Source organism: Heterodontus francisci, chromosome 2, assembly GCF_036365525.1.
Source record: "Heterodontus francisci isolate sHetFra1 chromosome 2, sHetFra1.hap1, whole genome shotgun sequence".
NCBI classification, from domain to species: domain Eukaryota; kingdom Metazoa; phylum Chordata; class Chondrichthyes; order Heterodontiformes; family Heterodontidae; genus Heterodontus; species Heterodontus francisci.
This window is the reverse complement of record NC_090372.1, coordinates 186,370,399-186,442,487: the sequence shown is the minus strand read 5'-3', so window position 1 is coordinate 186,442,487 and position 72,089 is coordinate 186,370,399.

Sequence of the window (72,089 nt, the reverse complement as noted above, 5' to 3'; positions counted from 1 at the left end):
TCATTGGTCCCATTGTGCCTCTAACAGCTCTTTGAAAGACAATTCTGATTAGTTCCACTCCTATGCTCTTTCCCCGTGGTCAAGCAAATTTTTCCCTTTCAAGTATTTATCCAATGTCCCTTCAACATTCTGATGATTGTTATTGTAGATGCATATTAACATAGTTAGTTTTACCTCAACAAAATTGTTCAGTACAGGAACAAAGAAAGAACTGCTTTCTATAGAGTACTGTATCCTGTCTCTCAGAAACATCCCAAAGCACTTCAGAAGGAAGGAACTACAATTACTGTTGTTATGTGGTTAAATGGCTGGCATCCTTCCATCTACGAAAGATGATGGACATGCAGCAAACAATTCATTTAGGTGGGGTGTCTTTTCTTGATGCCCTTTTGTTGATGGCTGTGAAGGCCAATCCTTGAGAGACATGTCTCTGTCACAAGTGCTGCAGGTGAAATTGCCATGTGACACTGTGAATTGTTGTTTTTGACATTGGGGCCTGTTGCTAAGCTGCTGTAACAGCTGGACATCGTGGTAGTGCACACCGGTCCACAGGATGTGTCGCCATTTCCCTCTTTCACCAGTTACTGACTCCCAGGTGTGATAGACGACATTTAGGACCTTCATGTCACACTTGCAAGCATCCTTGAAGCAGAGCTTTGTGCCCTCCGCTGGTCATCTGGCCCTGGCTACCTCACCATACAGAAGGTCCTTGGGTATGTGACTATCTTCCACCCTGCAGACGTGTCCGATCCACCGAAGTCCCCTCTTTGTGATTAGTGCCAACACACTGTGGTTATACAAACCAATTAATTTGCGCACAGCAAGTTCCCACAAACATCATTGAAATGATTGACTTGTGGAACCGTAAGGTAATAGCCATGCAGCTCAGTTTCACACAAGGGGGACAGTCAAGAGTGGGCAAAATGTTATTTTAGACACACTGTCATTTAGTGCCAAGATCATTCAGTGCCGTGTGGTAACAGTGATGTGTTTTATGACCCTGACCCTTTGGGGCTATCGCCTGATGTGTATAATTCACTGCTGTGACAAGTAAGCACTAATACAGCATTGTCATTTCTTCTGATCGTTCTGTGCCTGAAACACGGTCTAGTGTTGTACTAAACCACACAGGTCAAAGAAATAAGCTAGTTTGATCCTTAGTCTGTGATGAGTTGCCTGATATCAGTCAGGGGGATAGTAGGGATGCTGAATTTTCCTCAGCATTCCTAGTCTAGTGACAGGGGGACAACTTCAGTCAGGGGTCCCGGTCCTGACTGCCAGACAATCACCCCACTGGAAAGTGTGTATGTGCAGTACGGATAACACTGGGCTCAGTTCTAACACTCTCCTCAGTTAAATATTCTGTCAACATTCACTCTCCAGGCACATACATGAAGCAGGGCCAGTTGGCTGAGGTTTTTGAAGGTTGTGGACATCCATAAAACTGCACCCAAACATGAATCAGTGCCTTCTGTAGCGGATGGGACAAAATTGGGCATGGAAAGTGGCATGGCAAGCTGTTCCAATTATACCTTTTGTGTGGCATTGCATGCTGATAATGGCATCCGTTAGGTGACACAGAGGCACTGTGTTGTATTTGGCCAAGAAGACACGAACAAGAATGGGGTCCTTAAATGGGGCAACAGTCACTAAATCTCATCTTATTAGCAGAGCTGACCTAAAATAAACTGTTTAGTTAGAGGTGAAAATGGCCATTCTTAGCATTGAGGTAGTGTGTGACTGTTCCTTCCTTACACCCTGGCATTATACCAGATAGGGGATATTTATTCTGGCACTGTTTAAATAGAAAACATATTCACCAATTCTTTACCAGCTTCAAGGCACATGGTAGAAATAAACTGGACAGGAGATAGAGTATGAAAGTAAGAACATCACACCTCCAGATTTAAATATTAATTATTTATTTTACTTTTTAGAAATGATACCAAAGTAAGAAACTTAAAGTTTAAGTTTGCAATTAAAAATTTCAGGAGCTGAGAAAAGCAGGAAGGAACCATTAGTTAAGTGCAGTTTTTTTCAAGCCTGGCAGCCAGCCTGTTTTTCACTTCAGGCATTTTGCCCATTCTTCTATTTTTACTGAAGAATTTATATGGCCAGCTTTGGCCTTGTCTCCACATGAGAGTAAATCAATGGACAAAGCAGGGAAAAGCCAAAAGAAATCTCACAAGCGATTAAATTACCAGGGCTATGATGGAAAACACACTGGCCAAATGGAAACATATTAATTTTGGCATATGGGACACTATTTGAACTTTTTACTGGACCTTGAACACAACTTGTTTAGAAGTTTTTAGCTGAACAGCTAAAACATGTTTGCATATTTGCATTCTGAGACACAGTTGCACAGAGAGACAATGGGAGTGCTCACTGATGCAATTATCAAGATGGGTTTTGTCAATAATGGTGATCAAAAGAAATTGAGAGCCACTGACTTTGTAAGGGACCAACCTCCACCGCACCCCCCCACTCCCCACTGAGTGTGATGGGAGAACTTTCGAAATGAACAATCCTAGCAGACGATGCTGCTTCAAACAAAGAGTTGGTCACATGACTAACTGGCTGGCCAACCTGGGGACTTTATGAGTTGTGCCACACAGAAAGGGCAGACTTCAATTTGAAGACAAAAGAGAAGGAAGCTGTGTCCCTCTCCCTCCCTCCCTCTCAAGCAATGTCCCAGGGACTCACAGAAGCAACTTAAGCCTCAAGACAGAGGACCCTTTCAGCCTTCTGGACCAGAGAAGCAAGTTTGAAAGTGTGCATTGGGCCCCAGCGAGAACTACAAGACTGCAATTCCAACCAAAGACTTTACAGCAAAACTAAAGACAGTAACTAAATTCCATCTACTACTCCAAACCCTCCTCCTTTCATTCTTTCTCCTCCCCTGTATCATTTGTGTGTGTGTTTATCTCATATGCATGCTAGCGTGGTTGCGTCGCATATTTTTAGTAATTTTAACTGAGTTAGAGTGATAAGGTTAATAAACTTACACGTTTCTTGTTTAAACATAAGAAAGCCTGTCTGATTGGTTCATTTACAACTGCAATTAGAGAGCAGTTAGTAAGGTCTCACTGAAGTGAAGCTAAAACACTGTGTTTTAAAAAATTAAATCCTGTTACGGCCAAACCAGGAAAGGGACCAGAGGGGAGCCTGAGACCCCTTCCTCACCCAGTCATAACAAGGCGCTGAGACACCAATCACAAAAATTCAAAATCAAGGTGAAATATATGAGACAATATGATCATAGTACATATAATACCACTACTGTCTTTGAGTTCTGAAAGATGTGGGTTCAAGGGGATAGTAGGGGATTTCAACTTCCCCCATATTAAAGGAGATGGTATTCTTGCAAAAGGCTTAAAGGGAGCAGAATTCTTAAAGTGCATTCAGGAGAGCTTTTTGAGCCAGCACGTAGAGAGTCCTACAAGAGGAAGGGCAGTACTGGACTTAATCCTACGGAATGAAGCCGGGCAAGTGGTAGAAGTGACAGTGGGGGAGCATTTCGGGGATGGTGACCATAACTCTGTAAGATTTCAGGTATTTATGGAAAAGGACATAGAGGGACCGGAAATAAAAGTACTGATTTGGGGATGGCAGATTTCAATATGATAAAACAGGATCTGGCCAAAGTGGACTGGGAGCAGCTTCTTGTAGGAAAGTCTACATCAGACCAATGGGAGTCAAAGAGAAAGGAAATAGTGAGAGGTCGTGGATAGCACGTTTAGTGAATTGGTCACACCGCAGATTAGGATTGCTGAGGGAGAAAGGGAATGGGTGACCAAAAGGCAGAGAAAGAGCAGGAAGGCAGCGCAGGAGTCCCCTGCGGTCATCTCCCTCCAAAACAAGTATACCGTTTTGGATACTGTTGAGGGAGATGGCTCACCAGGGGAAGGCAGCAGTAGCCAGGTCCATGGCACCGTGGCTGGCTCTGCTGCTCAGAAGGGCGGGAAAAAGAGTGGAAGGGCTATAGTCGTAGGGGATTCGATTGTAAGGGGAGTAGACAGGCGGTTCTGTGGTCGAAAACGAGGCTCCCGAATGGTATGTTGCCTCCCAGGTGCACGGGTCAGGGATGTCTCAGATCGGCTGCAGAACATTCTAAAGGGGGAGGGTGAACAGCCAGTTGTCATTGTGCACATAGGCACTAATGATATAGGTAAAAAACGGGATGAGGTCCTACAAGCAGAGTTTAGGGAGTTAGGAGCCAAGTTAAAAAGTAGGACCTCAGAGGTAGTAATCTCAGGATTACTACCAGTGCCACGTGATAGTCAGAGTAAAAATGAAAGAATAGTCAGGATGAATGCGTGGCTTGAGAGATGGTGCAGGAAGGAGGGGTTCAGATTTTTGGGACATTGGGACCGGTTCTGGGGGAGGTGGGACTATTACAAATTGGACGGTCTACACCTGGGCCGGACTGGAACCAATGTCCTTGGAGGTGCTTTTGCTAACGCTGTTGGGGAGGGTTTAAACTAATGTGGCAAGGGGATGGGAACCAATTGAGGTCAGTTGACAGTGAGGAGGTAGTAACAAAAGCCTGTAAGAAACTAGATAATGAAGTCAGTGTGACTAAGGGGAAGAGCAGGCAGGGAGCAGATGATGAATATAAAGGGACTGGTGGTCTGAGGTGCATTTGCTTTAATGCAAGAAGTGTAGTTGGTAAGGCAGATGAACTTAGGGCTTGGATTAGTACCTGGGAGTATGATGTTATTGCTATTACTGAGACTTGGTTGAGGGAAGGGCATGATTGGCAACTAAATATCCCAGGATATCGATGCTTCAGGCGGGATAGAGAGGGAGGTAAAAGGGGTGGAGGAGTTGCATTACTGGTCAAAGAGGATATCACAGCTGTGCTGAAGGAGGGCACTATGGAGGACTCGAGCAGTGAGGCAATATGGACAGAACTCAGAAATAGGAAGGGTGCGGTAACAATGTTGGGGCTGTACTACAGGCCTCCCAACAGCGAGCGTGAGATAGAGGTACAAATATGTAAACAGATTATGGAAAGATGTAGGAGCAACAGGGTGGTGGTGATAGGAGATTTTAATTTTCCCGACATTGACTGGGATTCGCTTAATGTTAGAGGTCCAGATGGAGCAGAATTTGTAAGGAGCATCCAGGAGGGTTTTCTAGAGCAGTATGTAAATAGTCCAACTCGGGAAGGGGCCATACTGGACCTGGTGTTGGGGAATGAGCCCGGCCAGGTTGTTGAAGTTTCAGTAGGGGACTACTTTGGGAATAGTGATCACAATTCCGTAAGCTTTAAAATACTCATGGACAAAGACGAGAGTGGTCCTAAAGGAAGAGTGCTAAATTGGGGGAAGGCCAACTATACCAAAATTCGGCAGGAGCTGGGAAATGTAGATTGGGAGCAGCTGTTTGAAGGTAAATCCACATGTGATATGTGGGAGGCTTTTAAAGAGAGGTTGATTAGCGTGCAGGAGAGACATGTTCCTGTGAAAATGAGGGATAGAAATGGCAAGATTAGGGAACCATGGATGACAGGTGAAATTGTGAGACTAGCTAAGAGGAAAAAGGAAGCATACATAAGGTCTAGGCGGCTGATGAAAGACGAAGCTTTGAAAGAATATCGGGAATGTAGGACCAATCTGAAACGAGGAATTAAGAGGGCTAAAAGGGGTCATGAAATATCTTTAGCAAACAGGGTTAAGGAAAATCCCAAAGCCTTTTATTCATATATAAGGAGAAAGAGGGTAACTAGAGAAAGGATTGGCCCACTCAAGGACAAAGGAGGAATGTTATGCTTGGACTCAGAGAAAATGGGTGAGATTCTAAACGAGTACTTTGCATCGGTATTCACCGAGGAGAGGGACATGACGGATGTTGAGGTTAGGAACAGATGTTTGATTACTCTAGGTCAAGTCGGCATAAGGAGGGAGGAAGTGTTGGGTATTCTAAAGGGCATTAAGGTGGACAAGTCCCCAGGTCCGGATGGGATCTATCCCAGGTTACTGAGGGAAGCGAGAGAGGAAATAGCTGGGGCCTTAACAGATATCTTTGCAGCATCCTTAAACACGGGTGAGGTCCCGGAGGACTGGAGAATTGCTAATGTTGTCCCCTTGTTTAAGAAGGGTAGCAGGGATAATCCAGGTAATTATAGACCGGTGAGCCTGACGTCAGTGGTAGGGAAGCTGCTGGAGAAGATACTGAGGGATAGGATCTATTCCCATTTGGAAGAAAATGGGCTCATCAGTGATAGGCAACATGGTTTTGTGCAGGGAAGGTCATGTCTAACCAACTTAATAGAATTCTTTGAGGAAGTGACAAAGTTGATTGATGAGGGAAGGGCTGTCGATGTCATATACATGGACTTCAGTAAGGCGTTTGATAAGGTTCCCCATGGCAGGCTGATGGAGAAAGTGAAGGCGCTTGGGGTCCAAGGTGTACTAGCTAGATGGATAAAGAACTGGCTGGGCAACAGGAGACAGAGAGTAGCAGTAGAAGGGAGTTTCTCAAAATGGAGACGTGTGACCAGTGGAGTTCCACAGGGATCCGTGCTGGGACCACTGTTGTTTGTGATATACATTAATGATTTGGAGGAAAGTATAGGTGGACTGATTAGCAAATTTGCAGACGACACTAAGATTGGTGGAGTAGCAGATAGTGAAGGGGACTGTCAGAGAATACAGCAGAATATAGATAGATTGGAGAGTTGGGCAGAGAAATGGCAGATGGAGTTCTATCAGGGCAAATGCGAGGTGATGCATTTTGGAAGATCCAATTCAAGAGTGAACTATACAGTAAATGGAAAAGTCCTGGGGAAAATTGATGTCCAGAGAGATTTGGGTGTTCAGGTCCACTGTTCCCTGAAGGTGGCAACGCAGGTAAATAGAGTGGTCAAGAAGGCATACGGCATGCTTTCCTTCATCGGACGGGGCATTGAGTACAAGAGTTGGCAGGTCATGTTACAGTTGTATAGGACTTTGGTTCGGCCACATTTGGAATACTGCGTACAGTTCTGGTCGCCACATTATCAAAAGGATGTGGATGCTTTGGAAAGGGTGCAGAGGAGGTTCACCAGGATGTTGCCTGGTATGGAGGGCGCTAGCTATGAAGAGAGGTTGAGTAGATTAGGATTATTTTCATTAGAAAGACGGAGGTTGAGGGGGGACCTGATTGAGGTGTACAAAATCATGAGAGGTATAGACAGGGTGGATAGCAAGAAGCTTTTTCCCAGAGTGGGGGTTTCAATTACTAGAGGACACGAGTTCAAAGTGAAAGGGGAAAAGTTTAGGGGGGATATGCGTGGAAAGTTCTTTACGCAGAGGGTGGTGGGCACCTGGAACGCATTGCCAGCGGAGGTGGTAGATGCGGGCACGATGGAGTCTTTTAAGATGTATCTAGACAGATACATGAATGGGCAGGAAGAAAAGAGATACAGAAGCTTAGAAAATAGGCGACATGTTTAGAGAGAGGATCTGGATCGGCGCAGGCTTGGAGGGCTGAAGGTCCTGTTCCTGTGCTGTAATTATCTTTGTTCTTTGTTTGTTCTTAACATGTTCCCGTAAAGGTGAAGGGTAGGGCCAAAAAGTCTAGGGAACCCTGGATGTCAAGGGATATAGAGGATTGGAGACAGAAAAAAAAGGAGGCATATGGCATATTCAGGCGCTGAAAACAGCAGAAGTCCTAGAGGAGTATAGAAAGTGCAGGGGGGTACTTAAAAAAGTAATTAGGAGAGCGAAGAGGGGGCATGAAAAAAAACACTGGCAGACAAGATAAAGGAAAATCCCAATATGTTTTATAAGTATATTAAGGGCAAGAGGATAACCAGGAAAGAGTGGGGCCCATTAGGGACCAAAGTGGCAATCTGTGTGTGGAGCTGGAGGACATGGGTGAGGTTTTGAATGATTTCTTTTCATCTGTGCTCACTATGGAGCAGGACGATGTAGGTGTAGCGATCAGGGAGGGGATTGTAATATATTTGAACAAATTAGCATTGAAAAGGAGGAAGTTTTAGCTGTTTTAGCAGGCTTAAAGGTGGATAAATCCCTAGGCCTAGATGAAATGTATCCGAGGCTGCTATGTGAGGCAAGGGAGGAGATAGCAGGGGCTCTGACACAAATTTTCAAATCCCCTCTGGCCACAGGAGAGGTACCAGAGGTCTGGAGGACAGTGAATGTGGTACCATTATTCAAGAAGGGTAGCAGGGATAAACCAGGTAATTATAGGTCAGTGAGTCTAACGTCAGTGGTAGGAAAACTATTGGAAAAAATTCTGAGAGATAGGATTAATCTCCACCTGGAGAGGCAGGGATTGATCAGGGATAGTCAGCATGGCTTTGTCAGGGGGAGATCGTGTCTAACAAATTTGATTGAATTTTTCAAGGAAGTCACGAGATGTGTAGATGAGGGTAGGGCAGTTGATGTGGTCTACATGGACTTCAGTAAGGCTTTTGATAAGGTCCCGCATGAGAGATTGGTTAAGAAAGTAAGAGCCCATAGGATTCAGGGCAATTTGGCAAACTGGCTTAGTGGAAGGAGGCAGAGGGTGATGGTCGGGAGAGTTTTTGCAAATGGAGGCTTGTGACCAGTGGTGTACCACAGGGATCAGTGCTGGGACCCTTACTGTTTGTAGTGTACATTACTGATTTAGGTGTGAATATAGGAGGTATAATTCGTAAGTTCGCAGATGACACGATAATTGGTGGTGTCGTGGATAGTGAGGATGATATAGATGGCTGGTAAGATGGGCAGAGCAGTGGCAAATGGAATTTAATCCTGAGATGTGTGAGGTGATGCATTTTGGGAGGACTAAAAAGGCAAGGGAATATACAATGGATGGACACTCGGGAGTACAGAGGGTCAGAGGGACCTTGGTGTACTTGTCCATTGATTACTGAAGGCAGCAGCACAAGTAGATAAGGTGGTTAGGAATGCATACGGGATATTTGCCTTTATTAGCCGAGGCATAGAATATAAGAGCAGGGAGGTTATGTTCGAACTGTATAAAATGCTGTTTAGGCCACAGCCGGAGTACTGTGTACAGTTCTGGGCACCACACTATAGGAAGGATGTCATTGCAATGGAGAGGGTGCAGAGGAGATTCACCAGGGTGTTGCCTGGGCTGGGGCATTTCAGCTATGAAGAGAGACTGAAAAGGCAAGGGTTGTTTATCTTGGAGTGGAGAAGGCTGAGGGGGAACCTGATTGAGGTGTACAAAATTATGAGGGGCATGGAGAGGATAGATAGGAAGAAACTTTTTCCCTTAGCGGAGAGGTCAATAACCAAGGGGCATAGATTTAAACTAAGGAGCAGGAGGTTTAAAGGGGATTTGAGGAAACATTTTTCACCCAGAAGGTGGTTGGAATCTGGAACACACTGCCTGAAGGGGTGGTAGAGGGAGGAACCCTCACAACATTTAAGAAGTATTTAGATGAGCACTTGAAACGCCATAGCATACAAGGCTACAGGCCAAGTACTGGAAAATGGGATTAGATTGGATGGGTGCTTGATGGTCGGCACAGATGCATTGGGCCGAAGGGCCTATTTCTGTGTTATATAACTCTATGACTCTCAGGCCCACTCCAGGACTTGAGTGCACAATCTAGGCCTGTCTCTTAAGTGCAATAGTGAGGGAGTGCTGCACTTTTGAAGAAAGCCTTCAGACAAGACATTAAACCAGCAACAACAATTTTCATTTGCATGTTGCCCTTAACATAAAAAATCATCCCAAGATGTTTCACAAAGCGTTGAGGAGAAACAAAATCTGAGGCAAAAAGGAAAAGATGAGTAAGGGTGACTAAATGCTTGGTCAAAGACTTGGGTTTTGAGGAGAGCCTTAAAGAGGGAGAGGAAGGAACTAAAAGCAGAGGAGGTTTGGGTAGGGAATGCCAGAGTGTGGGATCTAGGTGGCTGAAGGCACCAGTCATTAATGGTGAGGCAAGTGGAGGGAGAAGATGCAAAAGTGGAATAAAGAGTTCAGGACTATGGGGACAATTTGGGGGTGAGTAGGGTTTGTAGGGCTGGAGGAGGTTATAGAGATAAGGAGGGGTAATGCCATGGAGGAATTTAAAGTAAAAGATGATCATTTAAAATTTGAGATGTTGGAGTCAATGTAGGTGAGTGAGGAGGGGTGGGTGGGTGACGGAGCAGAGATTTGGATGGGCTGACGTTTATGGAAGGTGGAGGATGGGAAGTCAGCCAGGACAGCTTTGGAATAGATGAGTCTCGAGGTGAAAAAGACACGGATGAGGAATTCAGCAGCAGTTTGGGTTGGAGATGGATAACATTGCGGTAGCAGTCTTTGTGATGGAGAGCATATGGTGTCAGAAGCTAACCTTAGAGTCAAACATATATTATAAATGCTTTTCCTGTCAAAGTTTATCTCAAAAGAAGCTTTAAACTTCATGCTGCACCTTATTTTGAAATCATTTACATGGAAAACCTAATAGAATTTGTAGTTGAGATTTTAACATGGCAGTTGACTTGGTGTTAGAATAGATTTCAGTTCTGTATTCCATAGGATTACATTGGATATTGGATATCCGACACAAGGACAGGCCATTCAACCCAACCAGTCCATGCCAGCGTTTATGCCCCACCCGAGCTTCCTCCCATCATTACTCATCTAAATATATCATCATAATCCTCTATTCCCTTCTCCGTCACATGCTTGTGTCATGTAAACCCCATCTGCCAACAATGAGGCATATTAATTTTGTCATATGGGACATTAATTTTAAACTGCTGCTGGACTAAAAAGATGACTTGTTTAAAGAAATCACAACAGTGGCCGGAAACATTTGCATGCTAAGTGACGATTTTGCCTGGAGAGACAATGGAACTGCTCCCTGATCCAATGAACCCAAATGTTACTGGACATTGAATGGGTAACAAGCCAGCATTCCATTCCCACCCCCCACTCACGCCCCCCAACCAACTGAGGGTGTCTACTAAATGAAAGGAATCCACAAAAGCACAAGAGAATTTCTTTAAAAAAACAACTAGTCATGTGACTAACCTGCTGGCCCAGGGTTTTTGAATTGTGTTCACAGAACAGTTTGTCAAACTACAATTTGAAGACAAAAGGGAAGGAAGGTCTCTCTCCCTGGTTCTCTGTCTCTCACAAATTTCCAGATCCACTGAAGTCACTTAAATCTCAAGTGAAAAGTCTCCTACATTGAAACAATTTTGAAAGCGTGCACTGGGCCCCAACGAAACGGCAAGACTTAACTGCAATCAAAGACTCTATATTGAACTCAAAAGGCAGTAAATGAACTCCAGCCATTATTTCAAACTTTTCCCCTTTATTCTTTCTTCTCTTCTGTCACTATCTGCATGTGTGTTTATCGCGTATGAATGCTAGCATGGTGGCGTCACGTTTTTTTTTTTTAGAATTTTTTAGAATATTACAGCGCAGTACAGGCCCTTCGGCCCTCGATGTTGCGCCGATCATCTGACCTACACTATTCCATTTACATCCATATGTCTATCCAATGACCACTTAAATGCCCTTAAAGTTGGCGAGTCTACTACTGTTGCAGGCAGGGCGTTCCACGCCCCTACTACTCTCTGCGTAAAGAAACTACCTCTGACATCTGTCCTATATCTTTCACCCCTCAACTTAAAGCTATGTCCCCTCGTGTTTGCCATCCTCATCCGAGGAAAAAGACTCTCACTATCCACCCTATCTAACCCTCTGATTATCTTGTATGTCTCTATTAAGTCACCGCTCCTCCTCCTTCTCTCTAACGAAAACAACCCCAAGTCCCTCAGCCTTTCCTCGTAAGACCTTCCTTCCATACCAGGCAACATCCTAGTAAATCTCCTCTGCACCCTTTCCAAAGCTTCGACATCCTTCCGATAATGCGGTGACCAGAACTGCACGCAATACTCCAGGTGCGGCCTCACCAGAGTTTTGTACAGCTGCATCATGACCCCGTGGCTCTGAAACTCGATCCCCCTACTAATAAAGGCTAACACACCATATGCCTTCTTAACAGCCCTATTAACCTGGGTAGCAACTTTCAGGGATTTATGTACCTGGATACCAAGATCTCTCTGCTCATCTACACTACCAAGAATCTTCCCATTAGCCCAGTACTCTGCATTGCTGTTACTCCTTCCAAAGTGAATCACCTCACACTTCTCCGCATTAAACTCCATTTGCCATCTCTCAGCCCAGCTCTGCAGCCTATCTATGTCCCTCTGTACCCTACAACACCCTTCGACACTATCCACAACTCCACCGACCTTCGTGTCATCCGCAAATTTACTAACCCACCCTTCTACACCCTCATCCAGGTCGTTTATAAAAATGACAAACAGCAGTGGCCCCAAAACAGAACCTTGCGGTACACCACTAGTAACTAAACTCCAGGATGAACATTTGCCATCAATCACCACCCTCTGTCTTCTTTCAGCTAGCCAATTTCTGATCCAAAGCTCTAAATCACCTTCAACCCCATACTTGCGTATTTTCTGCAATAGCCTACCGTGGGGAACCTTATCAAACGCCTTACTGAAATCCATATACACCACATCCACGGCTTTACCCTCATCCACCTGTTTGGTCACCTTCTCGAAAAACTCAATAAGGTTTGTGAGGCACGACCTACCTTTCACAAAACCGTGCTGACTATCGCAAATGAACTTATTCTTTTCAAGATGATTATAAATCCTGTCTCTTATAACCTTTTCCAACATTTTACCCACAACCGAAGTAAGGCTCACAGGTCTATAATTACCAGGGCTGTCTCTACTCCCCTTCTTGAACAAGGGGACAACATTTGCTATCCTCCAGTCCTCCGGCACTACTCCTGTCGACAATGACGACTTAAAGATCAACAACAACGGCTCTGCAATCTCCTCCCTGGCTTCCCAGAGAATCCTAGGATAAATCCCATCTGGCCCAGGGGACTTATCTATTTTCACTCTTTCCAAAATTGCTAACACCTCCTCCTTGTGAATCTCAATCCCATCTAGCCTAGTAGGCTGTATCTCAGTAATCTCCTCGGCAACATTTTCTTTCTCTACTGTAAATACTGACGAAAAATATTCATTTAACGCTTCCCCTATCTCCTCTGATTCCGCACACAACTTCCCACTACTATCCTTGATTGGCCCTGTTCTAACTCTTATCATTCGTTTATTCCTGATATACCTATAGAAAGCCTTAGGGTTTTCTTTGATCCTATCCGCCAATGACTTCTCGTGTCCTCTCCTTGCTCTTCTTCGCCCTCCCTTTAGATCCTTCCTGGCTAGCTTGTAACTCTCAAGCGCCCTAACTGAGCCTTCACGTCTCATCCTAACATAAGCCGCCCTCTTCCTCTTGACAAGCGCTTTAACTTCTTGAGTAAACCACGGCTCCCTTGCTCGACAACTTCCTCCCTGCCTGACAGGTACATACTTATCAAGGACACGCATTAGCTGCTCCTTGAATAAGCTCCACATTTCGTTTGTGCCCATCCCCTGCAGTTTCCTTCCCCATCCTACACATCCTAAATCTTGCCTAATCGCGTCATAATTTCCTTTCCCCCAGCTATAATTCTTGCCCTGCGGTATATACCTGTCCCTGCCCATCGCTAAGGTAAACCTAACCGAATTGTGATCACTATCGCCAAAGTGCTCACCTACATCTAAATCGAACACCTGGCCGGGTTCATTACCCAGTACCAAATCCAATGTGGCATCGCCCCTGGTTGGCCTGTCCACATACTGTGTCAGAAAACCCTCCTGCACACACTGGACAAAAACAGACCCATCTAAAGTACTCGAACTATAGTATTTCCAGTCAATATTTGGAAAGTTAAAGTCCCCCATAACCACTACCCTGTTACTCTCGCTCTTGTCGAGAATCATCTTCGCTATCCTTTCCTCTACATCTCTGGAACTATTCGGAGGTCTATAGAAAACTCCCAACAGGGTGACCTCTCCTCTCCTGTTTCTAACCTCGGCCCATACTACCTCAGTAGACGAGTCCTCAAACGTCCTTTCTGCCGCTGTAATACTTTCCTTGATTAACAATGCCACACCCCCCCCTCTTTTACCCTCTTCTCTGTTCTTTCTGAAACATCTAAATCCCGGAACCTGCAACATCCATTCCTGCCCCTGCTCTACCCATGTCTCCGAAATGGCCACAACATCAGGATCCCAGGTACCAACCCATGCTGCAAGCTCACCCACCTTATTCCGGATGCTCCTGGCGTTGAAGTAGACACACTTTAAACCAAGTTCTTGCTTGCCAGTGCCCTCTTGCGTCCCTGTAACCTTATCCCCTACCTCACTACTCTCAACAGCCTGTACACTGGCACTGCAATTTAGGTTCCCATTCCCCTGCTGATTTAGTTTAAACCCCCCCGAAGAGCACTAACAAATCTCCCCCCCAGGATATTGGTACCCCTCTGGTTCAGGTGAAGACCATCCTGTTTGTAGAGGTCCCACCTACCCCAGAAAGAGCCCCAATTATCCAGGAAACCAAAACCCTCCCTCCTACACCATCCCTGCAGCCACGTGTTCAACTCCTCTCTCTCCCTATTCCTCTCTTCGCTAGCACGTGGCACAGGCAACAACCCAGAGATAACAACTCTGGTTGTTCTCGCTCTAAGCTTCCACCCTAGCTCCCTGAATTTCTGCCTTAAATCCCCATCTCTCTTCCTACCTATGTCGTTGGTGCCTATGTGGACCACGACTTGGGGGTGCTCCCCCTCCCCCTTAAGGATCCCAAAAACACGATCGGAGACATCACGTACCCTGGCACCTGGGAGGCAACACACCAACCGTGAGTCTCTCTCGTTCCCACAGAACCTCCTATCTGTTCCCCTAACTATGGAGTCCCCAATGACTAATGCTCTGCTCCTCTTCCCTTTTCCATTCTGAGCAACAGGGACAGACTCTGTGCCAGAGACCTGCACCCCATTGCTTACCCCTGGTAAGTCGTCCCCCCCAACAGTATCCAAAACGGTATACCTGTTGTTGAGGGAAACGGCCACAGGGGATCCCTGCACTGCCTGCTGGTTCCCTTTCCTTCCCCTGACGGTAACCCATCTACCTACTTCTTTTACCTGAGGTGTGACTGCCTCCCTATAACTCCTGTCAATAATCCCCTCCGCCTCCCGAATGATCCGAAGTTCATCCAGCTCCAGCTCCAGTTCCCTAACGCGGTCTGCGAGGAGCTGGAGTTGGGTGCACTTCCCGCAGATGCAGTCAGCAGGGACACTCTTGGCGACCCCTACCTCCCACATTCTGCAGGAGGAACATACAACTGCCTTTACCTCCATTCCCACTATTCTAGGTTCCCAATAAATCTACTGAAAAACCAAACGAAAAAAAAAGTCAAAACTTGTTCGCTTAGCAATCCGACGGACTGAAGTTTTAAATAAAAAGCTTACCTTATCAACACCCTCGTAGTAGTTTTAACTGAATTAGAGTTTTAAGCTTAACAAACTTACACCTTTCTTGTTTTGACTCTGGCCGAAAGTCATTTATTTAATTATTTCACCAGCCGATTATTTCCTGCTGTTTTCACATTTTTGATCTATTTATTTCAGCAATAACAAGTTCTCACTGGTCAGGAATTCAGCTCCTCATTTTGGAACTCAACCTGTTCGAATGCAACCAAACCATGTGACATGGAATATTAGGCTTTGTGAGGTATTCATGTTTTGTAATAATCTATCTTAAACAAGTGTTATTAAACTTTTCAAAACCACTCTCCTTGACACTGTCGGAGATTTTCCCTTAAGTTTTTTGCCAGCTCCTTGCAGCTTTACTGAGCTCTACATTGTTGACACTGGACCATAACTATCTTTTTTGTTGTTCGCATTAACTTGTAGTTTATCTCATGCATTATCCTTTGAGGGAGTGAGTAACAGTGGGGGTAAGGATGTTAGAGATTGATGCCTATCTGCAGATGGGTACACCATTGGGCATTTATCACCACTGTCTGCTCAGGCTAAATTTTTGGGGACTCCCAAAATCAGGAACGGAGGCGGGGGCCCAGAAAATACCAGCACCAGGCAGCCTGTCAATTTCAAGGCGCTGATTCCTGCGCTGGCTATAATCACCAGGGTGGACAGAGAGCGGAACAGGAATCCTGCTTTTCTCTCAATTGAGGGCAGTTGATTTAGTTAAAAAAGCTTGTTAAGTGCTTTTTGGAGGGGGAGGGTAGAATATTTGAAAGGACAAACAGGTTTCAGGAGCTGTCAGTCTCTGAGCAGCTGAGGGGAGGTGGGAACACAGTGGGGAGCCAGTCAAGACTGTCCTGGACATCACCCCGGCCCCAGGGCAAAGGGGGACTTTGCAATTGGTAAGTAGGTGCCCTTGGCGCTGCAAAGGTGGCAGGGAGCGTGGGAACTCAGCGTTCAGGCATCAAACAGGTTTGTCACTACCCCCTGGCATCATGTGGGCAAAGGAGCATGGGGCAAGGCTGCCAATCACAATAGGACCTGTCTAAAAGGAAGGCCTCAAAAGTGGTCATCCTGAGAAAAGCAACAGAGTACGTTAGCAGGCTGTAGGCAAAGCAACAGAAACTGAATGCAGAGAGGGAGAAACTTCAGAAAAAACAGCAACAGATGATATACAAATTCCCCAAACAAGTGTTGTCAAACCACTCAGAGGGTATATAGACTTTTAAGTCTCGACACTTATAAATTTCACAATACTTATCATTGTACCTGTAAATTTTACAGTCTATACCCCATATAACTAATTTTGATGTTATCTAATTTGATGTGTTTTTACTTGCAGGATACGAGCCTTATCTTTGGAAAGAAAGGGGATGTTGTATGATTGCCTTTGATGTCCTGTTAAGATCTCAGTATGCTAATGAGCTAAGTATCAGGATGTAGTCATGTGACTCCAAGCCAGGGGCAATCTGCAACTGTAACACCTAGAGGAAGGTTCTGTAAATAGTTTGCTCTATACTGTACATACTTGTTAGCTGTTAATAAACCTGTTAGAGATCTTCAGCATAACTGGACTCCACGCATCTCATTTATGTTGCAACAGTCAACATAAAGACCTCATTACATCAGGTATCTTGTTTCTAGATTGTCTCTAAGGCTTAATTTCTCCTGTTTGTCTCCATGCCTCTCTTATGAATGGTGGCCTTTACTGTTCTCATAAATATTTATTTCCCATTGGCCTGTATTTTGTGGGACTTACTTTGAGCAGCTCTTGTTTTACAGTTACCAATGTCATTGGAGAGGTGTTCAGCCCCGAACTGAATTTTAAACCCCACATCTTATCCATCACTTCCAGTACTGTGCTCACTTACCCCATAACCTTACCTGTTCAGTGCCTAACAGCAACTATCACTGCATCTCCGAATAATTCATTGTATGTGAAAGGACATTAATATGTTTCAGAGAGAAGTGATGAGGTGCTAGATAAATGCAAATCTTAATGTCGTTCTTTCCTTTTTCAGTCCATCATCTGCTGAAAAACTTATGCATACGTCCAGCCCCTGCAGCACAGATTTTTGAAATGCTAATTTCACTCCTTTTCCCACCTTCATCCTTCCTACGAATATACGAATTAGGAGCAGGAATAGGCCACTCGGCACCTTGAGCTTGCTCCGCCAATCAACAAGATCATGGTTGATCTGATTGTAACCTCAACTCCACATTGCCACCTACCCCCATTAACCTTTCACCTCCTTGTTTATCAAGAATCTATCTACCTCTGCCTTAAAAATATTTAAAGACTTTGCCTCCAATGCCTTTTGAGGAAGAGAGTTCCAAAGATTCACGATCCTCTGAGAGAAAAAATTTCTCATCTCTGTCTTAAATGAACGACCTCTTATTTTTAAACAGAGACCCCCTAGTTCTAGATTCTCCCACAAGGGGAAACATCCTTTCCACATCCACACTGTCAAGACCCCTTAGGATCTTATATGTTTCAATCAAGTCACCTCGTACTCTTCTAAACTCCAGCAGATACAAGCCTAGAAATAAAAACAAGAAATGCTGGAACCACTCAGCAGGTCTGGCAGCATCTGTGGAAAGAGAAGCTGAGTTAACGTTTCGGGTCAGTGACGCTTCTTCGGATACAAACCTAGTCTGCCCAGCCTTTCCTTATAAGACTGGGCGGCACAGTGGCGCAGTGGTTAGCACCGCAGCCTCACAGCTCCAGCGACCCGGGTTCAATTCTGGGTACTGCCTGTGTGGAGTTTGCAAGTTCTCCCTGTGTCTGCTTGGGTTTCCTCCGGGTGCTCCGGTTTCCTCCCACATGCCAAAGACTTGCAGGTTGATAGGTAAATTGGCCATTATAAATTGTCCCTAGTTTAGGTAGGTGGTAGGGAAATATAGGGACAGGTGGGGATGTGGTAGGAATATGGAATTAGTGTAGGATTAGTATAAATGGGTGGTTGATGTTCGGCACAGACTCGGTGGGCCGAAGGGCCTGTTTCAGTGCTGTATCTCTAAACTAAACTAAACTAAGACGACTTGCCCATTCCAGATATTAGTCCAGTAAACTTTCTCTGGCCTGCTTCCAACGCATTTACAACCTTCCTTAAATAAGGAGACCAACACTGTGTACAGTATTTGAAGATCCTTATGCTCATTTTCAGATTCGTGTTTAGCCTCATTCCATTCTACCTGGGAAATTTATTTCCAGTTGAACCCTCTAACTTGCACTCTGCATTTGTCCAACTCCGGTTTATGTCACTTGGTGGCGATACTTAGCACATATTCTGCTCCAGCGTTTACAAAAAAAATGGAGATTGGGGAGTGTGGAAATCCTAAATTAGTTAAAAGAGATTTTTTTTTATTCATTCCTGGGATGTGAACATGGGTGGCTATGCCAGGATTTATTGCCCATCCCCAGTCGTCCTTGAGAAAGTGGTGGTGAGCTGCCTTCTTGAACTGCTGCAGTCCATGTGGTGTAGGTAAACCCACAGTGCTGTTAAAGAGGGAGTTCCAGGTCTTTGATCCAGCAAGAGTGAAGGAATGGTGATATAGGGCTGGATTTTACCAGCCCCTCAGCATCGTGGATTGCGCCACGACCCACAACGCCAAGACGGCCCTGCCGGATATTAGCGGCAGCGGCAAGGCCTTCATTAAAATATGGAAATGAGGTTCCTTAAAATGCAAATGAACTTACCTGCTGCTGGTGGCTGTCCCAAGGCGATTTTACGGCCGCCATCCGCAACTGGTGGGGAGGAGGGAGGAATAAAATGATCAGGGTGGGGGGGGGGGAGCGGAAATAACAATCCTTATTGGCTGTGGGGATGGTGGGAAGGGGTTTAGGGTCAAAAGGAATAAAATTCAACGGGGAAAGGTGGTGAGTGAGAACTCACTTTTTTGGGGGGAATAGGGCATAAAACTAATTATTTATGCATTAGCAGGGAGAGGGGAGTTGACGTTTAAATAAAATTTTATTTTCAGTTAATTGAAACTGTGTCACTTTAAAAATGTAAATATCCCCTGAAGGGCTTCAAACACTTTAAAAATGCCGCCGGCGCCTGCGCGGTGGCGCCGGATGCAGTTGCCAGGGACGTGGCGGCCGACCCTCTACGTCATTGAGGACAGTCGCTCTGCTCCCTCCATTCAAATGAGCCCCCGCGCATAATATCATGGAGGTTCAGCAGCAGCGCATCCGGGTCAGAAGACCGCCATCTTCACAGCGTACCACCGCGGACCGCTGGTAAAATTCAGGCCATAGTTCCAAGAAAAGATGGTGCGTGATTTGGAGGGGATCTTGCAGCTGGTAGTGTTCTCATGCATCTACTGGCCTGGTCTTTCTGGTGGAAGAGGTCACGGGTTTGGAAGGTGCTATCGAAGGAGGCTTGGCAAGTTGCTGCAGTGTATCCTGCAGATAGTACAAACTGCTGCCACGGTGCATTGGTGATGGAAGAAGTGAATGTTTAAGGTGGTGGATTGGGCGCCAATCGAGTGGGCTGCTTTGTCCTGGATGATGTTGAGCTTTTTGAGTGTTGTAGGAGCTGCACTCATCCCGGCTTTGGAGAGTATTCCATCACGCTCCTGACTTGTGCCTTGTAGATGGTGGACAGGCTTTTTGGAGTCAGGAGATGAGTTACTCGCTGCAGAATTCCCAATCTCTGGCCTGATCTTGTAGCCACTGTATTTATGTGGCTGGTCCAGTTCAGTTTCTGGTCATGGTGACCCCAGGATGTTGATGATAGGGGATTCAGTGATGGTAATGCAATTGAATGTCAAGGGAAGATGGTTAGATCTGTCTTGTTGGAGATAGTCATTGTATGGCACTTGAGTACCATATTTGCCACTTACCAGCCCAAGCCTAAATGTTGTCTAGGTCTTTCTGCATATGGGCATGGACTGCTTCAGTATCTGAGGAGTCGCGAATGGTGCTGAATAGTGCAATCATCGGCGATCACTCCACTTCTGACCTTATGACTGAAGGAAGGTCATTGAGGAAGCAGCTGAAAATGGTTGGGCCTAGGACACTACCCTGAGCAACTCCTGCAGTGATGTCCTGGAATTGAGATGAATGACTTCCAACAACCACAACCATCTTCCTTTGTGTTGGGTATGATTCCAACCAATGGACTATTTTCCCCCTGATTCCCCATGACTTCAATTGTGCTGTGGCTCCTTGATGCCACACTTAGTCAAATGCTAGCTTGATAGGAAGGGCAGTCACTCTCACCTCCCCTCGGGAATTCAGCTCTTTTGTCCATGTTTGGACCAAGGCTGTAATGAGTTCTGGAGCCGAGTGGCCCTGACAGAACCCAGACTGAGCATCAGTGAGTAGGTTATTGCTTGATAGCATGGTTGACGACACCTTCCATCACTTTGCTAATGATCGAGCCTGGACTGATGGGGCAGTAATTGGCCGGATTGGATTTGTCCTGCCTTTTGTGAACAGGACATATCTGGGCAATTTTCCACATTGTTGGGTAGATGCCAGTGTTGTAGCTGTATTAGAACAGCTTGGCTAGGGGCGCAGCTAGTTCTGGAGCATAATTACTACAGCTGGGATGTTGTCAAGACCCATAGCCTTTATTGTATCTATTATAAATAAAAGGAGAGCCCTGTTTTAAAGAAATTAGGTAACCTAAAGAGGGACCGATTGGAGTCCATCTAAAGATCCTGAGAGAAGTGGGGGAAGAAAAAGTGGAAGCCCTGGAATTGATTGATATTTCATGATTCTATTAAGACTAGATGGTGCTGAAGAATTCGAGAGAGGCCAATGTAATACACAGTTTCGAAAAAGGAGACAGAAGTGACCCCTGTAATTATAAGCTAGTTGGTTTAACATCCGTAGAGGAAATTTTGGGATATTTAATGAAAGATGAAATTGCTAAATATCTATTTGAAGGGAAAATAATTAGCAACAGCTGAAGGAAGATCCTGCTTGACAAACCTGATAGAGTTCTTTAAGGAGGGGCCGATATGATGAATGAGGAAAGCATAACGGCTATCATGTGCAGGAACCTTCAGGAAGCCTTTGAGAAAATTGAACATAGGAAACTAGCGGTGATTAAGGAGTTTCGAATTCGGACAGGGAATTGTATTAGAAAATAGAAGGGAGAAAACTGTATGTAGGAATTAAGTACAGTTATTCAGAGGGATTGGAAATAGGTAGGACCATGTGGTGTCCCATAAGTTGTGTTCCAACACCACTTCTGTTCACTGTGTACAGCATTGAATTGGATATAGGGTGGAAGGAATGGTGTCCAAATATACAGACAATACTAACATAGGAGACATAATATATAAGTAGCAGAGACCCACCAGCCATTTGTGGTCAAATTAGTATCTTTATTACAACCTATCCCACTCTGAGCCTGCCCATCCCTCCCATCAATTCCATCCCATCCCTCAAGATAATAATCTCTCCAGCCAGGGCAACTTTGTTGTTGTTCTCCACCCACTCACCCAATGCTTCAGTCCTCCGCACGCCCCACATGCTTCTTCGTGCACCAGGCACCGTTCACCAAATAAATCCACTGACAGACATGCCCCATTAAATATCTCATGCCACACCCCTACCTTCCGCTGTTTTTGTCACCGCTGCCACCAACAACCATAAGCAGCCGCTCATGCGTCATACACTCCAGTCTTCCGTGCACCGCACGTGCCTCTGCATGTGCCAGGCTCTGCCCACCAAATCAACCCATCAACCAATCAAAACAGCTCAGAGAGACACAAAAACGAACACTGTGTGCTGAATTTAGCTGACCCATTGTGGATCCTGGCGACACACCCAGAAATGGGCACTGCAACTACTCGTCCCGTGTGCAGCTGACCCATGGCAATCAAGCAGTAGGGGGCCAATTATCATAATGGAGGTGCAGGGTCCACCGAATTAGGCGATGGGGGCGGGCTCCGAGGAACTGATTACGGGGTCACATGACTCTGGAGCAGGTGCTGGTGCCATATTTAAAGCCCTGCTTGTATTGCTGCCTTTGAGTGATTTACTGTTCGCTGAACGCTGCTAAGCTCAGTGTGGCAGTGACTCCTGGAGCACAACCCCACACCACACCACACCCCCTCTCCCCCCACCCCCACAGAAGGATGGTGCACAATGGCAGAGATAAGACACCGGGTGGCTCCATAGTGTGGGATGCCTCCCTGGAGATTCTCCTCCAAGCTGCAAGGGAAAAGGTAATGACAAGAGGACTCCCACCTGACCAAGCAAGCCTGGATGGAGATCGCAGAGAAGGTCAGCAGCCATGGGGTCACCCTTCCGAACATGGGTGCAAGGAAGAAAGAGAGTCAATGACCTCTTCTGCTCTGCCAAAGTGAGTGCTCCACACCTCTCTCCTCTTTGGGGCTTGCATGTGTCTACGTGGGAGGCAGCACGACAGAGGGAGGGAGGCACTACAAAGGTGCTGGCAAAGGGGGTTAGGTATCACCACATCCTGCCAGATGCATGGCTGCATCTCGGCCACAGGCCACCTTCTTTCACAGATCACCCCCATTATGTCCCGCGATAGCAGACGTGGGGAAAAGCCATTGTAGGAAACCCCAGGGGACGAGCGGCTGCCACTAGCAGAATGGTTCTCTCTCTTTTCCAGCCCCCACACCCATTAGTCAATGTCAGACACAGACAGCTGTCTTTTTAGCTGGTCTTTGATCTCGCTTATCATTGAATAGTTCACCATAAAGTACTATTTTGATATTTTGGAAACCTCCATGCGTGACACCTTCATGAAGCTCTGGTTTGGCCCCAACTCGAGTACTGTATCCAGTTCTGGTCACCACACTTTAGGAAGGATGTGAGGGTCCTTGAGAGGGTACGGAGGAGATTTACCAGAATGGTTCCAGGGATGAGGAATTTTAGTTACAAGGTTAGGTTGGAAAAACTGGGGTTGTTTTCTCTGGAGCAAAGGAGATTGAGGGGAGATTTGATAGAGGTATACAAGATTATGACAGGCTTTGATAAGGAAAAACTGTTCCCATTAGCTGATGGTGCAAGTTCTAGGGAACACAGGTTGAAGGTTTTGGGTAAGAGGTGCAGGGGGAATGTGAGGAAGAACTTTTTTGCATAGCGAGACGTAATGATCTGGAACTCGCTGCCCATGAGGGTGGTGGAAGCGGAGACAATCAGTTACTTCAAGAAGAAATTGGATGGGCACTTGAAAGAAGTTAACTTGCAGGGCTGTGGGATTGAGCGGGGCAGTGGGACTGACTGGATTGCTCTGCAGAGAGCCAGCATGGACTCGATTGGCCAAATGGACTAGCTTGAAGACGGCTTTAATGGAAGCACTTCAGCAGTCACATTTGTTTTCCGTACAGAACCCACGATTCTGACTTATACAAGAGGGTGGTGATGACGGCCTGTATACTTGAATTTTGGTCAAGATGCGTAGTGAATGGTTTTGCCAGACACCCTTCGAGAGGTGGCCAAAGGAGCTGTTGGCCTTGGACAATCCGTTGGCTGTGTCCTTGTTGACAGTGGCATCATTTGAGATAATGCTACCAAGATCGGTAAACTGTTCTACTGCATTGAGGTTGATGCTGTCAATGCTGATCTGCGGTGGATTGTAATTTTCCCGGGGCCATGATTGTACAGCACTTCAGTTTTTGTCAGTAAGTGTGAGCCGTATACATTTTTGATAAAGTAATAATTATATTTTTCACATAGAAAGGTTGGGTGATATGAAAAAGAAGAGGAATTTCAGGCTTCATGTCAACAAGATCTTAAATGACTAAAGCCATTTAAAAAGCTAGTGGAATATAGTGTTGTCTGGCAAACGATAATATAGCTGTTGAGGTATAATAGTGAATCTATGTAAAAACCTTTGTAAGGCCACAGTTGGAGCACTACCGTTTAGACCTCCACATTATCAGAAGGATGTTGAGGCAGTAAAGAGATTGCAGTGCAGATTCACTGGGATGCTGCCTGGCATTTCGGACAGAGAGCTGGAGAAACCTTTTTACAGAGATGGTTGTGAGGCTGTGGAATACACTCACTTCATGACTTCCCAAAGCCTTTCCACCAACTGCGAGGCACAAGTCAGGACTGTGATGGAATACTCGCCACTTGTCTGGATAAGTGCAGCTCCAATAACACTCAAGGAACTTGACACCATCCTAGACAAAGCAGCCCACTTGATCGACAAACCATCTACCACCTTAAACATTCACTCCCTCTACCAATGGTGCACAGTGGCAGCAGTATGTACCATATACAAGATGCACTGCAGAAACTTACCATGGCTACTTTGACAGCATCTTCCAAACCCATGACCTCGACCACCTAGAGAACCAGGGCAGCAGACACATGGGAAAACCACCACATGCAAGTTCCCCTCCAAGTCACACACCATCCTGATTTCGAACTGGATCACGTTCCTTCACTGTTGGTGGGTCAAAATCATTCCTCCCTAACAGCGCTGTGGGTGTACCTACACCACATGGACTGCAGTGGTTGAAGAAGGCGGCTCATCACCACTTTCTCAAGGGCAATTAGGGATGGGCAATAAAATGCTGGCCTTGCCAGCAATGCTCATATCCCAAGAACGAATAAAAAAGAAGTAAAAAAAACTACTGGGCTGGATTTTGTTCTCCCCCAGGCATAGGGTTCCGTGGTGGGGGTGAAGTGGGGCCTGAAGATTCCTCGGGGAGAGGGTCGCCATGCACTCCAACGCTCGGAGGGCCTGTCCCGATATTAGCGCTCAGCGACGGGACCCCAATTTGAATTTGAATTAATTAATACAGCTCACATCACCGCCTGATGTTCCGCTGCGATCTTCGGCCCGGTGGCCGGCACTCGCACGTCTTAAGATCCCCAACCAAGGAATCAAAGTGCCTCACTGATGGCGGGGGTGGGGGTGGGGTGGGGGTCGGTGGCAGAGGAGGTAAGTTTATCAGTGTGGGAGGGAAGGGAACGGGGTCAAATTAACATCATAGGTGTAGGGGATAGTGGGGAGGGTTGTCGTTGAAAGTTTGTGCAGTTTGTGGGGGGAAGGTCAGATGGGAAAGGTAAGTGTTGGGGGCGGTGGGGGGGAAGGGAAAATAATTAATTTAATTGTAATTGGGGACGTGGGAGAGGACAAAAGAAATGTATTTATGTATTTTAATTCACTTTACCTTTAAATATTTAAATTAGCCGGTATGGATAACAGCCCTTTAAAACTGGCATCAGTGCCAGCGAACAGGCAGCTGACGCCATTGCCAGGGACAGACAGCCCGACCTCTTCCACATGATCAGGGTGGTGGGGGGTGGGGGCAGCCACCCCAGCTATTTAAATGAGCCACCACGCTGAGAATCGCAGTGGCTGTGTGACATGCGCCATTTATTTAAATTCGGCCCACTGGATTTATCCCTTCTGTCTACATGATTCCTCTATGTCTTTCAAGAAGATGGTAGCTGTTAAAATATGTTAATTTCTCATGGAAGGGAAATTATCAACAGTTGACAATATCTATGGTAAACTATATATTATTTCACTTTTATATATGCAGTTGTTCTTTCTGTATTTTCACCAACTGTGCAGTTTCTGGCTAGCTAATAGAACAAAGAACAAAGAACAAAGATAATTACAGCACAGGAACAGGCCCTTCGGCCCTCCAAGCCTGCGCCGATCCAGATCCTCTCTCTAAACATGTCGCCTATTTTCTAAGGTTCTGTATCTCTTTTCTTCCTGCCCATTCATGTATCTGTCTAGATACATCTTAAAAGACTCCATCGTGCCCGCGTCTACCACCTCCGCTGGCAACGCGTTCCAGGTGCCCACCACCCTCTGCGTAAAGAACTTTCCACGCATATCCCCCCTAAACATTTCCCCTTTCACTTTGAACTCGTGTCCTCTAGTAATTGAAACCCCCACTCTGGGAAAAAGCCTCTTGCTGTCCACCCTGTCTATACCTCTCATGATTTTGTACACCTCAATCAGGTCCCCCCTCAACCTCCGTCTTTCTAATGAAAATAATCCTAATCTACTCAACCTCTCTTCATAGCTAGCGCCCTCCATACCTGGCAACATCCTGGTGAACCTCCTCTGCACCCTCTCCAAAGCATCCACATCCTTTTGATAATGTGGCGACCAGAACTGTACGCAGTATTCCAAATGTGGCCGAACCAAAGTCCTATACAACTGTAACATGACCTGCCAACTCTTGTACTCAATGCCCCGTCCGATGAAGGAAAGCATGCCGTATGCCTTCTTGACCACTCTATTTACCTGCGTTGCTACCTTCAGGGAACAGTGGACCTGAACACCCAAATCTCTCTGGACATCAATTTTCCCCAGGACTTTTCCATTTACTGTATAGTTCACTCTTGAATTGGATCTTCCAAAATGCATCACCTCGCATTTGCCCTGATTGAACTCCATCTGCCATTTCTCTGCCCAACTCTCTAATCTATCTATATTCTGCTGTATTCTCTGACAGTCCCCTTCACTATCTGCTACTCCACCAATCTTAGTGTCGTCTGCAAACTTGCTAATCAGTCCACCTATACTTTCCTCCAAATCATTAATGTATATCACAAACAACAGTGGTCCCAGCACGGATCCCTGTGGAACACCACTGGTCACACGTCTCCATTTTGAGAAACTCCCCTCTACTGCTACTCTCTGTCTCCTGTTGCCCAGCCAGTTCTTTATCCATCTAGCTAGTACACCTTGGACCCCAAGCGCCTTCACTTTCTCCATCAGCCTGCCATGGGGAACCTTATCAAACGCCTTACTGAAGTCCATGTATATGACATCGACAGCCCTTCCCTCATCAATCAACTTTGTCACTTCCTCAAAGAATTCTATTAAGTTGGTAAGACATGACCTTCCCTGCACAAAACCATGTTGCCTATCACTGATAAGCCCATTTTCTTCCAAATGGGAATAGATCCTATCCCTCAGTATCTTCTCCAGCAGCTTCCCTACCACTGACGTCAGGCTCACCGGTCTATAATTACCTGGATTATCCCTGCTACCCTTCTTAAACAAGGGGACAACATTAGCAATTCTCCAGTCCTCCGGGACCTCACCCGTGTTTAAGGATGCTGCAAAGATATCTGTTAAGGCCCCAGCTATTTCCTCTCTCGCTTCCCTCAGTAACCTGGGATAGATCCCATCCGGACCTGGGGACTTGTCCACCTTAATGCCCTTTAGAATACCCAACACTTCCTCCCTCCTTATGCCGACTTGACCTAGAGTAATCAAACATCTGTTCCTAACCTCAACATCCGTCATGTCCCTCTCCTCGGTGAATACCGATGCAAAGTACTCGTTTAGAATCTCACCCATTTTCTCTGAGTCCAAGCATAACATTCCTCCTTTGTCCTTTAGTGGGCCAATCCTTTCTCTAGTTACCCTCTTTCTCCTTATATATGAATAAAAGGCTTTGGGATTTTCCTTAACCCTGTTTGCTAAAGATATTTCATGACCCCTTTTCGCCCTCTTAATTCCTCGTTTCAGATTGGTCCTACATTCCCGATATTCTTTCAAAGCTTCGTCTTTCATCAGCCGCCTACACCTTATGTATGCTTCCTTTTTCCTCTTAGCTAGTCTCACAATTTCACCTGTCATCCATGGTTCCCTAATCTTGCCATTTCTATCCCTCATTTTCACAGGAACATGTCTCTCCTGAACGCTAATCAACCTCTCTTTAAAAGCCTCCCACATATCACATGTGGATTTACCTTCAAACAGCTGCTCCCAATCTACATTTCCCAGCTCCTGCCGAATTTTGGTATAGTTGGCCTTCCCCCAATTTAGCACTCTTCCTTTAGGACCACTCTCGTCTTTGTCCATGAGTATTTTAAAGCTTACGGAATTGTGATCACTATTCCCAAAGTAGTCCCCTACTGAAACTTCAACAACCTGGCCGGGCTCATTCCCCAACACCAGGTCCAGTATGGCCCCTTCCCGAGTTGGACTATTTACATACTGCTCTAGAAAACCTTCCTGGATGCTCCTTACAAATTCTGCTCCATCTGGACCTCTAACACTAAGCGAATCCCAGTCAATGTTGGGAAAATTAAAATCTCCTATCACCACCACCCTGTTGCTCCTACATCTTTCCATAATCTGTTTACATATTTGTACCTCTATCTCACGCTCGCTGTTGGGAGGCCTGTAGTACAGCCCCAACATTGTTACCGCACCCTTCCTATTTCTGAGTTCTGTCCATATTGCCTCACTGCTCGAGTCCTCCATAGTGCCCTCCTTCAGCACAGCTGTGATATCCTCTTTGACCAGTAATGCAACTCCTCCACCCCTTTTACCTCCCTCTCTATCCCGCCTGAAGCATCGATATCCTGGGATATTTAGTTGCCAATCATGCCCTTCCCTCAACCAAGTCTCAGTAATAGCAATAACATCATACTCCCAGGTACTAATCCAAGCCCTAAGTTCATCTGCCTTACCTACTACACTTCTTGCATTAAAACAAATGCACCTCAGACCACCAGTCCCTTTATATTCATCATCTGCTCCCTGCCTGTTCTTCCCCTTAGTCACACTGACTTCATTATCTAGTTCCTTACAGGCTTTTGTTACTACCTCCTTACTGTCAACTGACCTCAATTGGTTCCCATCCCCCTGCCACATTAGTTTAAACCCTCCCCAACAGCGTTAGCAAAAGCACCTCCAAGGACATTGGTTCCAGTCCGGCCCAGGTGTAGACCGTCCAATTTGTAATAGTCCCACCTCCCCCAGAACCGGTCCCAATGTCCCAAAAATCTGAACCCCTCCTTCCTGCACCATCTCTCAAGCCACGCATTCATCCTGACTATTCTTTCATTTTTACTCTGACTATCACGTGGCACTGGTAGTAATCCTGAGATTACTACCTCTGAGGTCCTACTTTTTAACTTGGCTCCTAACTCCCTAAACTCTGCTTGTAGGACCTCATCCCGTTTTTTACCTATATCATTAGTGCCTATGTGCACAATGACAACTGGCTGTTCACCCTCCCCCTTTAGAATGTTCTGCAGCCGATCTGAGACATCCCTGACCCGTGCACCTGGGAGGCAACATACCATTCGGGAGCCTCGTTTTCGACCACAGAACCGCCTATCTACTTCCCTTACAATCGAATCCCCTACGACTATAGCCCTTCCACTCTTTTTCCCGCCCTTCTGAACAGCAGAGCCAGCCACGGTGCCATGGACCTGGCTACTGCTGCCTTCCACTGGTGAGCCATCTCCCCCAACAGTATCCAAAACGGTATACTTGTTTTGGAGGGATATGACCGCAGGGGACTCCTGCGCTGCCTTCCTGCTCTTTCTCTGCCTTTTGGTCACCCATTCCCTTTCTCCATCAGCAATCCTAATCTGCGGTGTGACCAATTCACTAAACGTGCTATCCACGACCTCCTCAGCATCGCGCATGCTCCAAAGTGAGTCCATCCGCAGCTCGAGAGCCGTCATGCGGTCTAACAAGAGCTGCAGTTGGACACACTTCCTGCACGTGAAGCAGTCAGGGACATCAGCCATGTCCCTGAGCTCCCACATTGAGCAAGAGGAGCATGACACGGGTCTGAGATCTCCTGCCATTTTTAATCTTAAGCTTAACTTAGTTAAATGAAAAAGGAACGAAACGTTTTTACCAATCACAATAAAACCAGAGAAATCGAAAAAGCCTTACCTTATAAACACCCCACCGAGTCCTTTTTTTTTTGGTTAGAGGAGGAGGGCGGGTGGGAGACACGACAAGTGTGGTGTCTCGGGTTCAGAAACCGCCCAAATATATAATGTTTTACTTACCCAGCAGCCCCCTGGCCACCGCCGAAAAACAAAAGGAAATTAAATTTACTTTCAAACTGACCTTCCCAGCTGCTCACTTGCTCACTCGCTGCTCCCGAAAAAGCTGCTGCAATGAAAGGAAAGTTATTTCAAACCGCCCAAATATATAGTGTTTTACTTACCCAGCAGCCCCCTGGCCACTGCCGAAAAACAAAAGGAAATTAAATTTACTTTCAAACTGACCTTCCCAGCTGCTCACTCGCTCACTCGCTGCTCCCGAAAAAGCTGCTGCAATGAAAGGAAAGTTATTTTAAACCGCCCAAATATATAGTGTTTTACTTTCCCAGCAGCCCCCTGGCCACTGCCGAAAAACAAAAGGAAATTAAATTTACTTTCAAACTGACCTTCCCAGCTGCTCACTCGCTCACTCGCTGCTCCCGAAAAAGCTGCTGCAATGAAAGGAAAGTTATTTTAAACCGCCCAAATATTTAGTGTTTTACTTACCCAGCAGCCCCCTGGCCACCGCTGAAAAACAAAAGGAAATTAAATTTACTTTCAAACTGACCTTCCCAGCTGCTCACTCGCTCACTCGCTGCTCCCGAAAAAGCTGCTGCAATGAAAGGAAAGTTATTTTAAACCGCCCAAATATATAGTGTTTTACTTACCCAGCAGCCCCCTGGCCACCGCCAAAAAACAAAAGGAAATTAAATTTACTTTCAAACTGACCTTCCCAGCTGCTCACTCGCTCACTCGCTGCTCCCGAAAAAGCTGCTGCAATGAAAGGAAAGTTATTTTAAACCGCCCAAATATATAGTGTTTTACTTACCCAGCAGCCCCCTGGCCACTGCCGAAAAACAAAAGGAAATTAAATTTACTTTCAAACTGACCTTCCCAGCTGCTCACTCGCTCACTCGCTGCTCCCGAAAAAGCTGCTGCAATGAAAGGAAAGTTATTTTAAACCGCCCAAATATATAGTGTTTTACTTACCCAGCAGCCCCCTGGCCACCGCCGAAAAACAAAAGGAAATTAAATTTACTTTCAAACTGACCTTCCCAGCTGCTCACTCGCTCACTCGCTGCTCCCGAAAAAGCTGCTGCATTGAAAGTTTCAAACAGATTCACTTTCAAGCACACTAAAAAGAAGGTTGCCTGTACAAATGCCCTAGGTTGACTCAAAGATTTTAAAAGGAACAAATTGATAAAGTATTAACTGAAGCCAGGCAGAACTTACATTACTGTTTGTTCAGTTCAATAGCTCCCAATCGTACACACATCTTGAACAAATAATACAGCATTTTAGTTTTTGAATTATAAAGCTTGGCCCCTTCCAACAGCCAACAAGTTCTCGCAACATCACTCAGCCTGGGCTATTGGGCTGAATTTTTAGTCCCTGATGATTGGGGCGAGCATAGGAGTGGACGGGTGTAAAAATTTGCGCCGCCGCCTGGCGTGCCGGTTTCTCGGCACCGTTCCACCCCCTCCACCCCAGCCTTAGGCCCATTTTCCAGGAGGTGGGATGGGAGGGTTACCCACTCCCGCAAGCGGTGAGTAACCAATTAAGGCCGTTTGAAGGCCTATTGATTTTCCAGTCGGGCTCCAGGACCCTGAATGCATAGGGGAACAGTGTAGCTGCTGGAAGCAGCCTCTCGAAGGCAGACCAGGGGGGCCGGCTCTCCTTGGCAGGCTTTGATGCCCTCCCTGCCTGCCTGACTTCATAATGTTACCCCCTCCCCCCTTCACAGTGGTGGCTCGGCTGCTAAGGGCATTTTTTATTTTAAAGTTAATTGGAGAGAGGGCACCTCCATCTTGAGGTACCCTCTCTCTCACTTACCTGAAAAGGCAGCCTGCTGCTTCTTCAGTGCTGGAGGGCCTTCCCACCATCCTTAATTGGCCATTAATTGGCCAAGTCGGGGAAAATCGGCCAGGTGCAGGCTTCTGACCCCCATTTGACCCTGATAGCAGGGTCCTGAAGCTCACGGGGAAAATCCTGCCCATTATTTCTGTGAGTGCAGCTGGTTATTATCCCATTATGTACAATGACTGAATTAAAGGAGCAGATGTCAAACTAAAAAGAGACAGAAATGCTTTTTTTTTCTCACACCAATCTTTGTTGAGTTATCTGATCGCAGTCTGAGCGCTGGTTGGTCTCACAGCCCCTGGACCAAGAATGGGGAACAATTGACTAAGGCTCCCACCACTCTCCTGTGACATGTTCTGGAAGATGTGTCTCTGTGAACATATGGTGCAGAAAGGATTGGGGTTGCCTGAGACGGACTCTGTGGCAAAATAGCCAGCAGACACTCACATAAAATGGCTAATTGGTTGAAGCACTCCAGTGTTGAGTCCCAGCAAACCTCAACGCTTCTGAAAGAGAAAGAAAAGTGGAGGAAATTGGCAACAAAAAAATGTTCCCTGGCAATGAATACAAGGAAGTAATTGAATTCTGAGTTCAGGCAATGTCATAATCCATGAGAACAGAAATGCAAACTGCTTAGAACTGTCATTGAAACTTGATTTTAAATTAGTGCCTTGAAATCCCTCCAGGATATCTGTGTTTTTATTAGCGCCAATCTAATGCCATGGGTTTAATCAGCTTGAGGTCTGTTTTATTCAGGCACAGGCTGCCATGTCTTCTCTTGGTTGATGCCATGGTGAGGTTTACACTGAATAATTAATGCATATCACTTACGACTGTTAGGTTTATGGAGGTAGGAATTTACTGTCGATTATCAGGAAATCTACCAACAGATGCATTATCATATACAAATATTTAATAGAGTAAATTTTTATTGGGTCTCAGAAAAATTGAAAACCCGAAGGAACAACTTAGTTGCTTTACACAGTAATATTGTTACATTATGATGTAACCACTCAACTCTGAATTATGAATATATTTAGTTAAAATGCAATGTTAAAGCATTGAATGATAAGTCTATCAAAGCAGCAACAAACAAATCATTTACATAGTTTAAATCAGTAATGTAGTTAAAAGAATGTGTTGATGGAGTGCACTCACACTGTTAAAACTGCACATAATGTCAAGAAATAGCTTAGCCCACTGGATACAGCAAAGCCAATGATCCCTGATAACATCCCGGCTTCAGTGCTAAAGACTTGTGCTCCAGAACTGGCTGCGACTCCAGCCAAACTGTTCCAGTACAACTACAACACTGGCATTCACCTGGCAATGTGGAAAATTGCCCTGACATCTCCACAAAAAGCAGACAAATGCAACCTGGCCAATTACAGCTCCATTAATCTACTCTCAGTCATCAGCAAAGTGATGGAAGGTGTCGTTGACAGTGCTATCAAGTGGCACTGACATAGCAATACCGTGCTCATCGGTGATCAGTTTGAGTTGTGCCAGGGCCTCTTGGCTCCAGACCTCATTACAGACTTGGTCCAAACATGCATAAATAAGCTGAATTCCAGAGGTGAGGTGAGAGTGCTTGCCCTTGATAGCAAGGCAGCATTTGACTGAGTATGGCATCAAGGAGTCCTGGCAAAACTGAAGTCAATGGGAATCAGGGAGAAAACACTCCACTGGTTGGTGTCATACCTAGCACAAAGAAAAATGGTTGTGGTTTTTGGAGGTCATTCATCTCAGCCCCAGGACATCACTGCAAGGTTTCCTCAGGGTAGTGTCCTAGGTCCAACCATGTTCAGCTGCTTCATCAATGACTTTCCTTCCATCATAAGGTCAGAAGTGGGGATGTTCGCTGTTGATTGTACAATGTTCAGTACTATTCGCAACTCCTCAGATGCTGAAGCAATTCTTGCCAGCATGCAGCAAGAGCTGGACTATATTCAGGTTTGAGCTGATAGGTGGCAAGTAACAACTGTGCCACACAAGTGCCAGGCAATGACCATCTCCAGCAAGAGAGAAATTAATTATTTCCCTTGACATTCAAAGGCATTAACCATTGCTGAATCCTCCACCATCAACATTCTGGGGGTTACTGTTGACCGGAAACTGAACTGGACCAGCATTATAAATACAGTGGCTACAAGAGCAGGTCAGAGATTGGGGATTCTGCAGCAAGTAACTCACCTCCTGACTCCCCAAAGCCTGTCCACCATCTTCAAAGCACAAGTCAGGAGCATGATAGAATACTCTCCACTTGCCTGGATGAATGCAGCTCCAACAACACTCAGGATGCTCGACGCCATTCAAGAAAAAACAGCCCACTTAATCGGCAACCCATCCACCACCTTAAACATTCACTTCCTCCCCCACGGGCGCACAGTGGCAGCAGTGTGTACCATCTACAAGATGCACTACAGCAACTTGCCAAGCCTCCTTTGACAGCACCTTCCAATCCATGACCTCTAACAACTTTAAGAACAAGGGCAGCAGATTCATGGCAACACTACCAACTGCAAGTTCCCCTCTACGTCACACATAGAGTCATAGAGTTATATAAAACAGAAACAGGCCCTTCGGCCGATCGTGTCTGTGCCGGCCATCAAGCACCTAACTATTCTAATCTGATTTTCTAGCACTTGGCCCATAGCCTTGTATGCTATGGCGTTTCAAGTGCTCATCTAAATACTTCTTAAATGTTGTGAGGGTTCCTGCCTCTACCACCCCTTCAGGCAGTGCATTCCAGATTCCAACCAGCCTCTGGGTGAAAAAATATTTCCTCAAATCCCCTCTAAACCTCCTGCCCCTTACCTTAAATCTATGCCCCCTGGTTATTGACCCCTCTGCTAAGGGAAAAAGTTTCTTCCTATCTAACCTATCAATGCCCCTCATAATTTTGTATACCTCAATCATGTCCCCCCTCAGCCTTATCTGCTCCAAGGAAAACAACCCTAGCCTTTTCAGTCTCTCTTCATAGCTGAAATGCTCCAGCCCAGGCAACATCCTGGTGAATCTCCTCTGCACCCTTTCCAGTGCAATCACATCCTTCCTGTAGTGTGGCAACCAGAAGTGTACACAGTACTCCAACTGTGGCCTAACTAACGTTTTATACAGTTCCATCATAACCTCCCTGCTTTTATATTCTATGCCTTGGCTAATAAAGGCAAGTATCCCGTATGCCTTCCTAACCACCTTATCTACCTGTGCTGCTGCCTTCAGTTATCTATGGACAAGTACACCAAGGTCCCTCTGACCTTCTGTACTTCTTAGGGTCCTACCATCCATTGTATATTCCCTTGCCTTGTTAGTCCTCCCAAAATGCATCACCTCATACTTCTCAGGATTAAATTCCATCTGCCACTGCTCCACCCATCTTACCAGCCCATCTATATCGTCCTGTAATCTAAGGCTTTCCTCCTCACTATTTACGACACCACCAATTTTCGTGTCATCTGCGAATTTACAGATCATACCTCCTATATTCACATCTATATCATTAATGTACACTAGTTCTGGACTCACCATCTTGACTTGAAAATATATTGCTGCTAATTCACTGTTGCTGGGTCAAAGTCCTGGAACTCCCTCTCTAACAGCACTGTGGATGTGCCTACACCACATGGACTGCAGTGGTTCAAGAAGGTGGCTCACCACCACCTTCTCAAGGGCAATTAGGGATGGGCAATAAATGCTAGCTTTGCCAGCAACGCTCACATCTCATGAACAAAGAAAAAAAACACTGTCATGAAAAAGGATCTAAACAGGTTAATGCTTTTGTTAAAATAACAGACGGAAAAACTTCACGTGAAGACATTAATGTACTTGAGTGTTAAAATTGATGTCCCATTAATAGTAACAGATTTCCAAGCTTAAAAAAAAAATTGTTCATTCCTATCGTATACAATTCCAATATGATCTCCAAAGTGACCTGGGTGCCTTCACTAAATAGTTAAAATGGAGTAAGAAGCTGGATATTGTCAAACTATTTTTGATGAACCCGCCATAAAGTTAAGCTCATCCAAAACTCCGCTGTCTTGCATCCCAACTTGTGCTAACTTCCATTTAACCATCACCCCTATTCTCGTTGACCTAAACGTCAACACTTCGATTTTGAAATTCTCATTCGTGTGTTCAGATTGCTCCATGACATCGCCCCTCTCTGTTCCTGTAACCTCCTCCAGGCCTTCAACCCGCAGAATTCCTCCAACTCTGGCCTCTTGTGCATCCCCACTTTCTTTAACACTATCATTGGCGGCTGTGCCTTCAGCTGATTTAAGAACATACGAATTAGGAGCAGAAGTAGGCCATTCGGCCCCTCGAGCCTGCTCCGCCATTCAATAAGATCATGGCTGATCTGTTTGTGTTTTGGATACCACACTCCCATCTACCACTGATAACCTTGATTCCCCTGCCTAACAAGAATCTATCTACCCCCGCCTTAAAAATATTCAATGGCTCTGTCTCCATCACCTTCTGAGGCAGAGAGTTCCAAAGTTGCCCAACCCTCTGAGAGAAAGAATTTCTACTCATCTCTGTCCTAAAAAGGTGACCCCTAATTTTAAAAGAGTGCCCCTAGTTCTGGACTCACCCACAAGAGGAAACATCTTCTCCACATTCACCTTGTCAGGACCATTCAGGATCTTATAAACTTTAATCAAGTCTCCCCTCACAATTCTAAACTCCAGTCTGTCCAACCTTTCCTCATAAGACAACACACTCATTCCAGGTATCAATCTAGTAAACCTCCTCTGAACCGCCTCCAACGCATTTACATCCTTCCTTAAATAAGGAGGCCAAAACTGCACACAACATTCGAGATGTGGTCTCACCAATGCCCTGTATAACTGAAGCTTAGCATCCTTACTTTTATTTTCAATTCCTCTCGTTATAAAGGATAGCATTTCATTAGCCTACTTTATTACCTGCTGTACCTGCATACTAACTATTGTGACTCATGCACTAGAACACCTAGACCCCTCTGCACCTCAGAATTCTGTAGTCATTCTCCATTTAAGTAATACTTTGCTTTTTTATTTTTCCTGCCAAAGTGAACAACTTCACATTTTCTCACATTATACTCCATCTGCCAGATTTTTGCCCACTCACTCAACCTATCTATGTCAGTCTGCAACCTCCTTATGTCCTCTTCACAACATACTTTCCTACCTATCTTTGTGTCATCTGCAAACTTAGCTACCATGCCATCGCTTCCTTCACCTAAGTCATTGATACAAATCATAAAAAGTTGAGGCCCCAGCATAGACCCCTGCAGGACCCCTCCACTGGTCACATCCTGCCAATTAGAAAAGGACCCATTTATGCATACTCTCTGTTTTCTGCCAGCCAGCCAATCTTCTATCCATGCTAATATGTTACCCCCTACACCATGAACTGCTACTTTGCGCAATAACCTTTTATGTGGCACCTTGTCAAATGCCTTCTGGAAATCCAAGTACAGTATGCCTTGATCCTAATCCCTCTAGGAACTTCCCTCCCCAAATCTCTTTTCCTCTCTACCAGTCTCCTCCTTTAAGAGGTGGCTTAAAAGCTAACTCTTTGGCTAAGCATTTGGTCACTTATCCTAATGTGTCCTTTGGCTCGGTGTCAACTTTTGTCTGGGTTGGACTCGTATGAAATGACTTGGCACATTTTACTAGCTTAATGATGCTATATATTTAATGATATATTATAATTTAATGCTGGGATGAGGGAGCAGTACCACAGGACATGCGCGATGCCAATATCATCACCCTCTATAAAAACAAAGGTGACCGCGGTGACTGCAACAACTAGCGTGGAATCTCCTTGCTCAGCATAGTGGGGAAAGTCTTCGCTCGAGTTGCTTTAAACAGGCTCCAGAAGCTGGCCGAGCGTGTCTACCCTGAGGCACAGTGTGGCTTTCGAGCAGAGAGATCAACCTTGACATGCTGTTCTCCCTTCGTCAGCTACAGGAGAAATGCCGCGAACAACAGATACCCCTCTACGTTGCTCTCATTGATCTCAACAAAGTCTTTGACCTCGAATTTGGCCTAACCATCAGCCTCAAGAAAACGAACATCATGGGACAGGATGTCAGAAATGCTCCATCCATCAATATCGGCAACCACGCTCTGGAAGTGGTTCAGGAGTTCACCTACCTTGGCTCAACTATCACCAGTAACCTGTCTCTCGATGCAAAAATCAACAAGCACATGGGAAAGGCTTCCACTGCTATGTCCAGACTGGCCAAGAGAGTGTGGGAAAATGGCGCACTGACACGGAACATAAAAGTCCGCGTGTATCAAGCCTGTGTCCTCAGTACCTTGGTCTACGGCAGCGAGGCCTGGACAACATATGTCAGCCAAGAGCGACATCTCAATTCATTCCATCTTCGCTGCCTCCGGAGAATACTTGGCATCAGGTGGCAGGACCGTATCTCCAACACAGAAGTCCTCGAGGCAGCCAACATCCCCAGCTTATACACCCTACTGAGTCAGCGGCGCTTGAGATGGCTTGGCCATGTGAGCCGCATGGAAGATGGCAGGATCCCCAAGGACACATTGTACAGCGAGCTCGTCACTGGTATCAGACCCACCGGCCGTCCATGTCTCCGCTTTAAAGACGTCTGCAAACACGACATGAAGTCCTGTGACATTGATCACAAGTCATGGGAGTCAGTTGCCAGCGATCGTCAGAGCTGGCTGGCAGCCATAAAGGCGGGGCTAAAGTGTGGCGAGTCAAAGAGACTTAGCAGTTGGCAGGAAAAAAGACAGAAGCGCAAGGGGAGAGCCAACTGCGAAACAGCCCTGACAACCAATTTTATCTGCAGCACCTGTGGAAAAGTCTGTCACTCTAGTATTGACCTTTATAGCCACTCCAGGCGCTGCTCCACAAACCACTGACCACCTGCAGGCGCTTACCCATTGTCTCCCGAGACAAGGAGGCCAAAGAAGAAGAAGATATTTAATGCAAGTTGTTATTGCTGTTCAGATAATGTACAAGATCCTATCCTACTATTTGAAAAAACACAGCTAATTCTCCCAGTATCATGACCAACATTCATTCCTCAACCAATGCCACCACAACATTAACTCATTACCGTTTCTTCTATTTTGCTGTGTGAAAATTGGTTGCTCTGCTGGTCTACATCACAATATTGACTGCACTTCAAAAATAATTAATTGGCTGCAAAGCACTTTGGAACGTCCTGAGAATGCACAAGTCTTTTTTTCTTTTGTAATTTTAAACCAAGAACCTATTGTTTATTATATAGACACCAAAATATCTAATGAAAACACAACAGGTATATTCTTTTATTCTAACGCCAAGTGCTGTATGTTTAGTTTACATTAATAATAACTTCAAAAATAAAAATGCTTTGCGTTAAAACAAATGGACTGGCCCTTCTGTTATTCTGCCTATTTTAAATATGGTGGGTTATTATCAGGTGCCACCACCCATGTGATGCCTAATACCGCTACATTCAGCAATATTACCTGCTGGGAGAAATGTAGGAGGCCTGCTATCATATCATAAAAATGAAAGAGTTCTTGGAGCTTGAACTAAAAATAGAAAATGCTGAAAATATACAGGATAGTCATATGGTCATCATACAGTTTCTGACAGTCAGTGCTTAAAAGAAATCAGTTAACAGACTATTCTTTATGAAATGGTAAGCTGCCTTTTTCCCTTCTAATGTTGACTAGCCTTCCAACGTTTTCTGTTTTTGTTTTCGTATCAGATCTGGATTTGGACTGATCCATGAGAAATGTGGGGGGAAAGGGGTTAACATATGGATTGCAGTGGCCAGCTTGAGGGCAATAAGGTGAAATTTAAGCATCTAGTCAGCCACTCATTTAGGTCATTCACTTTCCCTACACTAGTTTTTCTTCCCTGCTTAGTCATGGCCTTTTCCGTTCCTTTTCAATGCTTCAACTGAGTAATATCCAGAACGCTAGGTCAGTATTTTATTCCATAAGTTGAGGACAAATGTGAAATAGTTACTCTTGAAAGTTGTAGGAACTAGTTTATTCCTGCAATTTGGCCCAAAGCATGTCAGGAAACAGTGGGCAGGGATCCCATGATTTTCCATCCATTAAGATTCCAAATATACATCAGGAGTGCACATTTGGAAAATCAGTCCATGTAAGTTAATTTACCATGTGAAATGAGTGTTAAAAGGTTTCTTAACTTATAATCATGTCTCCTTGCTTAACACTATCTGCTGACAACATATTTTCCCAGTGATCTTAATTTCTTTTATACACAGAAATCGGATAACTTATAAAAAGTACAGTTATAGAGAATTTAATATTTTCCATTCAGTTTAAACGCCAGCTGGGTAAAAACCAAACTGGCAAAAACTGTGTTTGGTGTTAAGCAGATTCCTTTTACCAACGCATGTTTTGGTCCATTTTTAACTGGTATGCTGGATCCCTTCACAACCATATCAGGAAGTTGCAAAAGGCACATCATTTTTAACAAGGCTGACTAACTGAAGTGTTATGAATGTATTAACAAATATGGTAATGTGTGGCTGTTTGTCAATATGTGAAATTATATAAGAGATCAGGGCAGGACATTAGTCTTCAGTCCTTTTTTGACTGCCACTAAAATAGTTAAAAAGTTTGTAAAACAAGACAACATGGAAAGGTTGTATTTGCGGGATATGCGTGGAAAGTTCTTTACGCAGAGGGTGGTGGGTGCCTGGAACGCGTTGCCAGGGGAGGTGGTAGACGCGGGCACGATAGCGTCTTTTAAGATGTATCTAGACAGATACATGAATGGGCAGGAAGCAAAGAGATACAGACCCTTAGAAAATAGGCAACAGGTTTAGATAGAGGATCTGGATCGGCGCAGGCTTGGAGGGCCGAAGGGCCTGTTCCTGTGCTGTAATTTTCTTTGTTCTTTGTTCTTTGTTCTATTTGTTATATTTGAGTAGCGCTTGCTTCCCAATCTACGCAGTCCTGAAACACAATAAGCATAGGAATGTGTTTCAAGAGACATGAACAGGGTTGGTCTGGACGAGAAATGCCAGAACTCAGCTCTGTAGACCTAGCCCAGCAGTTATTTCATATTAAAATTATAACGTGTAATGAGATTTAAAACATTCATCCTATAATTACTGTTGCAACGTTGTTTTAATTATTATGTATTGTTATAATCATATATAACAGCCTTGGAATAGAGAGGCTAGAAAGGATTCTGAAATCACTGCTGGTCAGGGGCTTAACATGTTCATATTCATGTAAAACATTCTAGATAGCACCCAATATACAGCAAAGATTCAAGACATAATATGATAAAAAAAAAAGCTTAAGGTACCTATTTAGGCCTGTTGTACCTTGGGAACCAAAATCTGGGACTCACAGTAAGTGTCAGTGTGGGTTAGAGAGTCTTTGGACAGGGTCAGCAGCTCATATAAGCTAAAATCTAGAAAGTGCAACTGTTGGGTCCAGAGAAAGTTTTGCTGGGCTTGCAAAGGTTATTGTCCATTGGCACTTCCAGCAGTGAACAGAGTGAAATTCAGTGGTGAAAATATTCACTTCAGTGTTCCTGGTGCTTGAGAAAATCTGCAACCTCAGTCCTTGACTTTCAGACCATTAAAATGAATGGTTGAAAAATCAAGGGCTGGGCATATAGAACTTCCCACTGTGTGCGCCCAGTGTGTGCCAGGAGAACTGAGATGGAAAATCCTGACCAATCTTTCCTTACTGCAGTTGCTCCAGATTCACATTGTCGATATAAAAATTCAAGCACTTGCATTTCTCTGTTTATTTTGTATCAGAATACATTGGTTTATCAAATCACTAAGAGTAGTTTCAAAATGAAAGCCATTTTGGTTGGCATTTGCAATGTAAGACTTACTATTTTTTAATGTGAGAGGAGGAGAGGGCACTATAATCTCAAATAACCGTTTGAACAGTCCTTTACTTACCAGCTATGAATAGACCAGCTATGAATAGACCAACGCAAACTACAATTTCCCATTGTTCAAGACGTGCATTCATATTGTGCAGCCAGCAGGAGAGTTTGATTTCAACTTCACATGAAAGAGTGCTTTAGTCTGTTTACACTGGATGGCTTAAGGTTTCAAGCCACTGGTGTTCTTTAAGCTCAAGATGTTTACGATGCTTAATTTAAAGAATTTACATAAAAGATTGTTCTTCACTGGTCTCAGGGAATAAGATACAAAACTACCGGGCAGCCTCTCACTAAATCTACAATGCCACGTCTGCTTTTCAATAACCTTAAAGACAATGCTAATGACACTTCCTAAAATGACACTGATTTAAGAAGATTAAAAGTTGTTGTGAGGTTATGATTGCACAAAAACTATCAGAAGATTCGCAGAGGAGTTTCTTTACAGTCTTAAAGCAGAATAATTAGACAGATTCCATTCATAATTCCATATCAGTTGGTTGAAGCCACATGAAAGGAAATGGTGTCAAATGCAAAGCAGTTTTCCTTTTTCCAAACCATCTTTCTCAATGCCAGGACATTATTAACTGGTTTATCATATCCCTTCACAACCATATCGGGAAGTCACAATGAGCATATTGTGCACTGCACTGTATTTTAGCAAGGCTGACTAACTGATGTGTTATGAATGTTTTAACAAATATGGTAATGTGTGACCACTTACTGACATGCCAAGTAATGTATAAAGAGATCAGGAAGGATTACTCATTAACGGTGCTTTCATTGCCAGTAAATAGCTGCATTGTTTCTAAAACAAGACAAAACGGAAAGGTGGCAGGTAATTTTCTCCAGCCAATTACTAATTCTCCAACAACTTCCCTGCATAAAAATCACAGATTCAAAAGACACAGATGTTAAGGGAAGTACCTGGATTTGGGCCAGAAATCTGAACTGGCCTGAGCAGCTTTAGTTTCAATTAATGGAAAATGGAGGCATCTCTTTTTAGTTCTGTGCGAGAGAGTTTTTTTTTGTGAAAATCTCATAAGCTTTCATGCATATCGCAGTTGATTGTTACAGTATATTATTAACCTATTGCTATTATCCTGCAATACAATGAGAGAGGATGTGGAAAACAGGAGCCTGGCTAAATACAGTCAGCTATTCTCCTTATAGCAGAGAAGGATATGAGGGGAATTAATAGATGTGTTCAAAATCATGAACGTCTTTGATAGAGTGAATGGGGAGAAAGTGTTTCCAATCACAGAAAGGTCAACAACCACAGGACGCAGGTTTAAAGTAATTGGCAAAAGAACTAGACACAAAGCAAATTTATTTCTACACAGAGTTATGATGATCTGGAATACACTGCCTGAGAGTATGGTGGAAACAGATTCAATGATAACTTTAACAAGCGAATTGGATAAATACTTAAAAGGGATGATGGGGAAAGAGCAAGGGAGTGGGACCAATTGAGTAGCTCTTTCAACAGGAATGATGAGCCGAAAGGCCTCCTTTTGTGCTGTGTCATTCTATGATGATGATATAGGCAGACTTTTCACTGACATGACCTGTGTGTTAGTGACATCAGTGATAGGTTCCCCACCCAGAGACCCAGCCTGATTTAACAGCAGGGCCTATCAGTGACGCGGGGAGCTGGTCACTGACAGCCACAGGCATGTCCGTGCCGGAAAGAGAGGTTGATTGGGGTGGGGGGGTGCAATTGGAGGGGGCAGTAACTGGGAGACAGAGTCGCCCCCCCCCCCCACAAGATTGAGGCGGGTGAGGTGGGGGGGAGTGAGGGGGTTGCGGGTGATCGGAGAGGGACTATTGTGTCATTGCCTTTAAGAGTAATGTACCTTTACGATCTTAGTATGCTAATGAGCCAAGTACCAAGACATAGTCATGTGACTATACGCCAGCCTCACTCTGCTACTGCAACACTAGGAGATAAGTTTTGTACTAGTTAACTCTGTACTGTATATATTAGTTAGCTGTTTAATAAACCTGTTTTGAGATCTTCAACCAACCTAAACTCCATGCATCTCATTTATGTTGCATCAGACAACATAAAAAAAGTTTCTCATTGCATGGTGGCAATGGTCCATTACAGGAGGCGCCCAACAGCAAAAAACGTGGGAATCCTTCATCCATGAGGCTCACAGCTGAAGCTATAAAATAAAACCCCATTAAGTCACTGAAGCATGAAGGGCTTTCGTTCACTCATCCAGAGTTTAAAAAAAACCTCATAAAACCACTCAAGCATTAAGAATTGCCTCTTGAAAGGCTGTATAAACAAACTAGCAGAAAAAAGGCACTTGAAATACCTATTGAACAGCTGTATAAATAAGCAGGCTTAGTGCTGGGAGCTAGACAAACAGACAAGCTGCTGCTGTCAATCAAACCAACGAAGCAAATTTTTTAAGGGATAGTAGTACAGAGTCACAGAACCAGGTCTTAAAGCAAGTTCTTAAAGCAGGTCTATAGCAAAACAACAGCAGAAACATGGATATCAATTTTGCCTTGGATATCCTATCTGAGTTCCAACTGTTCAAACAGAGAATGCAGTTATGCTTCACAGACCAAGTGATGGTAGAACCAGAGAAGCAAGCTCTCAAATAATGATAGCAATTGGAAATGAGGGATTGCACATAATCAATACCTCAGGAATATCTGAAGGGGACCAGAAAGATCCCACAAAGCTATGGAAAGTGCTGGAAGAACAGCTTAGATTAAGAGTGAATTTTCAAATTTACAGCCTGGAATTGATGTCCTACAGGCAACAGCCGCAGGAATCAACAGACCAGTTCGTAAGCAGATGCCGTAGTAAGGGCAATGCATGTGACTTCTCAGAAGCTGAGCTGTCAGACCAAATAATGGAGTTGGTGATCGTATTAACACCCATTGAAGCAGTTCAGAAACACCTCTTCGATAAAAGAAAGGTCACAGCATCGATGCACTGCTGGAAGATGGCAGGAAATACAAAGCCATTGTAGCTGGACAACAGCACCTGCAAGCACTAGGTGCAGCCTATAGTATTGGCACGATAACCAGGGCAAAAAGAGCAAGAAAGCTGTGTGCTAAATGTGATTTGTCCCACTCATGGCAATGTTGTCCTGCATTTCGAGACCTTTGCAAGGTGTGTCATGTAAAAGGACACTGGGCCCACCTATGCAGTAAGTTTGACTCCGAAGAAGCAGCCAGAAGCCACAATAGGACACGAGCCAACAGAAGACAAGTGCAGCAGCACTGCAACAGAAGCAAAGAAAGGGCCAGAGGCATGTATAAACACAAGCCAATACATGAAGTCCACAGCAAAATAGACCTGGGACAAGACCCAGGGAAAAGTAAGTCTCAATCAGAAGACAAGCCAAGCATTCCACATTGTGAACCTGACACATCATGTTTATGAAGTCAAGCAACTGGAAGCTTTCACCACCATCAACATCACGTGCCCAAAGAAAGCTGGCAAACACACACTCAAGGTCAATATTGACACAAGCTCTAGTGCAAATATCCTACCAGTCCGAATCATCAAAGATGATTGACAACTGTCAAGTTATCTGCATACAATGGCTTACCCAATCCTTGCAGTGACATTTAGACAATGCAATGCAGATACGGCAAGTCGGCTTGGAAACCACAAACGTTCTATCTAGTAGACAGGAGCGCGTCAGCAGTGGCAGCTCAACCAGCTCAAGGATCTCAACATCATCACCATCAACAAGAGCATTGCCAAGGGGAAATCTCCAAGGACTGGAACCCACTCGCAGACTTTGACCAATATCAAACGATGCAGTCTGGAAATCCAGCAACAGCACAACTATGCCACACCTTCACTTCTGCTCTCAAGAGAACCGCCAGCACCACAATGAGCCAGAACAGACAGGTATCTCCATGAGACCAAGTACTCTTCCCCCAACAAGTCCTCAACCTTGAGCCCCAAGCCTTCAGACGTGGAGAATGAGGAGAGGCGAGCAAAACACAATGTCCTGGGGAGGCAGAGGAGGAATGAGTTGAAGCAATGTCTATTGCCTCTTCAAGATGAGGTGCCAGAACATTCCAAGAATGACGAGACCCAAAAAGTTGTCATCTTGAGAAAAGCATTAGCAGGCTGATGGCAGAGCAACAGAAAATGAATGCTGAGAGGGAGAAACTGCAGAAAGAACAGCAATAGATGAAATGCAAAGTCCCTGAGCGAGAGTTGTCAAACCACCAAGGCGACCTATGGACTTTTGAGCCTCTACATTTGTACAGTTCATAATCTCTGTATCTATTTAAATAATTTTGATGTTATCTAATGTTATGTGTTTTTAGTTGTAGCATTCAAGACTTATCTTTGGAAAGAAGGAGGATGTTGTGTGATTGCCTTTACAAATAATGCACCTTTAAGATCTTAGTATGTTAATGGCCAAGTACCAGGATGTAGTCATGTGACTACATGCCAGCCTCACTCTGCGACTGTAACACTAAGAGACAAGTTCTGCAATAGTTAGCTCTGTACTGTACATTTTAGTTAGCTGTTCAATAAACCTGTTCTGAGATTTTCAAATAACCTGAACTCCACTCATCTCATTTATGTTGCATCAGACAACATCAAAAAGCTCCCCATTGCAGGGACCAATGGAGGGGGAACAATATTGCCCTTCCTTCACTGTCGCTGGGTCACAATCCTGGAATTCCCTCTCTAACAGCACATAGTTATACCTACATCACAGACTGCAGCAGTTGAAGAAAGTGGCTCACCACCACCTTCTCAAGAGCAATTTGGGATGGGAAATAAATGCTGGCCTTGCCTACATCCCAAGAATAAATAAAAAAAATCTTGTGGGTGCTTGAGAGGTGGTGGGGTGGGGGGGGTGGGCAGGGGGTAGGTTGGAAGCCTCATGGTGGGGAGATCGGAGGCCTCAGGTGATGGAAGGAGATCAGAGCCTGGTGGAGAGTGGGAGGGTTTGGGCTTTGTGGAGGGGAAGAGGTCAGAGGCCTTGGGGAGGGGGAGGTCATTGTGGTGGGGGGGGGGGGAATGCGAGGGGAAACTGATCGCAGAGGCTCCTCAGACAGGCTCCTGGATCCAGTAGGTAAGTGTGTTTAATGTATTTGTATAATATGCTAATAGTGTGATGACATTATGACATGATAATGTCATGACGTAAATAAACACTTCCTTGAACTTGCCATGCTTTTGTTCATCTTGTCTATGAGTGCCACCTAAATATATCACAGAAAATGGCAATGAGGATGCGATGATGGTGTTTCAATATTGGCAGCAAACAGCAGCAGGGCCTGCAGTGAACAAGATTAGCTAGTTTCTGATGACATACCTGCTGGGAAAGCAGAGGTTTTGGCTGGTTTGTGCGAAGCCTGAGCCAGCTCTCTCCTCGGTTGACTGGGATGTCGCAGGGTCCTGGTGTGCATCGGATTTAAAGTGCTCATTTGAGTAAGAGAATATTTTCAACTACCGACTAGACTGGTTTTAGATATCACTCTTGCAGATAGCCGCAGTAAAGTGTTGACTGGGTTACTGTGAACTTGCAAACAGGACAATATGGCTGCACCCATGGGATACATTGGAAGGCTAGGAACATATGAAATGGCTTGAGAACCATTTAGTTTGTGTATTGAAAGAATGGACATGTTTTTCAGAGCTAATAACATTTTTGAACTGGAAGGTGATAGTGAAGAGGTCAAGACTCAGAGTAAGGCAATTCCTGAGCGCAAGAAAGTAATTTTGCTAACTGAAATTGGCCTGGATGTGTATGGCACGCCGATAAACCTTCTTGCTCCCAACAAGGCAAAAGATTCAAAACAATCGTCACCAAGCTGAAGGAACGTTTCAACTCTAAGCCACTAGAGATAGTGGACAGTTATAAATTTGGAACCAGAAATCAGAAAAGTAGTGGAACAGTTGGTGAGTACTGTGGCACTAAAGAAATTATAATTACATTGCAACCTTGGCACATTCTGAGACCATGCATTAGGAGACAGATTTGTGTGTGGATTGGTGGATGAAAGAATCCAATCGCAGTTACTAAACATACAAAATCTTACATTCGAACTGGCGTATAAGATTGCTCTTTCTATAGAGATGGCATCAAAGAATGCTGGGGAATTTCATCCTATGCCAGTGACTAGTACAGTTTCTTTCCATAGTCAGAAGATTTACATCAAGCCAAAAGTGGAGAGATCTAATCAAAAGAGTGCGAGTGATAGCAATTTAGTGTCTTGTTATCACTGAAAGTGCAACCACACAGCACAAGCATGTCAGTACAGAAATGCCAAAAGCTTTAACTGCCAAAAGAAAGGCGATATTGCAATGGCTTGCCAAGCGAAGGCCAAAGCAGAAAGGGGAACACATTCCAGTGGTAATGGAAAACAACAATGTCACAAGGTTGGAGTTCACAATCTTAAAGTGAAACCAGAGTGCCTAAATGACGAAGAGCTGGTGCTGTACAGCAATAATGCCAAGGTGAGCCTCTTTAAACAGTGTTCAAATCACACGCAGCTTCCACAGTATGGACTGCGACACCGACCACTCCCTGGTGTGCAGCAAAGTTAGACTCAAATCAAAGAAGCTGCATCACTCCAAGCAGATGGGCCGTCCACACATCGACACTAGCAGAATTTCTTATCCACAGCTGTTACATAAGTTTCTAAATTCACTTGAAAAAGCCCTTCAAAACATTCCTACAGGGGATGCAGAGACCAAGTGGGCCCACATCAGAGACGCCATCTATGATTCAGCAATGACCACCAATGGCAAACGTGTGAAGCAGAATGCAGACTGGTTTCAATCTCACTTTGAAGAGCTGGAACCTGTCATAGCCGCTAAGCGCATTGCACTGTTGAACTACAAGAAAGCCCCCAGCGAGTTAACATCCATAGCACATAAAGTAGCCAGAAGCGCTGCACAAAGAACAGCCAGGCGCAGCGCAAATGACTACTGGCAACACCTATGCAGTCGTATTCAGCTGGCCTCCGAAACCAGAAACATCAGAGGAATGTATGATGGCATTAAGAGGGCTTTTGGGCCAACCATCAGGAAGATCGCCCCCTCAAGTCTAAATCAGGAGGCACAATCACTGACCAATGCAAGCCAATGAACTCTACTCCAGGGAAAATGTTGTCACTGAGACCGCCCTCAATTCAGCCCAGTCTCTGCCAGTCCTTTTAGGTAGTATAGGTTATGGGTTTGGAAGGTGCTGTCGAAGGAACCTTGGTGCATTGCTGCAGTGCATCTTGTAGATGGTACACACTGTTGCCATTGTGGGTCAGTGGTGGAGGGAGTGAATGTTCGTGGATGGGGTGCAAATCAAGCAGGCTGCTTTGTTCTGGATGGTGTTGAACCTCTTGAGTGTTGTTGGAGCTGCACTAGTATCACTGCATCCAGGCAAGTGGAGAGTATTCAATCACACTCCTGACTTGTGCCTTGTGGATTGTGGACAGGCATTGGGGAGTCAGGAGGTGGGTTACTCACCAGAGGATTCCTAGCCTTTGAGCTGTTCTTGTAACCACAGTATTTATATGACTACTCCTGTTCAGTTTCTGGTCAATGGTAACCCCCAGGATGTTGATAGTGGGAGACTCAGTAATCGTAATGCCATTGAATGTCAAGAGGAGATGGTTAGATTCTCTCTTGTTTGAGATAGTCATTGTCTGGCATTTGTGTGGCACGAATGTTACTTGCCACTTATCAGCCCAAGCCTGGATATTGTCCAGGTCTTGCTGCATTTCTACACGGACTGCTTCAGTATCTGAGGAGTCGCAAATTGTGCTGAACACTGTGCAATCATCAGCGAACATCCCCACTTCTGACCTTATGATGGAGGGACAGTCAATGATGAAGCAACTGAAGATGGTTGGGCCTAGGGCACTATGCTGAGGAACTCCTGCAGTGATGTCCTAGAGCTGAAATGATTGACCTCCAACAACCACAACCAACTTCCTTTGCGCTAGGTATGACTCCAACCAGCGGAGAGTTTCCCCCCGATTCCTATTGACTCCAATTTTGCTAGGGCTCCTTGATACCATGTTTGGTCAAATGCTGCCTGGCTGTCAAGGGCAGTCACTCTCACCTTAACTCTTGAGTTCAGGTCTTTTGTCCACAATTGGAATAGTGGATGATGACTTTCCAATCACTGCAACTGAAATTGCAGCTGAAACTCAGAAAGACTCAGTGTTGAAGAGAGTCTACAAACAGACATTGAATGGATGGACAGAATTTGATCAGCGGACAATCCGAAGAACAGAAACCGTTCTACAATCATTGCCATGAGTTATCATGTGAACAGGGCTGCATTAAGTGGGGTCATAGAGTGGTGGTACCTAGTTGTCTGAGAGATAGGATTATGGCAGAACTCCATACTGAACACATAGGAATAGTCAGTATGAAATCCATAGCTAGAAGTTTTGTTTATTGGTCTGGTCTAGACAGTGAACTAGAATCATTGGTTAGTAAATGTACTATCTGCCAAAACTGTAGAAATAAGCTGCCAAAAACTCCTTGGCAACCGTGGTTATGGTCAACTCGTCCATTCAAAGTGCTCATGTGAGAAGAAAAATGACAGTTTCTTGGTACTCATTGATAATCACTCAAAGTGAATCAAAGTGAAGCACGAGTCAAAACATCAATGCTGAATGGACAATAGATGAGTTAAGGTCTATTTTTGCTTGTCATCGACAACCAGAGGAGCTTGTCTCAGATAAAGTGATTAGTAGAAGGATTAGAGGGGACATGGGGAAAAGATTTTTCACCCAGAGGATGGTGGGTCTCTGGAATTTGCTGCCTAGATCGGTGGTGGAGGCAGAAACCCTCAACTCATTTAAAAGGTACCTGGACCTGCAGCTGAAGTGCTGTAACCCGCAAGGCTGTGGACCAGGTGCTGGAAGATGGGATTAGATTGGGTGGCTAGGTTTTACAGTCAGCGCAGACACGATGGGCTGAATGGCCTCCTTCTGTGCCGTAACTTTACTTTGATTCTATAACGGCTCTCAATTTCGATCCGCTCCATTCCAAAATTGCATGAAGCAAAATGGTATCAAACATACCCTCACTCTTCCTTATCATCCGGCATCAAATGAAGCAGTTGGAAGATCTGTGAGGATAGTTAAAGATGCACTCAAGAAACAAGTGCTGCATGGATATTCAAATGTCAGTATGAAACAGCAGTTGGCTAATTTCCTGCTGAAGTATAGAACAGCCCCACACTCTACTACAGGATATACACCTGCTGAGCCTTTGATGAAGAAAAAGTTAAGAACACGTTTGAGTTTGGTCTTACCTTATTTATCTGCCAAAGTTGAACACAAACAGTTCAGTCAGAAATGTCAATTTGACGTAAACAAATGAGAGCGTGGTTTCAAGTAGAGTGAGCACGTTCATGTTTTGAGTCACCCTCACAAGTCACACAAGCGGGATATGGGAATGTAGTAGAAATGTGTGGAACCAAAAGATACTTGGTTGAGACTGATGGTAAAGGGAGAAATATCCATGTGGATCACATGATCTTAGCAAAGGATGAACCAAAACATGAGTATAATCTGCTTGATCATGAGCTCACATCAGAGTTTGAACCAGTTCAGACTTCAGTGTCTGAAATACCAATTTTTGAGAATGGAACAAAAATCTTCTCTAAGTTCTGAGTGAAAACCAAGCAGTCCAAAACCAGACCCTACACCAAAACCTGTAGAGATCAGAAAGACTTTGTAAAATTAGTTATTAAACTTGATTTGCAAATATAGTTTATTGTAGAGTAAAATATTTTCTTTTGAAAGTAGTGGTTGATGGATGTTTTTCGGGCTGGAGGAAGGTTTGTAGGAGTTCTCCAGGAATCAGTGTTGGGACCCTTGCTTTTCCTGTTACATATTAATGACCTACACCTTGGTGTACAGGACACAATTCAAAGTTTGAAGATGATACAAAACTTGGAAGCATTGTGAACTGTGAGGTGGATAGTGTAGAAATTCAAAAGAACGTAGACAAGTTGGTGGAATGGGCAGACAGGTGGCAGATGAAGTTCAATGCAGAGAAATGTGAAGTGATTCATTTTGGTAGGAAGAACATGGAGAGACAATATAGAATAAAGGGTACATTCTAAGGGGATGCAGGAGCAGAGTGTGTATATGTACATAAGTCATTGAAGGTAGTAAGACAGTTTGAGAGAGCATAAAGCATATAGTGCCCTGGGCTTTATTAATAGAGGCATAGAGTACAAGAGCAAGGAAATTATGTTGAACTTGTATAGGACACTTGTTCGTCCTCAGCTGGAGTATTGTGTCCGTTCTGGGCACTGCACTTTAGGAAAGACCTGAGGGCATTGGAGAGAGTACAGAAAAGATTCACGAGAATGGTTCCAGAGATGAGGAACTTCAGTTATGAAGATACATCGGAGAAGTTAGGACTGTTTTCCTTGGAGAAGAGAAGGCTGAGAGGTGATTTGATAGAGGTATTCAAAATCATGAGGGGTCTGGACAAAGCAGATAGAGGGAAACTGTTCCCACTCGTGAAAGGATCGAGAATGAGAAGGCACAGATTTAAAGTATTTGGTAAGGAAAGCAAAAGTGACATGAGGAAATACTTTTTCACGCAGCAAGTGGTTAAGGTCTGGAATGCGCTGCCTGAGAACGTGGTGCAGGCAGGTTTAATTGAATCATTCAAAAGGGAATTAGACAGTTATATGAAAAGCAAGAATGTGCAGGGTTATGGGGAGAAGGCAGGGGAATGGAACTGAGGGAATTGTTCTTTCAGAGAGCCAGTGTGAATACGATGGAGCGAATGGTCTCCTTCTGTACTGTAATGATTCTGTGATTCTCTGTGAAAGGGAAACAATGTAATATATTTGTATAGTATGCTAATGATGTGATGACATAATGGCATGATGATGTCATGACGTAAATAAATACTTCCTTGAACTGGCCATGCTTGATGTCCATCTTGTCTGTTAGTGCCACCCAAATAAATCACAATGTGAAGGCACTTACTGAATCCACCAAGTCCTCGCCTTGAGGAAGCTCTGTGTTATCTGACACTCGGTGAACCCAGCTGGCAGCAGTTATGTTTCAAAAGCAGGACAAGGGACTCACGGCCTCATTACCATATTTAAACTTGCAACCCACCTCCTTTAATCGGTATAGTCGCCTGCCCACCTTCCGGCTTCAGTTAAAGCCAGAATTGGGTATGTTGGAGGTAGCTTTGGGTCATGAAACTGATTTCTGTGATTTTATCCCCTCCCATCTGTCCCAAACCCACTGCTTTTTTTCAGTTCAAATTCAGCTCTATGATTGGATAGGGACTATCTGTAATTGAGATTTAAAGTGTCAGTGGTTGAGGTCTGGAAGCATGGCGAGGAACTGCTGATTCCTGAATTCAGTGGGGTTTTGCACATTCACTGTTAGGGATCGACAGCTGGATCTACAATGGCCAGGGTTTGGAAACAACATTATAACAGTGATCTGGTACCTGTCATGGGATCTGAAGCGAACACTGCTAGGATCTAAAGCGTCTTATAGGTCATCAGATAGGTGCATTGAACTCAATTCAGAATTTAGGGCAAAAGTTATGTTATGTGACAATGCCCTGCTGTGCTAGAATTTCTTGTCCCAGGCTATTTTTATAGCCCAAGGACATCATCGGTTCTGAGATGCCTCCTGGCAGGACTTGGCGTTGGTAGAAGGGGAAAGAAATTGAGCAACAGCTTCAGGGCTCAGTCCAGCATCAACAGGTTGGGCCTTGCAGACCAGGGCCTTCTGGCTTTCGATGGAGATGAACAGTCAGAAGATCCCAATTAGACTTGAATATGTAAAATAAAACTGCCTGCAGTCTTTGGCCCACCCCCGCGTACTCTCCGTTCAACGGGAATTCGGCAACAGGTCACAGTCCCACTGTTTATGGGCGTTCCATGGGCTCAGCAAGTATTTTCATCAGGAAGTGATGTGTGAGGTCAGGATTTAACCTTCTAACTTATGGTTCCATTAGGTCTATGACAACTGCCCCTTTTGACCTAACTTCCACATCTGGGGAAATGGCTGTTCCCAGGGACAAGGAGCCGGAAACTCAGCCTTAATGTTACAAAAGCTACCCTGCTCCATATCACTTATAAATAGCACAAACAGAAGGGGATTCAGTGCAGATCTCTGCTGAAACCTACTGGTCATTGGATCGCAAAGTGTCTTATTTCCATTGGTCACAATTATATGCTTTCTACTGGTCGGTCAGTTTTCAATTCAATTAGATTATTTCCCATTAATTCTTCTTGGATAAGGTTTATTTGCAGAACCCTTGCCAAATGTGCTCTGAAAATCCAATTACATTATATCCGTCATATTGTCCTTGTCAACTAATTTAGTTACCACAATCTGTTATTTTAAATCCGTGCCATCTAACTCTTATACTTTGGATTTTTGAGATGAACAAGCATTCAAATTGCTAGTAATAATTCTGACAAGTCCCTCAAGGAAGCCTTCATCTTCCCCCAGCCATGATCCCCAGTGTCCCCACCCTCCCCATACCCCTTCCAATTGCAGATCATCCCCCCATCTCCCCCAGAGTTCCTGATCAGCAGTCTCCGCTTCTTTCCCAGTACCAGGAGTCATCCCCAAGGGTTCCAGCTGTGGCCTTCTGCCACAAGTGTCCCATCTCGCCTGCCAACCAAGCTGTTTATGTGGCTAGCAGCCAGTTGGGAAGTGTCTCCAGCCTTGCCAGGTTCTTTGGCTGCCTTTGGCTTTTCACCACGCTATCCAGCTCCCCATTAATATCAGGACTATAATTTCTGTTACAAATGTGGACATGGAATCTTACAATGTAAAATTTGAGACAACAAAATGACAAAAAAGTAACAACATGAAGTAGATTTTGTAGGCCAGATATGTACAGAGACATAAGCGAGGGTGCAGTTAAAGCCGAAAATGGACAAAAAGCCTGGCAAGGCTAGGGACTGGCGATTCTGCCAAACCTAGCCTTTAATGGTAGGAGGACCTCATTATTTTTGGATCTGTTTTCTGCCAGCAGATGGCCTAGTGAGCAGCCTGGCCAGCGACCAGGAGGGAACCAGTGGTGGGAAGCCACAGTCAGGGATCATTAGGAATGGCTCCTGACAATCAGGAGGGAGGAAGGTCAGCCATGGCAGCAGGGTGGGAGAAAGAGAGGACATAGTGACAGGCTGGGGGTAGGAAGAAGAGAGGACATTGTAATGGGATAAGAAGACGAGATGATGAAGTGGGGGGATGAGAACACATTGTGACAGGGTGGGGAGGAAAGAGGGCATCATGACAGAGTGGGATGAAGACATCTCAGCGGCAGGGAGGGTCGCCATTGGGGCTGGAGTGAGGTGTTCGACAATAAGGAAGGGGGAGTAGCAGGCCACCATTGGTAGAGGGTAGGCTGAAGCCTTCATATGGGGGCCGGGGAAGCACTCCTGTTGGAAAAGGCACTTACCTTGTGGATCGGGCAGCTTCTGCCACCCTTTCACTTCCAGGTTTCCCAATCTCTGGAAAATATGCATAACAGCAATGAATTTTAAATCAAACTCCCAACTACACTGTGGGAGCCTGATCTTAAATATGTTAGCCAAGTGTTTCGCCTCTCCATAGTGGGACCCTCAGACACCACAATATCCACCACCGTAAAAATGACAAGGGGCACCTACTCCCTGGGTTATAGTCACGATTCCTGCATTCGACACTTTAACATTATTATCATTTATTGTATGTTTCCTCTCCCCACCTGCATTTCTCCTATCCATCAAGGTGGGTTAAGATCTTTAATATATTAGAGATATATTCTTTTTATGTATATGTTTCATTTTTATCTCTTACCGCTTTTAAAGCTAAGACTAAACAGCAAGCTGTTATTGTTACGGGAGTGATTCCAATTATTTTTGTAAAATATGTTTTTATAGATTTATAGTTGAATTATGGACATTGATTCATCTGAAAGCTTGAAGAGATGCTGAACTTTGACCGGAATTTTACGCCCCGCCCCAAATGAGCGGGCTGGTGGCTGGGGGGGGGGGGGGGGGGGCGCATAAAATTGAGTGGGGTGGGGGTCCAATTAACTGCCACTTAAGGGCCTTTGCCTGCTGCTGCAGGTATTTTACCCTTGGTTGGCAGGTGGCTGAGACCTCAAAAAGCTCGCCTGGTAAAACCAGGTGGCCTTCTTGCGGGCTGGTGGGGGCCCTCCTGATCAGGCACCCTATGTCTCACAGAGGGCTGCCACCGAAGCCCCAACCGTCCTAAATGCACAACACTCCCCTGCCCCCCTGACCGAACCTCCCTTGTCTCGCTGGGGCCCGACCGATTGTCCCTGGCGCGGCTCTATAAACTAATCTGTCTTCCGGGGCCATCCTTCCTCTATCTTCCGATGGCTGGGTGTAGTCCCAGCAGTGACCACTGCTCCCAGTGGTGCTGCTGGGGCTAAGAGCTGCCGGCCCGCTGATTGGCCAGCAGCTCCATTAGGTGGGACTTCCTGCCTCAAGGATGTGGAGGTCCTGTCCAAAACCAGATAAAAGCCTGGGGATCAAAAAATTCCAATCTGGCTCCCCAGGCCCAGCGGAAGCGGGCTCGCCACCGTCTTTTCGGCCGGTGGACAGGGCCTCCCGCACAATGAAAATTTCTGTACTTTTTAAACAGGTCACCAGAAAGCATCCTGGACTTGTTGGAAGGCACCTGTTTTCAGATAAAATACCAGCAGGGAGCTTGTTGTTTTGACTGGAGAAGTTGTTTACAGAGAAGTGATAGGTGAAGAGGTCACGAGGCTTGACTTCTGGAATGTTTTTGGTTTCACTTTGAATTGTTAAAAAAGACAGTTGGTTTCTTCCTGCCAAGAAAACCCAGCTCATCTCCTTCTCTTTCTTGGTTAGAAACCCTGCATATCCAGTGTGTCAGTCTCCTCTTCCCTCCTATATTTGAAGAAACCCTGTGCATTGAATGTGTGGGAACTGAAACCCCTTTTGCTGCATTTCTGTTGTAAGGCCTATCTGAAGCCTCTGTAGCTGCATTTCTTGGAAAGCCTACCCAAACTGATCTTTAACATCGCCTGGAAAGAACTGTTCTAGGAAGATCCCAGTGACAGCCATCTATATACAAATGGAACGCCAAACCAGAACAAAGGACAGCTTTCCATATCTTCTCTTTGTTCTTCAAAAATGAGCAAGCATTCAGCCTAAGTGTTTTTTTTTGTCTTTTGTTTTGTAACAGAGCTCTAAAACCAAAATCCCTTTTATTTTTCCGGTTAACCAATGTATGTATGTATGTGGGAGTCTGTGTGTGTGATGGGGTAAGGTAAAAATGGAACTGTTATACTTCAATCTGTGTGTTCATGCTTTGCTTCACTACTGGTTAAGACTTGTTTTATAATAAACTGATAATTTTGTTGTTTATTAAAGAAACCTGGCTGGTGTATTTCATTCTGGGAAAAACAGAGTATATGATTGTATCGGTAAGTGGGAAAGAATTTAAATATATATTGTAACCTGTGGAGAAGTGGGACTAGAATAAACAGTGCACTCCTCCCGCCTCAGTCGTAACACTATGCAGGATGTACCAGTTGAAATTTGATATGTAATAGCGGTACTGGCTGAAGATAATGGAGATTAGCTGCACTGGGGTGTTTCTCATTCAAATATCACTGGGAATGGTTCTGGGCTTTGATGGAGCCGAAACAGAGTTGCAAACAATGAGCATGAGCTACGAGAACCAGAGTTTAAGGAAAGAAGGATGGAGGTAAACTTTTAATGTGCGATGTGGGTTAACATGGTAACCAATGATCCCTAAAAGGCAGCAGAGAATGAGGATCAAAAACGAGAGCAAAGCTTTTTTATTTTGTTTATTTTGACAAATGGATTTTTGTCGTGCTTTTTTTAGAAAACCTTTTTGCATAAGATAACCCCTGTTGTCAGTGAAATAGGGTCAAATTCCCCATTTGTTATGAGGTATTTTTCATTCTATGAAAGGAAATAAATTGAAGCTCCACCCTTGCTCTCCCAGTAATTTCTCATTTACTGCCACTGAGAGAAAGGAATTTGAAAGTCTAAAAAATATTACATTCTCAAATGGCAAATAAAGATTATTTTTCAATTAAATTGAGCAAATGCTTGATCCTTTTCTGGTTAAAAAATATTCATATTCATTGTAGAGTTCAAAATATTAAAAAATGTATGACCTAACGTGCCTAAATGCAAAATATCCCAGAGGGAGCAGCACCCCAGTTTTCCCTAGAACATAAACCTTCTATACTTGTATTGCCTGCTAGATAGATGGTGGAGGAGGTAGTGGTGGAGTGGGTGGGGTAGGGGGCGGGGGGTGGGGGGTGTTGTAATTTTCTGAAGCCAGGGAACCAATGGATGAAAAACCATAGCCTGCATATCTCTGATGTTCCATTACATGCTGCTGGAGGGAAATGCTCCCCATTGTTTGGGAAAAAACAGAAAACTACCCTAATGGCTTGTTTCCTCCAATACAAACAAGTGAAGAAAGGTTGGGTAAACCTACAGCCGCAGGTACAGCCCCATGTCCCACTGCACATTCAGTGTAGTTACTTGTTTTCATGGTGTTGCTCTTTAGTTGTCAACTTTTTGGAAGTTGTTGATCAGCTTTCACTAGTTTCCGAGATTAGTGTATAAACTGCATTGATCATCTTCGACAATAGATGAAGTTACAGATTGCTTCTATCTTGTAAACACACCCATACTCTATTGTGCAGTCACCAGTACAGTTCAGGTATATAAAGGAGAGGTGTGCTGCTGAAAAGTGCTGTTCCCTCTTGTATCATGGGCCTTGCTGACTTCACTGTGGTGGGGGGGGGGGAGGGCAGGGTGGTCACAGGGGGTGGTGGTTGATCTCCGAGACTACATTCTGCACAGGGAATTATATCAAGTATCTTTCTCTTGATCTGTGTTGTTAGATAACCGTTGCCCATGTTTTCATAGAAAGACAAACGAATTAAAGAATTTGACTTCTCTATCAAACATGAACTCTGCTTCTCTCTCCACAGATGCTGCCAGACCTGCTGAGTACTTCCAGCATTTCTTGTTTTTATTTCAAGTTTCCAGCATCTGCAGCATTTTGCTTCCATATTATGAGAGTTTACTGCAAATAAGCTCCATTTGCAAACATCATAGAACTTGCAACTATTTAACTCAAATGGATAAGTACTCCACATAAATAAGAAATATATTTTCAGTATGTAAAGGGGCTATTGAAATCTTGTCAAAAAAGTGGTTTATTCTCAGTGAAGGGTTTCTTTAATGGAGTACGCTACATTGAGAAAGAAAGCGTTCTGTGTCAAAGGTTTTCAGCTGAAAACCATCCAAAGCAAAGGAATACTCCTCCGAGACAAACAGATGTGTTTGTAATTAACTTCAGTTATTTTTTGCGAACAAAAATAATCCATAAAGCATAGTTTGTTTGTCTGACTGACGCATTAAACAATACCAGGGCCTACCAATGCCCCTTGAGTCCCTAATTTCATTAAAGCCAGACAGATGTAAAGGGTCTGATGTTGTTGCTTTATATCAATAATAAATATGCTGAGAAAACATGATATATTGCGTTTCATTCACAAAATGACGCATGTTTTCCAGGAAATGTAAAATTCAATGCATGTCAAATTGGATTGCAACTAACCGTATGTCACATCAATGTGGTTTTAATCTAGTTTGATAGACCCACTGGGGCTACTTTTTCTGCTATGAGAAAAGCAGAACAAGGATTTTATACGTTAACTGCAGCTATTATGAATACCTTAATAATGTTATATTGTATTACTGAGTATCATAGAGCGAAAGGAATTGATGACCAGATGCGTTCAAAGCACATTTTGCTCTTACAAATTTGAAATGTCTGTTTGTTTTGTCAAGTGCATTTTGTAGCTAGTTCTTTTATTTGATGACAGTTTAATTCCTAGTATTCTACTTATGTCTTGCTCATTTTCTCTTTTACTCGGTACGTCTCTCTGCCCAGGTCATTATATGGGCACCTCGATCAATAACAATGGTCAATCTAGTTATTTCAACTTGATCGCCATTAAGTTAGCATAGATCCCTTTAAGGGAAGCTGGGTAAGTACCTGAGGGAGAAAGGAATAGAAGGATTTGCAGATAGGGTTAGATGAAAGAAGGGTGGGAGAAGGCTTGTGTGGAGCATAAACACCGGCATAGGGCAGTTGGGCCAAACGGCCTGTTTCTGTGCAGTAATTTCTATGTAAAGTTCAGTGGGGAAGCCTCACAACGAGAAGGAACTTTTATCAGCTTTGGCGAGGCAAGCGATGGAGAGGCATTAATCGTCCTTCAGTGTACAGAGGATAAGAACACATGGAGTATCTCTTTAACTTGTTGCAAATTGCTGGACTTTTTATGAACTAATAACACCGTAAAGTGTTAATGACTCAACTTCCCAGCAATTCCTGACCCAATATGTGACTGGTGTTTGAATAAATCATGGTTGTTTGTTCCAATAAAGCAAGGCAGCAGGATTAATTAACTGTGAAATTATTCTTGGATGATGTAAGTTTAATTGAGATGATTCATTTAGGCCACTAAGTCATTACAATTGAAAAATAAATATTTAATATGCCTAGAGTAAAGTAGCATCACACCGTCAACAGGAATAGCAAGGAAGAGAGACAATCATCATTTCTTTCAGTTCAATGTTGATTACTTAGTATTGGGGTAGAAACTAGTTTGCACTGCGCCCAATTTTTTGGTGGGTAAAATGGGCACAAAGCATACCCATTTAGCAGTGGGACACCCAATCGAGGCAGGCAAAGAACATAGAGTTGCTGACCATCCCTGGAATGACTGTTAGATGCTCAGAATCAGGAGCCCCTCCTCTGAGCACTACCCCCAGCAGCCAGGACATCAGGTTTTTAAATTTCCTGTACTGGTTTCCCCAATTGCTGCCACCCCCTACCCTCCTCTGTGACATCACCAGCAACTGTGAGACAAGCCTCTGGCTTGATAAAGTCAACTGAAGGGAGCCACACCCGCTTGAAGTGCAGTCATGAATGGGACGCAGAATCAGCATTCGGGGGACTCTCAGCAATCGGGGGGAGGGGTTTTCAGCAATTGGGGAAGAGGGCTTACAACAATCAAAGGGAGGGGGCTCAGCAATCGGGGAGCTCTCAGCAATCAGGAAAAGGGGCTCTCAGCAATCGGAGAGCCCTCAGCAATCAGGGAGAGAGTCTCTCAACAATTGGGGGGAGGGTCTGTCAGCAATCGAGGGGGCTCTCAGCAATTGGGAAAGGGACTCTCAGCAATCGGGGAGCTCTCCGAAATCGGGAGAGGCTCTCAGCAATCGGGGAGAGGCTCTCAGCAATTGGGGAGAGGCTCTCAGCAATTGGGGAGCTCTCAGCAATCGGGGGGCTCTCAGCAATCGGGGAGAGGCTCTCAGCAATTGGGGAGCTCTCAGCAATTGGGAAAGGGACTCTCAGCAATCGGGGAGCTCTCCGAAATCGGGAGGGGCTCTCAGCAATCGGGGAGAGGCTCTCAGCAATTTGGGAGCTCTCAGCAATCAGGGAGCTCCCAGCAATCGGGGAGAGAGTCACTCAACAATTGGGGGGCGGGTCTGTCAGCAATCTAGGGGGCTCTCAGCAATTGGGGAGCTCAACAATTGGGGGAGGTGGCTCTCAGCAATCGGGAAAGGGGCTCTCAGCAATTGGAGCCTCTCAGCAAGCAGGGGACTCTCAGCAATCGGGGATAGGGGCTCTCGGCAATCGGGGATAGGGGCTCTCAGCAAGCGGGGGGCTCTCAGCAAGCGGGGGGCTCTCAGCAATGGTGCGTGAGTGACGAGGAAGAGTCAGGGATCGCTGGAGGGATAGGAGACTGGGGAATGGGGGCTCGGAGAGATGAAGAGTGGAGAATGGGGATGGGAGGTGATGGAGACTGGGGAATGGGGGTCAGGGAGAGATGGAGACTGAGAATGGGGACTCAGAAGAGATGGAGATTGGGAAATAGGGGCTCAGGGGAGGGATGTAAATTGGGGAATCAGGGCTTGGGGTAGAGATGGGAAATGGGGGTCTGGGTGGAAGGAAAATGGGAAATGGGAGCTTGGGGGAGAGATGGAAACTGGTGAATAGAGGCTCAGTAGAGAGTTGGAGACTGGGGAATGGGGGCTCGGGGGAGAGATGGAGATTGGAGATCGGGGGCTCGGGGGAGAGATGGAGATTGGGGAATGGGGGCTCGGGGGAGAGGTAGAGATTGAGGAAGGGGGCTCGGGGGAGAGATGGAGATTGGGGAATGGAGGCTCGGGGGAGAGATGGAGATTGGGGAATGGGGGCTCGGGGGAGAGATGGAGATTGGGGAAGGGGGCTCGGGGGAGAGATGGAGATTGGGAAATGGGGGCTCGGGGGAGAGATGAAGATTGGGGAATGGAGGCTCGGGGGAGAGATGGAGATTGGGGAATGGGGGCTCGGGGGAGAGATGGAGATTGGGGAATGGGGGCTCGGGGGAGAGATGGAGATTGGGGAATGGGGGCTCGGGGGAGAGATGGAGATTGGGGAAGGGGGCTCGGGGGAGAGATGGAGATTGGGGAAAGGGGCTCGGGGGAGAGATGGAGATTGGGAAATGGGGGCTCGGGGGAGAGATGGAGATTGGGGAATGGAGGCTCGGGGGAGAGATGGAGATTGGGGAATGGGGGCTCAGGGGAGAGATGGAGATTGGGGAATGGGGGCTGAGGGGAGAGATGGAGATTGGGGAATGGGGGCTCGGGGGAGAGATGGAGATTGGGGAAGGGGGCTCGGGGGAGAGATGGAGATTGGGGAAGGGGGCTCGGGGGAGAGATGGAGATTGGGGAAGGGGGCTCGGGGGAGAGATGGAGATTGGGAAATGGGGGCTCGGGGGAGAGATGGAGATTGGGGAATGGAGGCTCGGGGGAGAGATGGAGATTGGGGAATGGGGGCTCGGGGGAGAGATGGAGATTGGGGAATGGGGGCTCGGGGGAGAGATGGAGATTGGGGAATGGGGGCTCGGGGGAGAGATGGAGATTGGGGAAGGGGTCTTGGGGGAGAGATGGAGATTGGGGAAGGGGGCTCGGGGGAGAGATGGAGATTGGAGAAGGGGGCTCGGGGGAGAGATGGAGATTGGGGGATCGGGGGAGAGATGGAGATTGGGGAAGGGGGCTCGGGGGAGAGATGGAGATTGGGGAAGAGGGCTCGGGGGAGAGATGGAGATTGGGGAATGGAGGCTCGGGGGAGAGATGGAGATTGGGGAAGGGAGCACGGGGGAAAGATGGAGATTGGGGAATGGGGGCTCGGGGGAGAGATGAAGATTGGGGAATGGTGGTCAGGGGAGAGTTGGAGACTGGGGAACGGGGGTCAGGGGAGAGATGGAGATTGGGGAATGGAGGCTCGGGGGAGAGATGGAGATTGGGTAATGGGGGTCAAGGAGAAGGAAAATGGAGAATAGGGGCTCAGGGATAGAGATGGGGATTGGGAATGGGGGCTCAGAGGAGAAGGAAGAGGGGGAATGAGGGCTCAGGGCAGCGAGAGAGAGAGATACTGGGGAATGGGGTCACAAGGGCTGAGGGGTCAAAATTGAAAACCCCCCCCAAATTTGGGCACGCGGAACACGAAACATGATGAACCCATACCCATTCAAAGTAATGCATGTAGATGAGAAATAGGAGGGGGCCAAGGATAGATCCTAGGGGGACACCAGAGACAACAGTGCGGGAGCAGGAAGAGAAACCATTGCAAGTGATTCTCTGCTTTCTGGTGATTGCTGCAGCCACATCAGTGCAGACACCAATGCAATTTGTCAAACTGATTTCTGCAGAAGCCAACAATGCTCAATATCATCTGACTTTGTTGTTGCCTTGAACTCATTGCAAAACAAAAAACCTTATTGCACACATACCAAACATAGGTGAATAAATGTGACATTTTAGAAATGCCTGTGGAATTATCAAACTGGATTATAAAGTCATTGTCATGCAGCTGATCAGTGCATTATGTCTTCTGCATTTCATCAACCTGCATTTGACAGAGTTATTTGACATTGGTGTTTATTTCCAGTTCTTTAGCCTTCTGCTCGCAAAACATTTCCTTTACAATTTCAATGACATGGCATTATTAACTCCTCAGCAATCATTTGCAATATTTTTTGCTTTAGCAATTATCTGCATCACTAAGTAGGGTAAGAGTACAAGTTTTTCATCAGAGGTGCTTGTGAATTTCATTACTGCTTTAGTACTGACCAGTTCCTTAGTCTTTCACTCAAAAATGAATGTTTCTTTTCCTCATATAATTCATGCTTGATAATTAAATATCTCTGTAATTTGGGGAATCTCAAAGATACATTAGACAGTAGTTGATTGAGGTAAATCTCCACTGCCGGTACAAATGCAACTGAAATTCAAGTCACTATCTTCATATTCCCTTAATTGTGCAGGATTAATGGCGGATTTATTTTTTTTTACTCACACTTCCACCTCTTTAGTGTTCTTCAGCCTTTACTTTAGAGCTTGATGAAGGAAGTTCTGTATCATCGCTCTTTGGGTTTTGTTGCTTTGAAGCTGATGGTTGCATTAAAATTTTATCCATATCTGACATTTATTGTGTGCATTTATGATGATTTTTCCTGTTCTTTGTAATTGATCTTTCTCCCGCTGAAATAGCTCTACCACATCTGATAGAAGGAAGAATTTAAGCCCTCAATTTACATTATGTACCCATTTGCTGCCCAAGGTCAGCTCCACCCCATCAACCATTTGCTTAACAAAAAATGAAGCAGGAGCAACATGTGCAGTGCTCACTACAGGCTTGTTTTGTGCACATTCAGTTAGACTGAACTAAAATTCCAAGTCTACGTTCTTCATTTTGAAGCACTTCCTCCTTATTTCGGTACCAAGCCCCAACACAGCAGTGAAAGCCAGCAACTTGAATTAACAGCACTAGTAATGGCGGAGGGTGATGGCACATGAGGGAAATGGAGAAATAAACAAGCTCCCATTTCGCCTCCTCTCCAGCCCCTTTATAAATAGTTGGCGGTACCGCCACAAAGGACATGAGTGCTGAGACTAGGCCTAACTCTCCGTCACAGGAGCACATTGCCATGAAGATAAAGGTCCGAGTCTGAGGTACAAAGAAAATCATGTTAATGCCTTCAGGTATGTTATTGACTTAGACAGAAGACACTGAAGGAGAGAGTTATATTAGATCCCAATTATTCCAGCCTTGTCACAGGCAAGTCTCTCTCTTCTCCCTCTACTTTCCCTTCCTCCAAGAGCACATGCACTCTCTCCATTGATGGCACTCCCTCACTATTTCAAACATTGGAATCATAGAATCATATAATCATTGGAATGGATGCAGCAGTGAAGGAGGCCATTCAGTCTGTCGTGTCTGTGCCAGCTCTCTGCAAGAGCAACTCTGCTCGTCCTACACCCCTGTCCTCTCCCAAAACCCTGCAATTTTTTTCTTTTCACCTGCTTACCCAAGTCCCTTTTGAAAGTCATGATTGCTTCTGCCTCTACCACATTCTCAGGCAATGCATTCTGGATCCTAACATATAGCTGCATAAAACAAAAACACTACTTTATAACACTCGTTTAATCAGAAGAAAATAGTTTAATTTTGAATTCACGGGTAGCTTCCAACCCACGCACAGAGATGCCACATAAGGGGATAGAAAAGGGGCTGGAATTTATAATCCATGCGGGTCGCACGTCGCGGAGCCTCCACGATATTAAACACTGTGGCTGAATTGAATAGCCGGGGCAGATCACCCACCCCGATGACATGGAGTGGGTGGGCTGTCCATCCTCGCCAATGGCGACAAAGCTGCCTTTGTGCAGGTGCTGACACCATTTTTAAAGGGCTTCGAGCCCTTCCATTCAATTTAAATATTTCAAGAAAGAGGTTATGGAAAATTTTAAAAACATTTAATTTGCCCCTCTCCCACCCCCAATAACCATGTAATTAACTACTTCCCCTCTGCCCCCCCAAAACACTTACCTTGTGCACCTGACCTTCCCCGCCCCCAAGTGCATAAACTTTACACTATAAACCTTCCCACCATCCCCTACACCAATGGTATTAGTTTGACCTCGCTTCCGCCCCCCAGCCCACACAGAAAAACTTACCTGCTCACCCATCCCTACCAGCATTCCGCCTCGGATCCCCGGTTGGGGATCCGAAGGCGCAGGAGTGCCAGCCACCAATATTGCACCGACACAGATGGCAGGAGCGAGAAGGTAATTTATTCCTTTTTTTGAATTATACAACATATTTAAATTTGGCTCCCGTCACCGAGCGGCATGGGGGCCACCACAACGCCTCACCGCCGCTGGCAATATTGGGCGGATCTTCCCAGCGTTGAGGCCCGCGGCGGGCCTCTGCCAGAGGCATTTTCCGGCCATCCCGCCATGACCCTCAACATCAGGGAGTCTGTAGAATTTGTGAATTCGTCCCAAGAGTTGACAGGAATGCAAATATTACCTCAGTCCAGACTAACTAGTGGATTTTTTTTTTATTTATTCATTCATGGGATGTAGGCATCACTGGCTAGGCCAGCATCTATTGCCCATCCCTAATTGCCCTTGAGAAGGTGGTGGTGAGCTGCCTTCTTGAACCGCTGCAGTCCATGTGGGGTAGGTACACCCACAGTGCTGTTAGGAAGGGAGTTCCAAGATTTTGACCCAGCGACAGTGAAGGAACGGCGATATTGTTCCAAGTCAGGATGGTGTGTGACTTGGAGGGGAACTTGCAGGTGGTGGTGTTCCCATGCATTTGCTGCCCTTGTCCTTCTAGTTGGTAGAGGTCACGGGTTTGGAAGGTGCTGTCTAAGGAGCCTTGGTGCATTGCTGCGGTGTATCTTGTAGATGGTACACACTGCTGCCACTGTGCATCGGTGTTGGAGGGAGTGAATGTTTGTAGATGGGGTGCCAATCAAGCAGGCTGCTTTGTCCTAGATGGTGTCGAACTTCTTGAGTGTTGTTGGAGCTGCACCCATCCAGGCAAGTGGAGAGTATTCCATCACACTCCTGACTTGTGCCTTGTAGATGGTGGACATGCTTTGGGGAGTCAGGAGGTGAGTTACTCTTAGATGGTTAGATTCTCTCTTGTTGGAGATGGTCAGTGCCTGGCGCTTGTGTGGCGCGAATGTTACTTGCCATTTCTCAGCCCAAGCCGGGATATTGTCCAGGTCTTGCTGCATTTCTACAAGGACTGCTTCAGTATCTGAGGAGTCACGAATGGTGCTGAACATTGTGCAATCATCAGCGAACATCCACACTTCTGACCTTATGATTGAAGGAAGGTCATTGATGAAGCAGCTGAAGATGGTTGCGCCCCAACCCCAACTTAGGTTTTAATCACTACATGAGAAGTTATAACTTCCAATAATTAATTGAATAGTTAGAAGTGTTGAGTGGTTCACGAACATGTAAGTGAATAGAATAAAGATAAGAAATGCTGGAAACACTCAGCAGGTCTGGCAGCATCTGTGGAGAGAGAAGCAGAGTTAACGTTTCAGATAAGTGACCCTTCCTCAGAACTGGCAAATATTAGAAATGTAAAAGGTTATAAGCAAGTAAAGTGGGGGTGGGGCAAGAGATAACAAAGGAGAAGGTATAGATAGGACAAGGTCACAGAATAGCTGACCAGAAGGTCATGGAGCAAAGGCAAACAATATGTTAATGGTGTGTTGAAAGACAAAGCATTAGTACAGATCGGGTGTTAACGGGTTGAAAATTGAACAGCTGCAAGTATAAACATGAAAAAAAACAGTGAGTAAGCAAACTGAACAAACTAAGATGAAATAAAATAAAATAAACCAAAAAAAAGAAAAAAGAACAAAAAATAAAAGTAAAATGGGGGGCCTGTCATGCTCTGAAATTATTGAACTCAATGTTCAGTCCGGCAGGCTGTAGTGTGCCTAATTGGTAAATGAGATGCTGTTCCTCGAGCTTGCGTTGATGTTCAATGGAACACTGCAGTAATCCCAGGACAGAGATGTGGGCATGAGAGCAGGGGGCGGGGGGGAGTGTTGAAATGGCAAGCAACCGGAAGTTCGGGGTCATGCTTTCAGACTGAGCGGAGGTGTTCCGCAAAGTGGTCACCCAGTCTGCGTTTGGTCTCCCCAGTGTAGAAGAGACCACATTGTGAGCAGCGAATACAGCATACTACATTGAAAGAAGTACAAGTAAATCGCTGCTTCACCTGAAACAAGTATTTGGGGCCTGGGATAGCGAGGACGGAGGAGTTAAATGGGCAGGTATTACACCTCTTGCGATTGCAGGGGAAGGTGCAGTGGGCAGGGGGCGGTGGGAGGTGGTGGGGGTAATGGAAGAGTGGACCAGGGTGGCGCGGAGGGAACGATCCCTTCAGAATGCTGACAGGGGAAGGGAGGGAAAGATGCGTTTGGTAGTGGCATCACGCTGGAGGTGGCGGAAATGGCGGAGGATGATCCTTTGGATATGGAGGCCGATGGGGTGGAAAGTGAGGACAAGGGGATCCCTGTCGCGGTTCTGGGAGGGAGGGGAAGGGGTGAGGGTAGAGGTGCGGGAAATGAGCTGGACACGGTTGAGGGCCCTGTCAACCACAATGAGGGGGAATCCTCGGTTGAGGAAAAAGGAAGACATATCAGAAGCGCTGTCATGGAAGGTAGCATCATCAGAGCAGATGCGTCGGAGACGGAGAAACTGGGAGAATGGAATCGAGTCCTTACAGGAGGCAGGGTGTGAAGAAGTGCAGTCGAGGTAGCTGTGGGAGTCGGTGGGCTTATAATGGATATTAGTATTGTTGTCTCTTGCCCCATCCCCGCTTTACTTGCTTATAACCTTTCACATTTCTAATATTTGCCAGTTCTGAAGAAGGGTCACTGACCTGAAACGTTAACTCTGCTTCTCTGTCCACAGATGCTGCCAGACCTGCTGACTTTTTCCAACATTTTTTGTTTTTATTTCAGATTTCCAGCATCAGCAGTATTTTGCTTTTATGTAAGTGAATAGGACTGGATCAAAAAACCTTACAAAGATAAAAACTGCTGTCAAGAATCAGTGACACACAAAGGGACAGCCTTTGTTGAGCTGAGACTATTCCACTTGTCTCAATATAGAGGGGAGAGTACTGATGATGATGGGACAAGTCAACTGGCGTACTCCCTGAAATCTTCTCACAGATCCCTTGGGAGCCACGGTGCCCCAGTTGAGAACTCCTCCTCAAAAGGACATTAATGATTGCTTGATGCATCTGTAAATAACTGCTTGGCTTTTTTTGATCCCTGCATTGTTAGTGACACTCTGAAATGACCACATGGCATTGAGCTTAAGGGCAGCTGTGACTTTTACAGCCACTGGTAAGGCAGTGTGTATGATGTAGGTGGACTGCAGGTCTACTTGCAGCAAGTTGCATTGCTGTGGGAGAACTTTCTTCATTAAGAAAAACTTCATCCTTGGTCAAATGCACTGAGGAGCCTTTTATAACGGGCATACTTGAAAAGCCGAAGGGAGGCTAAAAGGCACAAGGGATATGAAGGCAGGTGGCAAATTAGGTGGCAATGGCAAACAAAAAGAACAAAAATGATACAGTTTTTTTAACCTCAACTGTAAATGTGTAAGCGAAACCTTTTAAAATCATTTCTGCCTTCAGCATAGTGCCAAGCAACCCTGGATGCAATTTCTATATTATAATGAATGAGTGTAAATGAGGCAGAAATGATGGAAAATGGGACAAATGACAAATTTCATCACCGCATCATTTGCGCACAGACACTCAAAAATTTCCACTGGCTGCTGAAAGTACCAGGACAACATAGGACAGGCACGTGATATGATCAAGCATCAGGTGAATGGACTCCCTCTATTTCCTGTCACCATACATCTGATTAGCCCCACTAGATTGGGCAGACCCCTACTAAAACTCGAAGCACATGTCATTTTTTTCACTTCTCAGTTGATTTTTTCTGACATTGTAGACTGTAAAGCTGTAAAAATACTACTGCTCAAAATTAGATCTGCAATCCAATTTACACATCAGTTTTAATTTTAACCTTCACTGCATGACCTTCAAGTCTGACTTAAACGTGGAAATTATACACATTGACAAGCACTAATCAAGTGGGAGGACATTTGAGAATGTATTTCTTTGGCCTCCTTGTCTCGAGAGACAATGGGTAAGCGCCTGGAGGTGGTCAGTGGTTTGTGAAGCAGCGCCGGAGTGGCTATAAAGGCCAATTCTAGAGTGACAGACTCTTCCACAGGTGCTGCAGATAAAATTGGTTGTCGGGGCTGTTACACAGTTGGCTCTCCCCTTGCGCTTCTGTCTTTTTTCCTGCCAACTGCTCAGTCTCTTCGACTCGCCACTCTTAAGCCCCGCCTTTATGGCTGCCCGCCAGCTCTGGCGATCGCTGGCAACTGACTCCCACGACTTGTGATCAATGTCACAGGACATCATGTCGCGTTTGCAGACGTCTTTAAAGCGGAGACATGGACGACCGGTTGGTCTGATACCAGTGACGAGCTCACTGTACAATGTGTTCTTGGGGATCCTGCCATCTTCCATGCGGCTCACATGGCCAAGACATCTCAAATGCCGCTGCTCAGTAGGGTGTATATGCTGGGGATGTTGGCCGCCTCGAGGACTTCTGCGTTGGAGATACAGTCCTGCCACCTGATGCCAAGGATTCTCCGGAGGCAGCGAAGATGGGATGAATTGAAACGTCGCGCTTGGCTGACATACGTTGTCCAGGCCTCGCTGCCGTAGAGCAAGGTACTGAGGACACAGGCTTGATACACTCGGACTTTTGTGTTCCATGTCAGTGCGCCATTTTCCCGCACTCTCTTGGCCAGTCTGGACATAGCAATGGAAGTCTTGCCCATGCGCTTGTTGATTTCTGCATCAAGAGACAGGTTACTGGTGATAGTTGAGCCTAGGTAGGTGAAGTCTTGAACCACTTCCAGAGCGTGGTCGCCGATATTGATGGATGGAGCATTTCTGACGTCCTGCCCCATGATGTTCGTTTTCTTGAGGCTGATGGTTAGGCCAAATTCATTGCAGGCAGCCGCAATCCTGTCGATGAGTCTCTGCAGACACACTTCAGTGTGAGATGTTAGTGCAGCATCGTCAGCAAAGAGGAGTTCCCTGATGAGGACTTTCCGTACTTTGGTCTTCGCTCTTAGACGAGCAAGGTTGAACAACCTGCCCCCTGATCTTGTGTGGAGGAAAATTCCTTCTTCTGAAGACTTGAAGGCATGTGAGAGCAGCAGTGAGAAGAAGATCCCAAACATTGTAGGTGCGAGAACACAGCCCTGTTTCACGCCACTCAGGATAGGAAAGGGGTCTGATGAGGCGCCGCTATGCTGAATTGTGCCTTTCATATTGTCATGGAATGAGGTGATGATACTTAGTAGCTTTGTTGAACATCCGATCTTTTCTAGTAGTCTGAAGAGACCATGTCTGCTGACGAGGTCAAAGGCTTTGGTAAGATCAATGAAAGCAACGTAGAGGGGCATCTGTTGTTCACGGCATTTCTCCTGTAGCTGGCGAAGGGAGAACAGCATGTCAATGGTGGATCTCTCTGCTCAAAAGCCACACTGTGCCTCAGGGTAGACACGCTCAGCCAGCTTCTGGAGTCTGTTAGAAGCAACTCGAGCAAAGACTTTTCCCACTATGCTGAGCAGGGAGATTCCACGGTAGTTGTTGCAGTCAGCGCAGTCACCCTTGCTCTTATAGAGGGTGATGATATTGGCATCGCGCATGTCCTGCAGTACTGCTCCCTCGTCCCAGCACAGGCAAAGCAGTTCGTAAAGTATAACAGACATTTGAGAATATACTATTCACGTGAGATCACATTATCTTGAGACAGAGACCTACTGTTGCGTGCTGGCTTGTAAATCCAGCCTCTTTTGCACAGGTGTGTCTTTTTTTAAACATGCTTTACTGCATTATGGAAACTTTGGAAGCAGCATTAAATTAGAAAGTACTGTTAGATACATCCAGTGAGGATTAAAAACATTTGTGCTCATTTTTTGAACACTGCACATTGATTCAGCTCAGGACTACTAAAATTTCTTCCAATAGTTGCAAGAGGCCTTTCATCCCATTGTACCTGTGCTTTGAAAGAGCTACCCACTTAACAATGACTAGAAAATCGAAATTGTCGGCACGGCATCAACAGTCCGTGCAAAATACATTGAGATCTCTCTGAATTCTGTTAGTAAATTCATTCTAGTTTCCTGCATAATGATCTAAAATTCAAGGTGATAGAAAATTAGTGTACAGATAGAGGGGGAAGAAAGCTCCTCAAAC